The sequence below is a fragment of the Saimiri boliviensis genome, chromosome 3, assembly GCF_048565385.1.
Source record: "Saimiri boliviensis isolate mSaiBol1 chromosome 3, mSaiBol1.pri, whole genome shotgun sequence".
Taxonomy (NCBI): domain Eukaryota; kingdom Metazoa; phylum Chordata; class Mammalia; order Primates; family Cebidae; genus Saimiri; species Saimiri boliviensis.
In genome coordinates this window covers 122,288,393-122,360,481 of record NC_133451.1, presented here as the reverse complement: position 1 = coordinate 122,360,481, position 72,089 = coordinate 122,288,393, and positions in this window count along the sequence as shown.

The window sequence follows — 72,089 nt, the reverse complement described above, 5'->3', positions numbered from 1 at the left end:
ACGCATATAAGAGTTAACAGTAAGAATTCCTTTAAAACACAGAATACCCGCTTCGTACAAACTCATCTGCTCTGTGTTGGTTCCTTTTAGGAAGTTGCATCTATGTTTAGATTCAGCGAGGTTGTAACAGGTTTCTTCTAAAAAATGCGTTTTTACATTCCAGAGTGGATGGGAGAAGAGGCTGTAAAGAGAAATACCTTGCTCTAAAACCAAAACGGAGCTATCTAGCAGAATGGTTTTCAATGTGTCTATTCAGCTTTCATAATTAAACTGATGTGTGCTTGCAGCAGCTCAGAAACCCTTTCTTTGGAGAATGTAGAAACAGTCATTTCCAGCCCTAGAAACGCATATAAGAGTTAACAGTAAGAGTTGGTTTAAAACACAGAATACCCGCTTCGTACAAACTCATCTGCTCTGTGATGGTTCCTTTTAGGAAGTTGTAACTATGTTTAGATTCAGCGAGGTAGAAACACGTTTCTTCTAAAAGCTGCGTTTGGACATTCCAGAGTGGATGGGAAAACAGGCTGTAAAAGGAAATACCTAGCTCTAAAACCAAAACGGAGCTATCTAGCAGAATGGTTGTCAATGTGTCTATTCAACTTTCAGAGGTAAACTGATGTGTGGTTGCAGCAGTTCAGAAACCCTTTCTTTGGAGAATGTACAAACAGTCATTTCCAGCCCTAGAGACGCATATAAGAGTTATCATTAAGAATGCGTTTAAAACATAGAAGACCCGCTTCGTACAAACTCATCTGCTGTGTGTTGGTTCCTTTTAGGAAGTTGCATCTATGTTTAGATTGTGCGAGGTTGCAACACGTTTCTTCAAAAAACTGCGTTTGGACATTCCAGAGTGGATGGGAGAACAGGCTGTAAAGAGAAATACCTTGCTCTAAAACCAAAACGGAGCTATCTAGCAGAATGGTTTTCAATGTGTGTATTCAAGTTTCAGAGTTAAACTGATGTGTGTTTGCAGCAGTTCATAAACCCTTTCTTATGAGAATGTAGAAACAGTCATTTCCAGCCCTAGAGACGCATATAAGAGTTAGCAGTAAGAATGCGTTTAAAACACAGAAGACCTGCTTCGTACAAACTCATCTGCTGTGTGTTGGTTCCTTTTAGGAAGTTGCACCAATGTTTAGATTCAGCGAGTTTTCAACAAGTTTCTTCTAAAAACTGCGTTTGGACATTCCAGAGTGGATGGGAGAACACGCTGTAAAGTGAAATACCTTGCTCTAAAACCAAAACGGAGCTATCTAGCAGAATGGTTGTCAATGTGTCTATTCAACTTTCATAATTAAACTGATGTGTGTTTGCAGCAGCTCAGAAACCCTTTCTTTGGAGAATGTAGAAACAGTCATTTCCAGCTCTAGAAACGCATATAAGAGTTAACAGTAAGAATTCGTTTAAAACACAGAATACCCGCTTCGTACAAACTCATTTCCTGTGTGTTGGTTCCTTTTAGGAAGTTGCATCTATGTTTAGATTCAGCGAGGTTGTAACAGGTTTCTTCTAAAAACTGCGTTTTTACATTCCAGTGTGGATGGGAGAAGAGGCTGTAAAGAGAAATACCTTGCTCTAAAACCAAAACGGAGCTATCTAGCAGAATGGTTTTCAATGTGTCTATTCAACTTTCATAATTAAACTGATGTGTGTTTGCAGCAGCTCAGAAACCCTTTCTTTGGAGAATGTAGAAACAGTCATTTCCAGCCCTAGAAACGCATATAAGAGTTAACAGTAAGAGTTCGTTTAAAACATAGAATACCCGCTTCGTACAAACTCATCTGCTCTGTGTTGGTTCCTTTTAGGAAGTTGCATCTATGTTTAGATTCAGCGAGGTAGAAACACGTTTCTTCTAAAAGCTGCGTTTGGACATTCCAGAGTGGATGGGAAAACAGGCTGTAAAGGGAAATACCTTGGTCTAAAACCAAAACGGAGCTATTTAGCAGAATTGTTGTCAATGTGTTTATTCATCTTCCAGAGTTAAACTGATGTGTGTTTGCAGCAGCTCAGAAACCCTTTCTTTTGAGAATGTAGAAACAGTCATTTCCAGCCCTAGAGACGCATATAAGAGTTAGCAGTAAGAATGCGTTTAAAACACAGAAGACCCGCTTCGTACACACTCATCTACTGTGTGTTGGTTCCTTTTAGGAAGTTGCATCTATGTTTAGATTCAGCGAGGTTGTAACAGGTTACTTCTAAAAACTGCGTTTGGACATTCCAGAGTGGATGGGAGAAGAGGCTGTAAAGAGAAATACCATGCTCTAAAACCAAAACGAAGCTATCTAGCAGAATGGTTTTCAATGTGTCTATTCAACTTTCGTAATTAAACTGATGTGTGTTTGCAGAAGCTCAGAAACCCTTTCTTTGGAGAATGTAGAAACAGTCATTTCCAGCCCTAGAAACGCATATAAGAGTTAACAGTAAGAATTCGTTTAAAACACAGAATACTCGCTTCGTACAAACTCATCTGCTCTGTGTTGGTTCCTTTTAGGAAGTTGCATCTATGTTTATATTCAGCGAGGTAGAAACACGTTTCTTCTAAAAGCTGCGTTTGGACATTACAGAGTGGATGGGAGAAGAAGCTGTAAAGAGAAATACCTTGCTCTGAAACCAAAACGGAGCTATCTAGCAGAAAGGTTTTCAATGTGTGTATTCAACTTTCATAATTTAACTGATGTGTGTTTGCAGCAGCTCAGAAACCCTTTCTTTGGAGAATGTAGAAACAGTCATTTCCAGCCCTAGAAACGCATATAAGAGTTAACAGTAAGAATTCCTTTAAAACACAGAATACCCGCTTCGTACAAACTCATCTGCTCTGTGTTGGTTCCTTTTAGGAAGTTGCAACTATGTTTAGATTCAGCGAGGTAGAAACACGTTTCTTCTAAAAGCTGCGTTTGGACATTCCTGAGTGGATGGGAAAACAGGCTGTAAAGGGAAATACCTTGCTCTAAAACCGAAACAAAGCTATCTAGCAGAATGGTTGTCAAAGTGTGTATACAACTTCCAGAGTTAAACTGATGTGTGTTTGCAGCAGCTCAGAAACACTTTCCTTGGAGAATGTAGAAACAGTCATTTCCAGCCCTAGAGACGGATATAAGAGTTATCAGTAAGAATGCGTTTAAAACACAGAATACCCGCTTCGAACAAACTCATCTGCTGTGTGTTGGTTCCTTTTAGGAAGTTGCATCTATGTTTAGATTCAGCGAGGTTGTAACAGGTTTCTTCTAAAAACTGCGTTTGGACATTCCAGAGTGGATGGGAGAAGAGGCTGTAAAGAGAAATACCTTGCTCTAAAACCAAAACGGAGCTTTCTAGCAGAATGGTTTTCAATGTGTCTATTCAACTTTCATAATTAAACTGATGTGTGTTTGCAGCAGCTCAGAAACCCTTTCTTTGGAGAATGTAGAAACAGTCATTTCCAGCCCTAGAAACGCATATAAGAGTTAACAGTAAGAATTCGTTTTAAACACAGAATACCCGCTTCGTACAAACTCATCGGCTCTGTGTTGGTTCCTTTTAGGAAGTTGCATCTATGTTTTGATTCAGCGAGGTAGAAACACGTTTCTTCTAAAAGCTGCGTTTGGACATTTCAGAGTGGATGGGAAAACAGACTGTAAAGGGAAACACCTTGCTCTAAAACCAAAACGGAGCTATCTAGCAGAATGGTTGTCAATGTGTCTATTCAACTTTCAGAGTTAAACTGATGTGTGTTTGCAGCAGTTCAGAAACACTTTCTTTGGAGAATGTAGAGACAGTCATTTCCAGCCCTAGAGACGCATATAAGAGTTAGCAGTTAGAATGCGTTTAAAACACAGAAGACCCGCTTCGTACAAACTCATCTGCTGTGTGTTGGTTCCTTTTAGGGAGTTGCACCAATGTTTAGATTCAGCGAGGTTGCAACAAGTTTCTTCTAAAAACTGCGTTTGGACATTCCAGAGTGGATGGGAGAACATGCTGTAAAGTCAAATACCTTGCTCTAAAACCAAAACTGAGCTATCTATCAGAATGGTTGTCAAAGTGTGTATACAACTTCCAGAGTTAAACTGATGTGTGTTTGCAGCAGCTCAGAAACCCTTTCCTTGCAGAATGTAGACACAGTCATTTCCAGCCCTAGAGACGGATATAAGAGTAATCAGTAAGAATGCATTTAAAACACAGAATACCCACTTCGTACAAACTCATCTGCTGTGTGTTGGTTCCTTTTAGGAAGTTGCATCTATGTTTAGATTGTGCGAGGTTGCAACACGTTTCATCAAAAAACTGCGTTTGGACATTGCAGAGTGGATGGGAGAAGAGGCTGTAAAGAGAAATACCATGCTCTAAAACCAAAACGAAGCTATCTAGCAGAATGGTTTTCAATGTGTCTATTCAACTTTCGTAATTAAACTGATGTGTGTTTGCAGAAGCTCAGAAACCCTTTCTTTGGAGAATGTAGAAACAGTCATTTCCAGCCCTAGAAACGCATATAAGAGTTAACAGTAAGAATTCGTTTAAAACACAGAATACTCGCTTCGTACAAACTCATCTGCTCTGTGTTGGTTCCTTTTAGGAAGTTGCATCTATGTTTATATTCAGCGAGGTAGAAACACGTTTCTTCTAAAAGCTGCGTTTGGACATTCCAGAGTGGATGGGAGAAGAAGCTGTAAAGAGAAATACCTTGCTCTGAAACCAAAACGGAGCTATCTAGCAGAAAGGTTTTCAATGTGTGTATTCAACTTTCATAATTTCACTGATGTGTGTTTGCAGCAGCTCAGAAACCCTTTCTTTGGAGAATGTAGAAACAGTCATTTCCAGCCCTAGAAACGCATATAAGAGTTAACAGTAAGAATTCCTTTAAAACACAGAATACCCGCTTCGTACAAACTCATCTGCTCTGTGTTGGTTCCTTTTAGGAAGTTGCAACTATGCTTAGATTCAGCGAGGTAGAAACACGTTTCTTCTAAAAGCTGCGTTTGGACATTCCAGAGTGGATGGGAAAACAGGCTGTAAAGGGAAATACCTTGCTCTAAAACCGAAACGGAGCTATCTAGCAGAATGGTTGTCAAAGTGTGTATACAACTTCCAGAGTTAAACTGATGTGTGTTTGCAGCAGCTCAGAAACACTTTCCTTGGAGAATGTAGAAACAGTCATTTCCAGCCCTAGAGACGGATATAAGAGTTATCAGTAAGAATGCGTTTAAAACACAGAATACCCGCTTCGAACAAACTCATCTGCTGTGTGTTGGTTCCTTTTAGGAAGTTGCATCTATGTTTAGATTCAGCGAGGTTGTAACAGGTTTCTTCTAAAAACTGCGTTTGGACATTCCAGAGTGGATGGGAGAAGAGGCTGTAAAGAGAAATACCTTGCTCTAAAACCAAAACGGAGCTTTCTAGCAGAATGGTTTTCAATGTGTCTATTCAACTTTCATAATTAAACTGATGTGTGTTTGCAGCAGCTCAGAAACCCTTTCTTTGGAGAATGTAGAAACAGTCATTTCCAGCCCTAGAAACGCATATAAGAGTTAACAGTAAGAATTCGTTTAAAACACAGAATACCCGCTTCGTACAAACTCATCTGCTCTGTGTTGGTTCCTTTTAGGAAGTTGCAACTATGTTTAGATTCAGCGAGGTAGAAACACGTTTCTTCTAAAAGCTGCGTTTGGACATTCCAGAGTGGATGGGAAAACAGGCTGTAAAGGGAAATACCTTGCTCTAAAACCAAAACGGAGCTATCTAGCAGAATGGTGGTCAATGTGTGTATTCAACTTTCAGAGTTAAACTGATGTGTGTTTGCAGCAGTTCAGAAACCCTTTCTTTGGAGAATGTAGAAACAGTCATTTCCAGCCCTAGAGACGCATATAAGAGTTAACAGTAAGAATGCGTTTAAAACACAGAAGACCCGCTTCGTACAAACTCATCTGCTCTGTGTTGGTTCCTTTTAGGAAGTTGCACCAATGTTTAGATTCAGCGAGGTTGCAACAAGTTTCTTCTAAAAACTGCGTTTGGACATTCCAGAGTGTATGGGAGAACAGGCTGTGAAGTGAAATACCTTGCTCTAAAACCAAAACGGAGCTATCTATCAGAATGGTTGTCAAAGTGTGTATACAACTTCCAGAGTTAAACTGATGTGTGTTTGCAGCAGCTCAGAAACACTTTCCTTGGAGAATGTAGAAACAGTCATTTTTAGCCCTAGAGACGGATATAAGAGTTAACAGTAAGAATTCGTTTAAAACACAGAATACCCACTTCGTACAAACTCATCTGCTCTGTGTTGGTTCCTTTTAGGAAGTTGCATCTATGTTTAGATTCAGCCAGGTAGAAACACGTTTCTTCTAAAAGCTGCGTTTGGACATTCCAGAGTGGAAGGGAAAACAGGCTGTAAAGGGAAATACCTTGCTCTTAAACCAAAACGGATCTATCTAGCAGAATGGTTGTCAATGTGTCTATTCAACTTTTAGAGTTAAACTGATGTGTGGTTGCAGCAGTTCAGAAACACTTTCTTTGAGGAATGTAGAAACAGTCATTTCCAGCCCTAGAGACGCATATAAGAGTTATCAGTAAGAATGTGTTTAAAACACAGTATACCCGCTTCGTACAAATTCATCTGCTGTGTGTTGTTTCCTTTTAGGAATTTGCCTCTATGTTTAGATTCAGACAGGTTGCAACAAGTTTCTTCTAAAAACTGCGTTTGGACATACCAGAGTGGATGGGAGAACAGGCTGTAAAGTGAAATACCTTGCTCTAAAACCAAAACGAAGCTATCTAGCAGAATGGTTGTCAATGTGTGTATTCCACTTCCAGAGTTAAGCTGATGTGTGTTTGCAGCAGTTCAGAAACCCTTTCTTTGGAGAATGTAGAAACCGTCGTTTCCAGTCCTAGAAACGCATATAAGATTTATCAGTAAAAATGCGTTTAAAATACAGAAGACCCGCTTCGTACAAACTCATCTGCTGTGTGTTGGTTCCTTTTAGGAAGTTATATCTATGTTTAGATTGTGCGAGGTTGCAACACGTTTCTTCAAAAAACTGCGTTTGGACATTCCAGAGTGGATGGGAAAACAAGCTGTAAATGGAAATACCTTGGTCTAAAACAAAAACGGAGCAATCTAGCAGAATGGTTGTCAATGTGTGTATTCAACTTTCAGAGTTAAACTGATGTGTGGTTGCAGCAGTTCAGAAACCCTTTCTTTGGAGAATGCAGAAACAGTCATTTCCAGCCCTAGAGACGCATATAAGAATTATCAGTAAGAATGCGTTTAAAACATAGAAGACCCGCTTCGTACAAACTCATCTGCTGTGTGTTGGTTCCTTTTAGGAAGCTGCATCTATGTTTCGGTTCACTGAGGTAGAAACACGATTCTTCTAAAAGCTGCGTTTGGACATTGCAGAGTGGATGGGAGAACAGGCTGTAAAGAGAAATACCTTGCTCTAAAACCAAAACGGAGCTATCTAGCAGAATGGTTGTCAATGTGTGTATTCCACTTCCAGAGATAAGCTGATGTGTGTTTGCAGCAGTTCAGAAACCCTTTCTTTGGAGAATGTAGAAACAGTCATTTCCAGTCCTAGAGACGCATATAAGATTTATCAGTAAGAATGCGCTTAAAATACAGAAGACCCGCTTCGTACAAACTCATCTGCTGTGTGTTGGTTCCTTTTAGGAAGTTACATCTATGTTTAGATTGTGCGAGGTTGCAACACGTTTCTTCAAAAAACTGCGTTTGGACATTCCAGAGTGGATGGGAGAACAGGCTATAAAGAGAAATACCTTGCTCTAAAACCAAAACGGAACTATCTAGCAGAATGGTTGTCAATGAGTGTATTCAACTTTCAGAGTTAAACTGATGTGTTTTTGCAGCAGTTCAGAAACCCTTTCTTTGGAGACTGTAGAAACAGTCATTTCCAGCCCTAGAGACGCATATAAGAGTTAGCAGTAAGAATGCGTTTAAAACACAGAAGACCCGCTTCGTAAAAACTCATCTGCTGTGTGTTGGTTCCTTTTAGGAAGTCGCACCAATGTTTAGATTCAGCGAGTTTGCAACAAGTTTCTTCTAAAAACTGCGTTTGTGCATTCCAGAGTGGATGGGAGAACAGGCTGTAAAGTGAAATACCTTGCTCTAAAACCAAAACGGAGCTATCTACCAGAATGGTTGTCAATGTGTGTATTCAACTTTCATAATTAAACTGATGTGTGTTTGCAGCAGCTCAGAAACCCTTTCTTTAGAGAATGTAGAAACAGTCATTTCCAGCCCTAGAAACGCATATAAGAGTTAACAGTAAGAATTCGTTTAAAACACAGAATACCCATTTCGTACAAACTCATCTGCTGTGTGTTGGTTCGTTTTTGGAAGTTGCATCTATGTTTAGATTCAGCGAGGTAGAAACACGTTTCTTCTAAAAGCTGCGTTTGGACATTCCAGAGTGGATGGGAAAACAGGTTGTAAAGGGAAATACCTTGCTCTAAAACCAAAACGGAGCTATCTAGCAGAATGTTTGTCAATGTGTGTATTCAACTTTCAGAGTTAAACTGATGTGTGTTTGCAGCAGTTCAGAAACCCTTTCCTTGGAGAATGTAGAAACAGTAATTTCCAGCCCTAGAGACGCATATAAGAGTTGGCAGTAAGAATGCGTTTAAAACACAGAAGACCTGCTTCGTACAAACTCATCTGTTCTGTGTTGGTTCCGTTTAGGATGTTGCATCTATGTTTAGATTCAGCAAGGTAGAAACACGTTTCTTCTAAATGGTGCGATTGGACATTCCAGAGTGGATGGGAGAAGAGGCTGTAAAGAAAAATACTTTGCTCTAAAACCAAAACGGAGCTATTTAGCAGAATGGTTGTCAATGTGTTTATTTATCATCCAGAGTTAAACTGATGTGTCTTTGCAGCAGTTCAGAAACCCTTTCTTTGGAGAATGTAGAAACAGTCATTTCCAGCCCTAGAGACGCATATAAGAGTTATCAGTAAGAATGCGTTTAAAACACAGAAGACCCGCTTCGTACAAACTCATCTGCTGTGTGTTGGTTCCTTTTAGGAAGTTGCATCTATGTTTAGATTGTGCGAGGTTGCAACACGTTTCTTCAAAAAACTGCGTTTGGACATTCCCGAGTGGATGGGAGAACAGGCTGTAAAGAGAAATACCTTGCTCTAAAACCAAAACGGAGCTATCTAGCAGAATGGTTGTCAATGTCTTTATTCAACTTTCAGAGTTAAACTGATGTGTGTGTGCAGCAGTTCAGAAACCCTTTCTTTGGAGAATGAAGAAACAGTCATTTCCAGCCCTAGAGACGCATATAAGAGTTAGCAGTAAGAATGCGTTTAAAACACAGAAGACCCGTTTTGTACAAACTCATCTGCTCTGTGTTGGTTCCTTTTAGGAAGTTGCATCTATGTTTAGATTCAGCGAGGTAGAGACACGTTTCTTCTAAAAGCTGCGTTTGGACATTCAAGAGTGGATGGGAAAACAGGTTGTAAAGGGAAATACCTTGCTCTAAAACCAAAACGGAGCTATCTAGCAGAATGGTTGCCAATGTGTGTATTCAACTTTCAGAGGTAAACTGATGTGTGTTTGCAGCAGTTCAGAAACCCTTTCCTTGGAGAATGTAGAAACAGTAATTTCCAGCCCTAGAGACGCATATAAGAGTTGGCAGTAAGAATGCGTTTAAAACACAGAAGACCCGCTTCGTACAAACTCAACTGCTCTGTGTTGTTTCCTTTTAGGAAGTTGCACCAATGTTTAGATTCAGCGAGGTTGCAACAAGTTTCTTCTAAAAACTGCGTTTGCACATTCCAGAGTGGATGGGAGAACAGGCTGTAAAGTGAAATACCTTGCTCTAAAACCGAAACGGTGCTATCTATCAGAATGGTTGTCAAAGTGTGTATACAACTTCTAGAGTTAAACTGATGTGTGTTTGCAGCAGCTCAGTAACACTTTCCTTGGAGAATGTAGAAACAGTCATTTCCAGCCCTAGAGACGGATATAATAGTTATCTGTAAGAATGCGTTTAAAACACAGAATACCCGCTTCGTACGAACTCATCTGCTGTGTGTTGGTTCCTTTTAGGAAGTTGCATCTATGTTTAGATTCAGCGAGGTTGTAACAGGTTTCTTTTAAAAACTGCGTTTGGACATTCCAGAGTGGATGGGAGAAGAGGCTGTAAAGAGAAATACCTTGCTCTAAAACCAAAACGGAGCTATCTAGCAGAATGGTTTTCAATGTGTCTATTCAACTTTCATAATTAACTGATGTGTGTTTGCAGCAGCTCAGAAACCCTTTCTTTGGAGAATGTAGTAACCGTCATTTCCAGCCCTAGAAACGCATATAAGAGTTAACAGTAAGAATTCGTTTAAAACACAGAATACCCACTTCGTACAAACTCATCTGCTCTGTGTTGGTTCCTTTTAGGAAGTTGCATCTATGTTTTGATTCAGCGAGGTAGAAACACGTTTCTTCTAAAAGCTGCGTTTGGACATTCCAGAGTGGATGGGAAAACAGGCTGTAAAGGGAAATACCTTGCTCTAAAACCAAAACGGAGCTATCTAGCAGAATGGTTGTCAATGTGTCTATTCAACTTTCAGAGTTAAACTGATGTGTGGTTGCAGCAGTTCAGAAACACTTTCTTTGAGGAATGTAGAAACAGTCATTTCCAGCCCTAGAGACGCATATAAGAGTTATCAATAAGAATGCGTTTAAAACACAGAAGACCCGCTTCGTACAAACTCATTTGCTGTGTGTTGGTTCCTTTTACGAAGTAGCATCTATGTTTAGATTGTGCGAGGTTGCAACATGTTTCTTCAAAAAACTGCATTTGGATATTCCAGAGTGGATGGGAGAACAGGCTGTAAAGAGAAATACCTTGCTCTAAAACCAAAACGGATATCTAGCAGAATGGTTGTCAATGTCTTTACTCAACTTTCAGAGTTAAACTGATGTGTGTGTGCAGCAGTTCAGAAACCCTTTCTTTGGAGAGTGAAGAAACAGTCATTTCCAGCCCGAGAGACGCATATAACAGTTAGCAGTAAGAATGCGTTTAAAACACAGAAGACCCATTTTGTACAAACTCATCTGCTGTGTATTGGTTCCTTTTAGGAAGTTGCACCAATGTTTAGATTCATCGAGGTTGCACCAAGTTTCCTCTAAAAACTGCGTTTGGACATTCCAGAGTGGATGGGAGAACAGGCTGTAAAGTCAAATACCTTGCTCTAAAACCAAAACGGAGCTATCTATCAGAATGGTTGTCAAAGTGTGAATACAACTTCCAGAGTTAAACTGATGTGTGTTTGCAGCAGCTCAGAAACCCTTTCTTTGGAGAATGTAGAAACCGTCATTTCCAGCCCTAGAGACGGATATAAGAGTTATCAGTAAGAATGCGTTTAAAACACAGAAGACCCGCTTCGTACAGACTCATCTGCTGTGTGTTGGTTCGTTTTAGGAAGTTATATCTATGTTTAGATTGTGCGAGGTTGCAACACGTTTCTTCAAAAAACTGCATTTGGACATTCCAGAGTGGATGGGAGAACAGGCTGTAAAGGAAAATACTTTGCTCTAAAACCAAAACGGAGCTATTTAGCAGAATGGTTGTCAATGTGTTTATTTATCATCCAGAGTTAAACTGATGTGTCTTTGCAGCAGTTCAGAAACCCTTTCTTTGGAGAATGTAGAAACAGTCATTTCCAGCCCTAGAGACGCATATAAGAGTTATCAGTAAGAATGCGTTTAAAACACAGAAGAACCGCTTCGTACAAACTCATCTGCTGTGTGTTGGTTCCTTTTAGGAAGTTGCATCTATGTTTAGATTGTGCGAGGTTGCAACACGTTTCTTCAAAAAACTGCGTTTGGACATTCCAGAGTGGATGGGAGAACAGGCTGTAAATAGAAATAGCTTGCTCTAAAACCAAAACAAAGCTATCTAGCAGAATGGTTGTCAATGTCTGTATTCAACTTTCAGAGTTAAACTGATGTGTGTGTGCAGCAGTTCAGAAACCCTTTCTTTGGAGAATGAAGAAACAGTCATTTCCAGCCCTAGAGACGCATATAAGAGTTAGCAGTAAGAATGCGTTTAAAACACAGAAGACCCGCTTTGTACAAACTCATCTGCTGTGTGTTGGTTCCTTTTAGGAAGTTGCACCAATGTTTTGATTCAGCGAGGTTGCAACAAGTTTCTTCTAAAAACTGCGTTTGGACATTCCAGAGTGGATGGGAGAACAGGCTGTAAAGTCAAATACCTTGCTCTAAAACCAAAACGGAGGTATCTATCAGAATGGTTGTCAAAGTGTGTATACAACTTCCAGAGTTAAACTGATGTGTGTTTGCAGCAGCTCAGAAACCTTTTCCTTGGAGAATGTAGAAACAGTCATTTCCAGCCCTACAGACGGATATAAGAGTTATCAGTAAGAATGCGTTTAAAACACAGAAGACCCGCTTCGTACAAACTCATCTGCTGTGTGTTGGTTCCTTTTAGGAAGTTGCATCTATGTTTAGATTCAGCGAGGTTGTAACAGGATTCTTTTAAAAACTGCGTTTGGACAATCCAGAGTGGATGGGAGAAGAGGCTGTAAAGAGAAATACCCTGATCTAAAACCAAAACGGAGCTATCTAGCAGAAAGTTTTTCAATGTGTGTATTCAACTTTCATAATTAAACTGATGTGTGTTTGCCGCAGCTCAGAAACTTTTTCTTTGGAGAATGTAGAAACAGTCATTTCCAGCCCTAGAAACGCATATAAGAGTTAACAGTAAGAATTCCTTTAAAACACAGAATGCCCGCTTCGTACAAACTCATCTGCTCTGTGTTGGTTCCTTTTAGGAAGTTGCATCTATGTTTAGATTCAGCGAGGTAGAAACACGTTTCTTCTAAAAGCTGCGTTTGGACATTCCAGAGTGGATGGGAAAACAGGCTGTAAAGGGAAATACCTTGCTCTAAAACCAAAACGGAACTATCTAGCAGAATGGTTGTCAATGTGTGTATTCAACTTTCAGAGTTAAACTGATGTGTGTTTGCAGCAGTTCAGAAACCCTTTCTTTGGAGAATGTAGAAACAGTCATTTCCAACCCTAGAGACGCATATAAGAGTTAACAGTAAGAATGTGTTTAAAACACAGAATACTCGCTTCGTACAAACTCATCTGCTGTGTGTTGTTTCCTTTTAGGAAGTTGCACCAATGTTTAGATTCAGCGAGGTTACAACAAGTTTCTTCTAAAAACTGTGTTTGGACATAACAGAGTGGATGGGAGAACAGGCTGTAAGTGAAATACCTTGCTCTAAAACCAAAACGGAGCTATCTATCAGAATGGTTGTCAAAGTGTGTATACAACTTCCAGAGTTAAACTGATGTGTGTTTGCAGCAGCTCAGAAACACTTTCCTTGGAGAATGTAGAAACAGTCATTTCCAGCCCTAGAGAAGGATATAAGAGTTATCAGTAAGAATGCGTTTAAAACACAGAAGACCCGCTTCGTACAAACTCATCTGCTGTGTGTTGGTTCCTTTTAGGAAGTTGCATCTATGTTTAGATCCAGCGAGGTTGTAACAGGTTTCTTCTAAAATCTGCGTTTGGACATTCCAGAGTGGATGGGAGAAGAGGCTGTAAAGAGAAATACCTTGCTCTTAAACCACAACGGAGCTACCTAGCAGAATGTTTGTCAATGTGTCTATTCAACTTTCAGAGTTAAACTGATGTGTGGTTGCAGCAGTTCAGAAACCCTTTCATTGGAGAATGTAGAAACAGTCATTTCCAGCCCTAGAGACGCATATAAGAGTTATCAGTAAGAATGCATTTAAAACATAGAAACCCGCTTCATACAAACTCATCTGCTCTGTGTTGGTTCCTTTTAGGAAGCTGCATCTATGTTTAGGTTCACCGAGGTAGAAACACGATTCTTCTAAAAGCTGCGTTTTGACATTCCAGAGTGGATGGGAAAACAGGCTGTAAAGAGAAATACCTTGCTCTAAAACCAAAACGGAGCTATCTAGCAGAATGGTTGTCAATGTGTTTATTCAACTTTCAGAGTTAAACTGATGTGTGTTTGCAGCAGCTCAGAAACCCTTTGTTTGGAGAATGTAGAAATCGTCATTTCCAGCAATAGAAACGCATATAAGAGTTAACAGTAAGAATTCGTTTAAAACCCAGAATACCCACTTCGTACAAACTCATCTGCTCTGTTTTGGTTCCTTTTAGGAAGTTGCATCTATGTTTAGATTCAGCGAGGAAGAAACACGTTTCTTCTAAAAGCTGCGTTTTGACATTCCAGAGTGGATGGGAAAACAGGGTGTAAAGAGAAATACCTTGCTCTAAAACCAAAACGGAGCTATCTAGCAGAATGCTTGTCAATGTGTGTATTCCACTTCCAGAGTTAAGCTGATGTGTGTTTGCAGCAGCTCAGAAACCCTTTCATTGGAGAATGTAGAAACAGTCATTTCCAGACCTAGAGACGCATATAAGAGTTATCTGTAAGAATGCGTTTAAAACATAGAAGACCCGCTTCGTACAAACTCATCTGCTGTGTGTTGGTTCCTTTTAGGAAGTTGCATCTATGTTTAGATTGTGCGAGGTTGCAACACGTTTCTTCAAAAAACTGCGTTTGGACATTCCAGAGTGGATGGGAGAACAGGCTGTAAAGAGAAATACCTTGCTCTAAAACCAAAACGGAGCTATCTAGCAGAATGGTTTTCAATGTGTGTATTCAACTTTCATAATTAAACTGATGTGTGTTTGCAGCAGCTCAGAAACCCTTTCTTTGGAGAATGTAGAAACAGTCATTTCCAGCCCTAGAAACGCATATAAGAGTTAACAGTAAGAATTCGTTTAAAACACAGAATACTCGCTTCGTACAATCTCATCTGCTCTGTGTTGATTCCTTTCAGGAAGTTGTATCTATGTTTAGATTCAGGGAGGTAGAAACACGTTTCTTCTAAAAGCTGACTTTGGACATTCCAGAGTGGATGGGAAAACAGGCTGTAAAGGGAAATACCTTGCTGTAAAACCAAAACGGAGCTATCTAGCAGAATGGTTGTCAATGTGTCTATTCAACTTTTAGAGTGAAACTGATGTGTGGTTGCAACAGTTCAGAAACCCTTTCTTTGGAGAATGTAGAAACAGTCATTTCCAGCCCTAGAGACGCATATAATAGTTATCAGTAAGAATGCGTTTAAAACACAGAATACCCGCTTCGTACAAATTCATCTGCTGTGTGTTGGTTCCTTTTAGGAAGTTGCATCTATGTTTAGATTCAGAGAGGTTGCAACACGTTTCTTCTAAACACTGCGTTTGGACATTCCAGAGTGGATGGGAGAAGAGGCTGTAAAGAGAAATACCTTGCTCCAAAACCAAAACGGAGCTATCTAGCAGAATGGTTGTCAATGTGTGTATTCAACTTCCAGAGTTAAACTGATGTGTGTTTGCAGCAGTTCAGAAACCCTTTCTTTGGTGAATGTAGAAACAGTCATTTCCAGCCCTAGAGACGCATATAAGAGTTATCAGTAAGAATGCATTTAAAACATAGAAAACCCGCTTCGTACAAACTCGTCTGCTCTGTGTTGGTTCCTTTTAGGAAGCTGCATCTATGTTTAGGTTCACCGAGGTAGAAACACGATTCTTCTAAAAGCTGCGTTTGGACATTGCAGAGTGGATGGGAGAACAGGCTTTAAAGAGAAATACCTTGCTCTAAAACCAAAACGGAGCTATCTAGCAGAATGCTTGTCAATGTGTGTATTCCACTTCCAGAGTTAAGCTGATGTGTGTTTGCAGCAGTTAAGAAACCCTTTCTTTGGAGAATGTAGAAACACTCATTTCCAGCCCTAGAGACGCATATAAGATTTATCAGTAAGAATGCGTTTAAAATACAGAAGACCCGCTTCGTACAAACTCATCTGCTGTGTGTTGGTTCCTTTTAGGAAGTTGCATCTATGTTTAGATTCAGCGAGGTAGAAAAACGTTTCTTCTAAAAGCTGCGTTTGGACATTCCAGAGTGGATGGGAAACAGGCTGTAAAGAGAAATACCTTGCTCTAAAACGAAAACGGAGCTATCTAGCAGAATGGTTGTCAATGTGTGTATTCAACTTTCAGAGTTAAACTGATGTGTGTTTGCAGCAGTTCAGAAACCCTTTCTTTGGAGAATGTAGAAACAGTCATTTCCAGCCCTAGAGACACATATAAGAGTAGGCAGTAAGAATGCATTTAAAACACAGAAGACCCGCTTCGTACAAACTCATCTGCTCTCTGTTGGTTCCTTTTAGGATGTTGCATCTATGTTTAGATTCAGCAAGGTGGAAACACGTTTCTTCTAAATGGTGCGATTGGACATTCCAGAGTGGATGGGAGAACAGGCTGTAAAGAAAAATACTTTTCTCTAAAACCAAAAAGGAGTTATATAGCAGAATGGTTGTCAATGTGTTTATTCATCTTCCAGAGTTAATCTGATGTGTCTTTGCAGCAGTTCAGAAACCCTTTCTTTGGAGAATGTAGAAACAGTCATTTCCAGCTCTAGAGACGCATATAAGAGTTAACAGTAAGAATTCGTTTAAAACACAGAATACCCGCTTCGTACAAACTCGTCTGCTCTGTGTTGGTTCCTTTTAGGAAGTTGCATCTATGTTTTGATTCAGCGAGGTAGAAACACGTTTCTTCTAAAAGCTGCGTTTGGACATTCCAGAGTGGATGGGAAAACAGGCTGTAAAGGGAAATACCTTGCTCTAAAACCAAAACGGAGCTATCTAGCAGAATGGTTGTCAATGTGTCTATTCAACTTTCAGAGTTAATCTGATGTGTGGTTACAGCAGTTCAGAAACCCTTTCTTTGGAGAATGTAGAAACAGTCATTTCCAGCCCTAGAGAAGGATATAAGAGTTATCAGTAAGAATGCGTTTAAAACAAAGAATACCCGCTTCGTACAAACTCATCTGCTGTGTGTTGGTTCCTTTTAGGAAGTTGCCTCTATGTTTAGATTCAGCCAGGTTGCAACAAGTTCCTTCTAAAAACTGCATTTGGACATTCCAGAGTGGATGTGAGAACAGGCTGTAAAGAGAAATACCTTGCTCTAAAACCAAAACGGAGCTATCTACAGAATGGTTGTCAATGTGTGTATTTAACTTTCATAATTAAACTGATGTGTGTTTGCAGCAGCTCTGAAACCCTTTCTTGGGAGAATGTAGAAACAGTCATTTCCGGCAATAGAAACGCATATAAGAGTTAACAGTAAGAATTCGTTTAAAACACAGAATACCCACTTCGTACAAACTCATCTGCTCTGTTTTGGTTTTTTTTAGGAAGTTGCATCTATGTTTAGATTCAGCGAGGTAGAAACACGTTTCTTCTAAAAGCTGCGTTTGGACATTCCAGAGTGGATGAGAAAACAGGCTGTAAAGAGAAATACCTTGCTCTAAAACCAAAACGGAGCTATCTAGCAGAATGGTTGTCAATGTGTCTATTCCACTTCCAGAGTTAAACTGATATGTGTTTGCAGCAGTTCAGAAACCCTTTCTTTGGAGAATGTAGAAACAGTCATTTCCAGCCCTAGAGACGCATATAAGAGTTATCAGTAAGAATGCGTTTAAAACACAGAAGACCCGCTTCGTACAAACTCATCTGCTGTGTGTTGGTTCCTTTTAGGAAGTTGCAGCAATGTTTAGATTCAGCGAGGTTGCAACAAGTTTCTTCTAAAAACTGCGTTTGGACATTCCAGAGTGGATGGGAGAACAGGCTGTAAAGTGAAATACCTTGCTCTAAAACCGAAACGGAGCTATCTATCAGAATGGTTGTCAAAGTGTGTATACAACTTCCAGAGTTAAACTGATGTGTGTTTGCAGCAGCTCAGAAACACTTTCCTTGGAGAATGTAGAAACAGTCATTTCCAGCCCTAGAGACGGATATAAGAGTTATCAGTAAGAATGCGTTTAAAACACAGAATACCCGCTTCGTACAAACTCATCTGCTGTGTGTTGGTTCCTTTTAGGAAGTTGCATCTATGTTTAGATTCAGCGAGGTAGAAACACGTTTCTTCTAAAAGCTGCGTTTGGACATTCCAGAGTGGATGGGAAAACAGGCTGTAAAGGGAAATACCTTGCTCTAAAACCAAAACGGAGCTATCTAGCAGAATGCTTGTCAATGTGTCTATTCAACTTTCAGAGTTAATCTGATGTGTGGTTGCAGCAGTTCAGAAACCCTTTCTTTGGAGAATGTAGAAACAGTCATTTCCAGCCCTAGAGACGCATATAAGAGTTATCAGTAAGAATGGGTTTAAAACACAGAATACCCGCTTCCTACAAACTCATCTGCTGTGTGTTGGTTCCTTTTAGGAAGTTGCATCTATGTTTAGATTCAGCGAGGTTGTAACAGGTTTCTTCTAAAAACTGCGTTTGGACATTCCAAAGTGGATGGGAGAAGAGGCTGTAAAGAGAAATACCTTGCTCTAAAACCAAAACGGAGCTATCTAGCAGAATGGTTGTCAATGTGTGTATACAACTTCCAGAGTTAAACTGATGTGTGTTTGCAGCAGCTCAGAAACACTTTCCTTGGAGAATGTAGAAACAGTCATTTCCAGCCCTAGAGACGGATATAAGTGTTATCAGTAAGAATGCGTTTAAAACACAGAATACCCGCTTCGTACAAATTCATCTGCTGTGTGTTGGTTCCTTTTAGGAAGTTGCCTCTATGTTTAGATTCAGCCAGGTTGCAACAAGTTACTTCTAAAAACTGCGTTTGGACATTCCAGAGTAGATGGGAGAAAAGGCCGTAAAATGAAATACCTTGCTCTAAAACCAAAACGGAGCTATTTATCAGAATGGTTGTCAAAGTGTGTGTACAACTTCCAGAGTTTAACTGATGTGTGTTTGCAGCAGCTCAGAAACCCTTTCCTTGGAGAATGTAGAAACAGTCATTTCCAGCCTTAGAGATGGATATAAGAGTTATCAGTAAGAATGCGTTTAAAACACAGAATACCCGCTTCGTACAAACTCATCTGCTGTGTGTTGGTTCCTTTTAGGAAGCTGCATCTATGTTTAGGTTCACAGGAGGAAGAAACACGATTCTTCTAAAAGCTGCGTTTGGACATTGCAGAGTGGATGGGAGAATAGGCTTTAAAGAGAAATACCTTGCTCTAAAACCAAAACGGAGCTATCTAGCAGAATGGTTGTCAATGTGTGTATTCCACTTCCAGAGTTAAGCTGATGTGTGTTTGCAGCAGTTCAGAAACCCTTTCTTTGGAGAATGTAGAAACAGTCATTTCCAGCCCTAGAGACGCATATAAGAGTTATCAGTAAGAATGCGTTTAAAACACAGAAGAACCGCTTCGTACAAACTCATCTGCTGTGTGTTGGTTCCTTTTAGGAAGTTGCATCTATGTTTAGATTGTGCGAGGTTGCAACACGTTTCTTCAAAAAACTGCGTTTGGACATTCCAGGGTGGATGGGAGAACAGGCTGTAAATAGAAATAGCTTGCTCTAAAACCAAAACAAAGCTATCTAGCAGAATGGTTGTCAATGTCTGTATTCAACTTTCAGAGTTAAACTGATGTGTGTGTGCAGCAGTTCAGAAACCCTTTCTTTGGAGAATGAAGAAACAGTCATTTCCAGCCCTAGAGACGCATATAAGAGTTAGCAGTAAGAATGCGTTTAAAACACAGAAGACCCGCTTTGTACAAACTCATCTGCTGTGTGTTGGTTCCTTTTAGGAAGTTGCACCAATGTTTTGATTCAGCGAGGTTGCAACAAGTTTCTTCTAAAAACTGCGTTTGGACATTCCAGAGTGGATGGGAGAACAGGCTGTAAAGTCAAATACCTTGCTCTAAAACCAAAACGGAGGTATCTATCAGAATGGTTGTCAAAGTGTGTATACAACTTCCAGAGTTAAACTGATGTGTGTTTGCAGCAGCTCAGAAACCTTTTCCTTGGAGAATGTAGAAACAGTCATTTCCAGCCCTACAGACGGATATAAGAGTTATCAGTAAGAATGCGTTTAAAACACAGAAGACCCGCTTCGTACAAACTCATCTGCTGTGTGTTGGTTCCTTTTAGGAAGTTGCATCTATGTTTAGATTCAGCGAGGTTGTAACAGGATTCTTTTAAAAACTGCGTTTGGACAATCCAGAGTGGATGGGAGAAGAGGCTGTAAAGAGAAATACCCTGATCTAAAACCAAAACGGAGCTATCTAGCAGAAAGTTTTTCAATGTGTGTATTCAACTTTCATAATTAAACTGATGTGTGTTTGCCGCAGCTCAGAAACTTTTTCTTTGGAGAATGTAGAAACAGTCATTTCCAGCCCTAGAAACGCATATAAGAGTTAACAGTAAGAATTCCTTTAAAACACAGAATGCCCGCTTCGTACAAACTCATCTGCTCTGTGTTGGTTCCTTTTAGGAAGTTGCATCTATGTTTAGATTCAGCGAGGTAGAAACACGTTTCTTCTAAAAGCTGCGTTTGGACATTCCAGAGTGGATGGGAAAACAGGCTGTAAAGGGAAATACCTTGCTCTAAAACCAAAACGGAGCTATCTAGCAGAATGGTTGTCAATGTGTGTATTCAACTTTCAGAGTTAAACTGATGTGTGTTTGCAGCAGTTCAGAAACCCTTTCTTTGGAGAATGTAGAAACAGTCATTTCCAACCCTAGAGACGCATATAAGAGTTAACAGTAAGAATGTGTTTAAAACACAGAATACTCGCTTCGTACAAACTCATCTGCTGTGTGTTGTTTCCTTTTAGGAAGTTGCACCAATGTTTAGATTCAGCGAGGTTGCAACAAGTTTCTTCTAAAAACTGTGTTTGGACATAACAGAGTGGATGGGAGAACAGGCTGTAAGTGAAATACCTTGCTCTAAAACCAAAACGGAGCTATCTATCAGAATGGTTGTCAAAGTGTGTATACAACTTCCAGAGTTAAACTGATGTGTGTTTGCAGCAGCTCAGAAACACTTTCCTTGGAGAATGTAGAAACAGTCATTTCCAGCCCTAGAGAAGGATATAAGAGTTATCAGTAAGAATGCGTTTAAAACACAGAAGACCCGCTTCGTACAAACTCATCTGCTGTGTGTTGGTTCCTTTTAGGAAGTTGCATCTATGTTTAGATCCAGCGAGGTTGTAACAGGTTTCTTCTAAAATCTGCGTTTGGATATTCCAGAGTGGATGGGAGAAGAGGCTGTAAAGAGAAATACCTTGCTCTTAAACCACAACGGAGCTACCTAGCAGAATGTTTGTCAATGTGTCTATTCAACTTTCAGAGTTAAACTGATGTGTGGTTGCAGCAGTTCAGAAACCCTTTCATTGGAGAATGTAGAAACAGTCATTTCCAGCCCTAGAGACGCATATAAGAGTTATCAGTAAGAATGCATTTAAAACATAGAAACCCGCTTCATACAAACTCATCTGCTCTGTGTTGGTTCCTTTTAGGAAGCTGCATCTATGTTTAGGTTCACCGAGGTAGAAACACGATTCTTCTAAAAGCTGCGTTTTGACATTCCAGAGTGGATGGGAAAACAGGCTGTAAAGAGAAATACCTTGCTCTAAAACCAAAACGGAGCTATCTAGCAGAATGGTTGTCAATGTGTTTATTCAACTTTCAGAGTTAAACTGATGTGTGTTTGCAGCAGCTCAGAAACCCTTTGTTTGGAGAATGTAGAAACCGTCATTTCCAGCAATAGAAACGCATATAAGAGTTAACAGTAAGAATTCGTTTAAAACCCAGAATACCCACTTCGTACAAACTCATCTGCTCTGTTTTGGTTCCTTTTAGGAAGTTGCATCTATGTTTAGATTCAGCGAGGAAGAAACACGTTTCTTCTAAAAGCTGCGTTTTGACATTCCAGAGTGGATGGGAAAACAGGCTGTAAAGAGAAATACCTTGCTCTAAAACCAAAACGGAGCTATCTAGCAGAATGCTTGTCAATGTGTGTATTCCACTTCCAGAGTTAAGCTGATGTGTGTTTGCAGCAGCTCAGAAACCCTTTCATTGGAGAATGTAGAAACAGTCATTTCCAGCCCTAGAGACGCATATAAGAGTTATCTGTAAGAATGCGTTTAAAACATAGAAGACCCGCTTCGTACAAACTCATCTGCTGTGTGTTGGTTCCTTTTAGGAAGTTGCATCTATGTTTAGATTGTGCGAGGTTGCAACACGTTTCTTCAAAAAACTGCGTTTGGACATTCCAGAGTGGATGGGAGAACAGGCTGTAAAGAGAAATACCTTGCTCTAAAACCAAAACGGAGCTATCTAGCAGAATGGTTTTCAATGTGTGTATTCAACTTTCATAATTAAACTGATGTGTGTTTGCAGCAGCTCAGAAACCCTTTCTTTGGAGAATGTAGAAACAGTCATTTCCAGCCCTAGAAACGCATATAAGAGTTAACAGTAAGAATTCGTTTAAAACACAGAATACTCGCTTCGTACAATCTCATCTGCTCTGTGTTGGTTCCTTTCAGGAAGTTGTATCTATGTTTAGATTCAGGGAGGTAGAAACACGTTTCTTCTAAAAGCTGACTTTGGACATTCCAGAGTGGATGGGAAAACAGGCTGTAAAGGGAAATACCTTGCTGTAAAACCAAAACGGAGCTATCTAGCAGAATGGTTGTCAATGTGTCTATTCAACTTTTAGAGTGAAACTGATGTGTGGTTGCAGCAGTTCAGAAACCCTTTCTTTGGAGAATGTAGAAACAGTCATTTCCAGCCCTAGAGACGCATATAATAGTTATCAGTAAGAATGCGTTTAAAACACAGAATACCCGCTTCGTACAAATTCATCTGCTGTGTGTTGGTTCCTTTTAGGAAGTTGCATCTATGTTTAGATTCAGAGAGGTTGCAACACGTTTCTTCTAAACACTGCGTTTGGACATTCCAGAGTGGATGGGAGAAGAGGCTGTAAAGAGAAATACCTTGCTCCAAAACCAAAACGGAGCTATCTAGCAGAATGGTTGTCAATGTGTGTATTCAACTTCCAGAGTTAAACTGATGTGTGTTTGCAGCAGTTCAGAAACCCTTTCTTTGGTGAATGTAGAAACAGTCATTTCCAGCCCTAGAGACGCATATAAGAGTTATCAGTAAGAATGCATTTAAAACATAGAAAACCCGCTTCGTACAAACTCGTCTGCTCTGTGTTGGTTCCTTTTAGGAAGCTGCATCTATGTTTAGGTTCACCGAGGTAGAAACACGATTCTTCTAAAAGCTGTGTTTGGACATTGCAGAGTGGATGGGAGAACAGGCTTTAAAGAGAAATACCTTGCTCTAAAACCAAAACGAAGCTATCTAGCAGAATGCTTGTCAACGTGTGTATTCCACTTCCAGAGTTAAGCTGATGTGTGTTTGCAGCAGTTAAGAAACCCTTTCTTTGGAGAATGTAGAAACACTCATTTCCAGCCCTAGAGACGCATATAAGAGTAGGCAGTAAGAATGCGTTTAAAACACAGAAGACCCGCTTCGTACAAACTCATCTGCTCTGTGTTGGTTCCTTTTAGGATGTTGCATCTATGTTTAGATTCAGCAAGGTGGAAACACGTTTCTTCTAAATGGTGCGATTGGACATTCCAGAGTGGATGGGAGAACAGGCTGTAAAGAAAAATACTTTTCTCTAAAACCAAAAAGGAGTTATATAGCAGAATGGTTGTCAATGTGTTTATTCATCTTCCAGAGTTAATCTGATGTGTCTTTGCAGCAGTTCAGAAACCCTTTCTTTGGAGAATGTAGAAACAGTCATTTCCAGCCCTAGAGACGCATATAAGAGTTAACAGTAAGAATTCGTTTAAAACACAGAATACCCGCTTCGTACAAACTCGTCTGCTCTGTGTTGGTTCCTTTTAGGAAGTTGCATCTATGTTTTGATTCAGCGAGGTAGAAACACGTTTCTTCTAAAAGCTGCGTTTGGACATTCCAGAGTGGATGGGAAAACAGGCTGTAAAGGGAAATACCTTGCTCTAAAACCAAAACGGAGCTATCTAGCAGAATGGTTGTCAATGTGTCTATTCAACTTTCAGAGTTAATCTGATGTGTGGTTACAGCAGTTCAGAAACCCTTTCTTTGGAGAATGTAGAAACAGTCATTTCCAGCCCTAGAGAAGGATATAAGAGTTATCAGTAAAAATGCGTTTAAAACAAAGAATACCCGCTTCGTACAAACTCATCTGCTGTGTGTTGGTTCCTTTTAGGAAGTTGCCTCTATGTTTAGATTCAGCCAGGTTGCAACAAGTTCCTTCTAAAAACTGCATTTGGACATTCCAGAGTGGATGTGAGAACAGGCTGTAAAGAGAAATACCTTGCTCTAACACCAAAACGGAGCTATCTACAGAATGGTTGTCAATGTGTGTATTTAACTTTCATAATTAAACTGATGTGTGTTTGCAGCAGCTCTGAAACCCTTTCTTAGGAGAATGTAGAAACAGTCATTTCCAGCAATAGAAACGCATATAAGAGTTAACAGTAAGAATTCGTTTAAAACACAGAATACCCACTTCGTACAAACTCATCTGCTCTGTTTTGGTTTTTTTTAGGAAGTTGCATCTATGTTTAGATTCAGCGAGGTAGAAACACGTTTCTTCTAAAAGCTGCGTTTGGACATTCCAGAGTGGATGAGAAAACAGGCTGTAAAGAGAAATACCTTGCTCTAAAACCAAAACGGAGCTATCTAGCAGAATTGTTGTCAATGTGTCTATTCCACTTCCAGAGTTAAACTGATATGTGTTTGCAGCAGTTCAGAAACCCTTTCTTTGGAGAATGTAGAAACAGTCATTTCCAGCCCTAGAGACGCATATAAGAGTTATCAGTAAGAATGCGTTTAAAACACAGAAGACCCGCTTCGTACAAACTCATCTGCTGTGTGTTGGTTCCTTTTAGGAAGTTGCACCAATGTTTAGATTCAGCGAGGTTGCAACAAGTTTCTTCTAAAAACTGCGTTTGGACATTCCAGAGTGGATGGGAGAACAGGCTGTAAAGTGAAATACCTTGCTCTAAAACCGAAACGGAGCTATCTATCAGAATGGTTGTCAAAGTGTGTATACAACTTCTAGAGTTAAACTGATGTGTGTTTGCAGCAGCTCAGAAACACTTTCCTTAGAGAATGTAGAAACAGTCATTTCCAGCCCTAGAGACGGATATAAGAGTTATCAGTAAGAATGCGTTTAAAACACAGAATACCCGCTTCGTACAAACTCATCTGCTGTGTGTTGGTTCCTTTTAGGAAGTTGCATCTATGTTTAGATTCAGCGAGGTAGAAACACGTTTCTTCTAAAAGCTGCGTTTGGACATTCCAGAGTGGATGGGAAAACAGGCTGTAAAGGGAAATACCTTGCTCTAAAACCAAAACGGAGCTATCTAGCAGAATGCTTGTCAATGTGTCTATTCAACTTTCAGAGTTAATCTGATGTGTGGTTGCAGCAGTTCAGAAACCCTTTCTTTGGAGAATGTAGAAACAGTCATTTCCAGCCCTAGAGACGCATATAAGAGTTATCAGTAAGAATGGGTTTAAAACACAGAATACCCGCTTCCTACAAACTCATCTGCTGTGTGCTGGTTCCTTTTAGGAAGTTGCATCTATGTTTAGATTCAGCGAGGTTGTAACAGGTTTCTTCTAAAAACTGCGTTTGGACATTCCAAAGTGGATGGGAGAAGAGGCTGTAAAGAGAAATACCTTGCTCTAAAACCAAAACGGAGCTATCTAGCAGAATGGTTGTCAATGTGTGTATACAACTTCCAGAGTTAAACTGATGTGTGTTTGCAGCAGCTCAGAAACACTTTCCTTGGAGAATGTAGAAACAGTCATTTCCAGCCCTAGAGACGGATATAAGTGTTATCAGTAAGAATGCGTTTAAAACACAGAATACCCGCTTCGTACAAATTCATCTGCTGTGTGTTGGTTCCTTTTAGGAAGTTGCCTCTATGTTTAGATTCAGCCAGGTTGCAACAAGTTACTTCTAAAAACTGCGTTTGGACATTCCAGAGTAGATGTGAGAAAAGGCCGTAAAATGAAATACCTTGCTCTAAAACCAAAACGGAGCTATTTATCAGAATGCTTGTCAAAGTGTGTGTACAACTTCCAGAGTTTAACTGATGTGTGTTTGCAGCAGCTCAGAAACCCTTTCCTTGGAGAATGTAGAAACAGTCATTTCCAGCCTTAGAGATGGATATAAGAGTTATCAGTAAGAATGCGTTTAAAACACAGAATACCCGCTTCGTACAAACTCATCTGCTGTGTGTTGGTTCCTTTTAGGAAGCTGCATCTATGTTTAGGTTCACCGAGGAAGAAACACGATTCTTCTAAAAGCTGCGTTTGGACATTGCAGAGTGGATGGGAGAATAGGCTTTAAAGAGAAATACCTTGCTCTAAAACCAAAACGGAGCTATATAGCAGAATGGTTGTCAATGTGTGTATTCCACTTCCAGAGTTAAGCTGATGTGTGTTTGCAGCAGTTCAGAAACCCTTTCTTTGGAGAATGTAGAAACAGTCATTTCCAGTCCTAGAAACGCATATAAGATTTATCAGTAAGAATGTGTTTAAAATACGGAAGACCCGCTTCGTACAAACTCATCTGCTGTGAGTTGGTTCCTTTTAGGAAGTTGCATCTATGTTTATATGCAGCGAGGTTGTAACAGGTTTCTTCTAAAAACTGCGTTTGGACATTCCAGAGTTGACGGGAGAAGAGGCTGTAAAGAGAAATACCTTGCTCTAAAACCAAAACGGAGCTATCTAGCAGAATGGTTGTCAATGTGTGTATTCATCTTCCAGAGTTAAACTTATGTGTGTTTGCAGCAGTTCAGAAACCCTTTCTTTGGAGACTGTAGAAACAGTCATTTCCAGCCCTAGAAACGCATATAATAGTTATCAGTAAGAAGGCGTTTAAAACACAGAAGACCCGCTTCGTACAAACTCGTCTGCTGTGTGTTGGTTCCTTTTAGGAAGCTGCATCTATGTTTAGATTGTGCGAGGTTGCAACACGTTTCTTCAAAAAACTGCGTTTGGACATTCCAGAGTGGATGGGAGAACAGGCTGTAAAGAGAAATACCTTGCTCTAAAACCAAAACGGAGCTATCTATCAGAATGGTTGTCAAAGTGTGTATACAACTTTCAGAGTTAAACTGAAGTGTGTTTCCAGCAGCTCGGAAACCCTTTCCTTGGAGAATGTAGAAACAGTCATTTCCAGCCCTAGAGACGGATATAAGAGTTATCAGAAAGAATGCGTTTAAAACACAGAAGACCCGCTTCGTACAAACTCATCTGCTGTGTGTTGGTTCCTTTTAAAAAGTTGCACCAATGTTTAGATTCAGCGAGGTTGCAACAAGTTTCTTCTAAAAACTGCGTTTGGACATTCCAGAGTGGATGGGAGAACAGGCTGTAAAGTCAAATACCTTGCTCTAAAACCAAAACGGACCTAACTATCAGAATGGTTGTCAAAGTGTGTATACAACTTCTAGAGTTAAACTGATGTGTGTTTACAGCAGCTCAGAAACCCTTTCCTTGGGGAATGTAGAAACAGTCATTTCCAGCCCTAGAGACGTATATAAGAGTTATCAGTAAGAATGCGTTTAAAACACAGAATACCCGCTTCGTACAAACTCATCTGCTGTGTGTTGGTTCCTTTTAGGAAATTGCATCTATGTTTAGATTGTGCGAGGTTGCAACACGTTTCTTCAAAAAACTGCGTTTGGACATTTTAGACTGGATGGGAGAACAGGCTCTAAAGAGAAATACCTTGCTCTAAAACCAAAACGGAGCTATCTGGAAGAATGGTTTTCAATGTGTGTATTCACCTTTTATAATTAAACTGATGTGTGTTTGCAACAGCTCAGAAACCCTTTCTTTGGAGAATGTAGAAACAGTCATTTCCAGCCCTTGAAACGCATATAAGAGTTAACAGTAAGAATTCGTTTAAAACACAGAATACCCACTTCGTAGAAACTCATCTGCTCTGTGTTGGTTCCTTTTAGGAAGTTGCATCTATGTTTATATTCAGCAAGGTAGAAACACGTTTCTTCTAAAAGCTGCATTTGGACATTCCAGAGTGGATGGGAAAACAGGCTGTAAAGGGAAATACCTTGCTCTAAAACCAAAACGGAGCTATCTAGCAGAATGGTTGTCAATGTGTCTATTCAACTTTCAGAGTTAATCTGATGTGTGGTTGCAGCAGTTCAGAAACCCTTTCTTTGGAGAATGTAGAAACAGTCATTTCCAGCCCTAGAGACGCATATAAGAGTTATCTGTAAGAATGCGTTTAAAACACAGAGTACCCGCTTCCTACAAACTCATCTGCTGTGTGTTGGTTCCTTTTAGGAAGTTGCATCTATGTTCAGATTCAGCGAGGTTGTAACAGGTTTCTTCAAAAAGCTGCGTTTGGACATTGCAGAGTGGATGGGAGAAGAGGCTGTAAAGAGAAATACCTTGCTCTAAAACCAAAACGGAACTATCTAGCAGAATGGTTGTTAATTTGTGTATTCCACTTCCAGAGTTAAGCTGATGTGTGTTTGCAGCAGTTCAGAAACCCTTTCTTTGGAGAATGAAGAAACAGTCATTTCCAGTCCTAGAAACGCATATAAGATTTATCAGTAAGAATGCGTTTAAAATACTGAAGACCCGCTTCGTACAAACTCCTCTGCTGTGTGTTGGTTCCTTTTAGGAAGTTGCATCTATGTTTATATTCAGCGAGGTTGTAACAGGTTTCTTCTAAAAACTGCGTTTGGACATTCCAGAGTGGACGGGAGAAGAGGTTGTAAAGAGAAATACCTTGCTCTAAAACCAAAACGGAGCTATCTAGCAGAATGGTTGTCAATGCGTGTATTCATCTTCCAGAGTTAAACTGATGTGTGTCTGCAGCAGTTCAGAAACCCTTTCTTTGGAGACTGTAGAAACAGTCATTTCCAGCCCTAGAGACGCATATAAGAGTTATCAGTAAGAATGCGTTTAAAACACAGAAGACCCGCTTCGTACAAACTCATCTGCTGTGTGTTGGTTCCTTTTAGGAAGTTGCATCCATGTTTAGATTCAGCAAGGTTGTAACAGGTTTCTTCTAAAAACTGCGTTTGGACATTCCAGAGTGGATGGGAGAAGAGGCTGTAAAGAGAAATACCTTGCTCTGAAACCAAAACGGAGCTATCTAGCAGAAAGGATTTCAATGTGTCTACTCAACTTTCATAATTAAACTGATGTGTGTTTGCAGCAGCTCAGAAACCCTTTCTTTGGAGAATGTAGAAACAGTCATTTCCAGCCCTAGAGACGCATATAAGAGTTAACAGTAAGAATGCGTTTAAAACACAGAAGACCCGCTTCGTACAAACTCATCTGCTGTGTGTTGGTTCCTTTTAGGAAGTTGCACCAATGTTTAGATTCAGCGAGGTTGCAACAAGTTTCTTCTAAAAACTGCGTTTGGACATTCCAGAGTGGATTGGAGAACAGGCTGTAAAGTGAAATACCTTGCTCTAAAACCGAAACGGAGCTATCTATCAGAATGGTTGTCAAAGTGTGTATACAACTTCCAGAGTTAAACTGATGTGTGTTTGCAGCAGCTCAGAAACACTTTCCTTGGAGAATGTAGAAAGAGTCATTTCCAGCCCTAGAGAAGGATATAAGAGTTATCAGTAAGAATGCGTTTAAAACACAGAATACCCGCTTCGTACAAACTCATCTGCTGTGTGTTTGTTCCTTTTAGGAAGTTGCATCTATGTTTATATTCAGCGAGGTTGTAACAGGTTTCTTCTAAAAACTGCGTTTGGACATTCCAGAGTGGACGGGAGAAGAGGCTGTAAAGAGAAATACCTTGCTCTAAAACCAAAATGGAGCTATCTAGCAGAATGGTTGTCAATGTGTGTATTCAACTTTCATAATTAAACTGATGTGTGTTTGCAGCAGCTCAGAAACCCTTTGTTTGGAGAATTTAGAAACAGTCATTTCCAGCCCTACAAACGCATGTAAGAGTTAACAGTAAGAATTCGTTTAAAACACAGAATACCCACTTCGTACAAACTCATCTGCTCTGTGTTGGTTCCTTTTAGGAAGTTGCATCTATGTTTAGATTCAGCGAGGTAGAAACACGTTTCTTCTAAAACCTGCGTTTGGACATTCCAGAGTGGAAGAAAAAACAGGCTGTAAAGGGAAATACCTTGCTCTTAAACCAAAACGGAGCTATTTAGCAGAATGGTTGTCAATGTGTCTATTCAACTTTCAGAGTTAAACTGATGTGTGGTTGCAGCAGTTCAGAAACCCTTTCTTTGGAGAATGTAGAAACAGTCATTTCCAGCCCTAGAGACGCATATAAGAGTTATCAGTAAGAATGCATTTAAAACATAGAAACCCGCTTCATACAAACTTATCTGCTGTGTGTTGGTTCCTTTTAGGAAGCTGCATCTATGTTTAGGTTCACCGAGGTAGAAACACGATTCTTCTAAAAGCTGCGTTTGGACATTCCAGAGTGGATGGGAAAACAGGCTGTAAAGGGAAATACCTTGCTTTAAAACCAAAACGGAGCTATCTAGCAGAATGGTTGTCAATGTGTGTATTCAACTTTCATAATTAAACTGATGTGTGTTTGCAGCAGCTCAGAAACCCTTTCTTTGGAGAATGTAGAAACAGTCATTTCCAGCCCTAGAGACGCATATAAGTGTTATCAGTAAGAATGCGTTTAAAACACAGAACACCCGCTTCGTACAAATTCATCTGCTGTGTGTTGGTTCCTTTTAGGAAGTTGCATCTATGTTTAGATTCAGAGAGGTTGCAACACGTTTCTTCTAAACACTGCGTTTGGACATTCCAGAGTGGATGGGAGAAGAGGCTGTAAAGAGAAATACCTTGCTCCAAAACCAAAACGGAGCTATCTAGCAGAATGGTTTTCAATGGGTGTATTCAACTTCCAGAGTTAAACTGATGTGTGTTTGCAGCAGTTTAGAAACCCTTTCTTTGGAGAATGTAGAAACAGTCATTTCCAGAACTAGAGACGCATATAAGAGTTATCAGTAAGAATGCGTTTAAAACATAGAAGACCCGCTTCGTACAAACTCATCTGCTGTGTGTTTGTTCCTTTTAGGAAGTTGCATTTATGTTTAGATTGTGCGAGGTTGCAACACGTTTCTTCAAAAAACTGCGTTTGGACATTCCAGAGTGGATGGGAGAAGAGGCTGTAAAGAGAAATACCTTGCTCCAAAACCAAAACGGAGCTATCTAGCAGAATGGTTGTCAATGTGTGTATTCAACTTCCAGAGTTAAACTGATGTGTGTTTGCAGCAGTTTAGAAACCCTTTCTTTGGTGAATGTAGAAACAGTCATTTCCAGCCCTAGAGACGCATATAAGAGTTATCAGTAAGAATGCGTTTAAAACATAGAAGACCCGCTTCGTACAAACTCATCTGTTGTGTGTTGGTTCCTTTTAGGAAGCTGCATCTATGTTTAGGTTCACCGAGGTAGAAACACGATTCTTCTAAAAGCTGCGTTTAGACATTGCAGAGTGGATGGGAGAACAGGCTTTAAAGAGAAATACCTTGCTCTAAAACCAAAACGGAGCTATCTAGCAGAATGCTTGTCAATGTGTGTATTCCACGTCCAGAGTTAAGCTGATGTGTGTTTGCAGCAGTTAAGAAACCCTTTCTTTGGAGAATGTAGAAACAGTCATTTCCAGCCCTAGAGACGCATATAAGATTTATCAGTAAGAATGCGTTTAAAATACAGAAGACCCGCTTCGTACGAACTCATCTGCTGTGTGTTGGTTCCTTTTAGGAAGTTGCATCTATGTTTAGATTCAGCGAGGTAGAAAAACGTTTCTTCTAAAAGCTGCATTTGGACATTCCAGAGTGGATGGGAAACAGGCTGTAAAGAGAAATACCTTGCTCTAAAACGAAAACGGAGCTATCTAGCAGAATGGTTGTCAATGTGTGTATTCAACTTTCAGAGTTAAACTGATGTGTGTTTGCAGCACTTCAGAAACCCTTTCTTTGGAGAATGTAGAAACAGTCATTTCCAGCCCTAGAGACGCATATAAGACTTATCAGTAAGAATGCGTTTAAAACGCAGAATACCCGCTTCGTACAAATTCATGTGCTGTGTTTTGGTTCCTTTTAGGAAGTTGCATCTATGTTTAGATTCAGCGAGGTTGCAACACGTTTCTTCTAAAAACTGCGGTTGGACATTCCAGAGTGGATGGGAGAAGAGGCTGTAAAGAGATATACCTTGCTCTAAAACCAAAGCGGAGCTATCTAGCAGAATGGTTCTCAATGTGTGTATTCAACTTCCAGATTTAAACTGATGTGTGTTTGCAGCAGTTCAGAAACCCTTTCTTTGGAGAATGTAGAAACCGTCATTTCCAGCCCTAGAGACGCATATAATAGTTATCAGTAAGAAGGCGTTTAAAACACAGAAGACCCGATTCGTACAAACTCGTCTGCTGTGTGTTGGTTCCTTTTAGGAAGCTGCATCTATGTTTAGATTCAGCGAGGTTGTAACAGGTTTCTCCTAAAAACTGCGTTTGGACATTCCAGAGTGGATGGGAGAAGAGGCTGTAAAGAGAAATACCTTGCTCTAAAACCAAAACGAAGCTTTCTAGCAGAATGGTTTTCAATGTGTCTATTCAACTTTCATAATTAAACTGATGTGTGTTTGCAGCAGCTCAGAAACCCTTTCTTTGGAGAATGTAGAAACAGTCATTTCCAGCCCTAGAAACGCATATAAGGGTTAACAGTAAGAATTCGTTTAAAACACAGAATACCCGCTTCGTACAAACTCATCTGCTCTGTGTTGGTACCTCTTAGGAACTTGCATCTATGTTTTGATTCAGCGAGGTAGAAACACGTTTCTTCTAAAAGCTGCGTTTGGACATTCCAGAGTGGATGGGTGAACAGGCTGTAAAGTAAAATACCTTGCTCTAAAACCAAAACGGAGCTATCTATCAGAATGGTTGTCAAAGTGTGTATACAACTTCTAGAGTTAAACTGATGTGTGTTTGCAGCAGCTAAGAAACCCTTTCCTTGGGGAATGTAGAAACAGTCATTTCCAGCCCTAGAGACGGATATAAGAGTTATCAGTAAGAATGCGTTTAAAACACAGAATACCCGCTTCGTACAAACTCATCTGCTGTGTGTTGGTTCCTTTTAGGAACTTGCATCTATGTTTTCATTCAGCGAGGTTGTAACAGGTTTCTTCTAAAAACTGCGTTTGGACATTCCAGAGTGGATGGGAGAAGAGGCTGTAAAGAGAAATACCTTGCTCTAAAACCAAAACGGAGCTATCTGGAAGAATGGTTTTCAATGTGTGTATTCAACTTTTATAATTAAACTGATGTGTGTTTGCAGCAGCTCAGAAACCCTTTCTTTGGAGAATGTAGAAACAGTCATTTCCAGCCCTAGAGACGCATATAAGAGTTAGCAGTAAGAATGCGTTTAAAACACAGAAGACCCGCTTCGTACAAACTCATCTGCTGTGTGTTGGTTCCTTTTAGGAAGTTGCACCAATGTTTAGATTCAGCGAGTTTGCAACAAGTTTCTTCTAAAAACTGCGTTTGGACATTCCAGAGTGGATGGGAGAACAGGCTGTAAAGTGAAATACCTTGCTCTAAAACCAAAACGGAGCTATCTAGCAGAATGGTTGTCAATGTGTCTATTCAACTTTCAGAGTTAAACGGATGTGTGGTTGCAGCAATTCAGAAACCCTTTCTTTGCAGAATGTAGAAACAGTCATTTCCAGCCCTAGAGACGCATATAAGAGTTATCAGTAAGAATGCGTTTAAAACATAGAAGACCCGCTTCGTACAAACTCATCTGCTGTGTGTTGTTTCCTTTTAGGAAGCTTCATCTATGTTTAGGTTCACCGAGGTAGAAACACGATTCTTCTAAAAGCTGCGTTTGGACATTGCAGAGTGGATGGGAGAAAAGGCTGTAAAGAGAAATACCTTGCTCTAAAACCCAAACGGAGCTATCTTGCAGAATAGTTGTCAATGTGTGTATTCCACTTCCAGAGTTAAGCTGATATGTGTTTGCAGCAGTTCAGAAACCCTTTCTTTGGAGAATGTAGAAACAGTCATTTCCAGCCCTAAAGACGCATATAAGATTTATCAGTAAGAATGCGTTTAAAATAGAGAAGACCCGCTTCGTACAAACTCATCTGCTGTGTGTTGGTTCCTTTTAGGAAGTTGCATCTATGTTTAGATTCAGCGAGGTAGAAAATCTTTTCTTCTAAAAGCTGCATTTGGACATTTCAGAGTGGATGGGAAACAGGCTGTGAAAAGAAATACCTTGCTCTAAAACGAAAACGGAGCTATCTAGCAGAATGGTTCTCAATGTGTGTATTCAATTTTCAGAGTTAAACTGATGTGTGTTTGCAGCAGTTCAGAAACCCTTTCTTTGGAGAATGTAGAAACAGTCATTTCAAGCCCTAGAGACGCATATAAGAGTTGGCAGTAAGAATGCGTTTAAAACACAGAAGACCCGCTTCGTACAAACTCATCTGCTCTGTGTTGGTTCCTTTTAGGATGTTGCATCTATGTTTAGATTCAGCAAGGTGGAAACACGTTTCTTCTAAATGGTGCGATTGGACATTCCAGAGTGGATGGGAGAACAGGCTGTAAAGAAAAATACTTTGCTCTAAAACCAAAATGGAGCAATTTAGCAGAGTGGTTGTCAATGTGTTTATTCATCTTCCAGAGTTAAACTGATGTGTCTTTGCAGCAGTTCAGAAACCCTTTCTTTGGAGAATGTAGAAACAGTCATTTCCAGCCCTAGAGACGCATATAAGAGTTATCAGTAAGAATGCGTTTAAAACACAGAAGACCCGCTTCGTACAAACTCATCTGCTGTGTGTTGGTTCGTTTTAGGAAGTTGCATCTATGTTTAGGTTGTGCGAGGTTGCAACACGTTTCTTCAAAAAACTGCATTTGGACATTCCAGAGTGGATGGGAGAACAGGCTGTAAAGAGAAATACCTTGCTCTAAAACCAAAACGGAGCTATCTAGCAGAATGCTTGTCAATGTGTGTATTCAAATTTCAGAGTTAAACTGATGTGTGTTTGCAGCAGTTCAGAGACCCTTTCTTTGGAGAATGTAGAAACAGTCATTTCCAACCCTAGAGACGCATATAAGAGTTAGCAGTAAGAATGCGTTTAAAACCCAGAAGACCCGCTTCGTACAAACTCATCTGCTGTGTGTTGGTTCCTTTTAGGAAGTTGCACCAATGTTTAGATTCAGCGAGGTTGCAACAAGTTTCTTCTAAAAGCTGCGTTTGGACATTCCAGAGTGGAAGAAAAAACAGGCTGTAAAGGGAAATACCTTGCTCTTAAACCAAAACGGAGCTACCTAGCAGAATGGTTGTCAATGTGTCTATTCAACTTTCAGAGTTAAACTGATGTGTGGTTGCAGCAGTTCAGAAACCCTTTCTTTGGAGAATGTAGAAACAGTCATTTCCAGCCCTAGAGACGCATATAAGAGTTATCAGTAAGAATGCATTTAAAACATAGAAACCCGCTTCATACAAACTTATCTGCTGTGTGTTGGTTCCTTTTAGGAAGCTGCATCTATGTTTAGGTTCACCGAGGTAGAAACACGATTCTTCTAAAAGCTGCGTTTGGACATTCCAGAGTGGATGGGAAAACAGGCTGTAAAGGGAAATACCTTGCTCTAAAACCAAAACGGAGCTATCTAGCAGAATGGTTGTCAATGTGTGTATTCAACTTCCAGAGTTAAACTGATATGTGTTTGCAGCAGTTCAGAAACCCTTTCTTTGGAGAATGTAGAAACAGTCATTTCCAGAACTAGAGACGCATATAAGAGTTATCAGTATCAATGCGTTTAAAACATCGAAGACCCGCTTCGTACAAACTCATCTGCTGTGTGTTGGTTCCTTTTAGGAAGTTGCATCTATGTTTAGATTGTGCGAGGTTGCAACACGTTTCTTCAAAAAACTGCATTTGGACATTCCAGAGTGGATGGGAGAAGAGGCTGTAAAGAGAAATACCTTGCTCTAAAACCAAAACGGAGCTATCTAGCAGAATGGTTTTCAATGTGTGTATTCAACTTTCATAATTAAACTGATGTGTGTTTGCAGCAGCTCAGAAACCCTTTCTTTGGAGAATGTAGAAACAGTCATTTCCAGCCCTAGAGACGCATATAAGAGTTATCAGTAAGAATGCGTTTAAAACACAGAATACCCGCTTCGTACAAATTCATCTGCTGTGTGTTGGTTCCTTTTAGGAAGTTGCATCTATGTTTAGATTCAGGAAGGTGGAAACACGTTTCTTCTAAATGGTGCGATTGGACATTCCAGAGTGGATGGGAGAACAGGCTGTAAAGAAAAATACTTTGCTCTAAAACCAAAAGGGAGTTATATAGCAGAATGGTTGTCAATGTGTTTATTCATCTTCCAGAGTTAAACTGATGTGTCTTTGCAGCAGTTCAGAAACCCTTTCTTTGGAGAATGTAGAAACAGTCATTTCCAGCCCTAGAGACGCATATAAGAGTTATCAGTAAGAATGCGTTTAAAACACAGAATACCCGCTTCGTACAAACTCATGTGCTGTCTTTTAGTTCCTTTTAGGAAGTTGCATCTATGTTTAGATTCAGCGAGGTTGTAACAGGTTTCTTCTAAAAACTTCGTTTGGACATTCCAGAGTGGATGGGAGAAGAGGCTGTAAAGAGAAATACCTTGCTCTAAAACCAAAACGGAGCTATCTAGCAGAAAGGTTTTCAATGTGTGTATTCAACTTTCATAATTAAACTGATGTGTGTTTGCAGCAGCTCAGAAACCCTTTCTTTGGAGAATGTAGAAACAGTCATTTCCAGCCCTAGAAACGCATATAAGAGTTAACAGTAAGAATTCGTTTAAAACACAGTATACCCGCTTCGTACAAACTCATCTGCTCTGTGTTGGTTCCTTTTAGGAAGTTGCATCAATGTTTAGATTCAGCGAGGTAGAAACACGTTTCTTCTAAAAGCTGCGTTTGGACATTCCAGAGTGGATGGGAAAACAGGCTGTAAAGGGAAATACCTTGCTCTAAAACCAAAACGGAGCTATCTAGCAGAATGGTTGTCATTGTGTCTATTCAACTTTCAGAGTTAAACTGATGTGTGGTTGCAGCAATTCAGAAACCCTTTCTTTGGAGAATGTAGAAACAGTCATTTCCAGCCCTAGAGACGCATATAAGAGTTATCAGTAAGAATGCGTTTAAAACATAGAAGACCCGCTTCGTACAAACTCATCTGCTCTGTGTTGGTTCCTTTTAGGAAGTTGCATCTATGTTTAGATTGTGGGAGGTTGCAACACGTTTCTTCAAAAAACTGCGTTTGGACATTCCAGAGTGGATGGGAGAACAGGCTGTAAAGAGAAATACCTTGCTCTAAAACCAAAACGGAGCTATCTAGCAGAATAGTTGTCAAAGTGTGTATACAACTTCCAGAGTTAAACGGATGTGTGTTTCCAGCAGCTCAGAAACCCTTTCCTTGGAGAATGTAGAAACAGTCATTTCCAGCCCTAGAGACGCATATAAGAGTTATCAGTAAGAATGCGTTTAAAACACAGAATACCCGCTTCCTACAAACTCATCTGCTGTGTGTTGGTTCCTTTTAGGAAGTTGCATCTATGTTTAGATTCAGCGAGGTTGTAACAGGTTTCTTCTAAAAACTGCGTTTGAACATTCCAGAGTGGATGGGAGAAGAGGCTGTAAAGAGAAATACCTTGCTCTAAAACCAAAACGGAGCTAACTAGCAGAAAGGTTTTCAATGTGTATATTCAACTTTCATAATTAAACTGATGTGTGTTTGAAGCAGCTCAGAAACCCTTTCTTTGTAGAATGTAGAAACAGTCATTTCCAGCCCTAGAAACGCATATAAGGGTTAACAGTAAGAATTCCTTTAAAACACAGAATACCCGCTTCGTACAAACTCATCTACTCTGTGTTGGTTCCTTTTAGGAAGTTGCACCAATGTTTAGATTCAGCGAGGTTGCAACAGGTTTCTTCTAAAAACGGCGTTTGGACATTCCAGAGAGGATTGGAGAACAGGCTGTAAAGTGAAATACCTTGCTCTAAAACTGAAACGGAGCTATCTAGCAGTATGGTTGTCAATGTGTGTATACAACTTCCAGAGTTAAACTGATGTGTGTTTGCAGCAGCTCAGAAACACTTTCCTTGGAGAATGTGGAAACAGTCATTTCCAGCCCTAGAGACGGATATAAGTGTTATCAGTAAGAATGCGTTTAAAACACAGAAAACCCGCTTCGTACAAATTCATCTGCTGTGTGTTGGTTCCTTTTAGGAAGTTGCCTCTATGTTTAGATTCAGCCAGGTTGCAACAAGTTTCTTCAAAAAACTGCGTTTGGACATTCCAGAGTGGATGAGAGAAGAGGCTGTAAAGAGAAATACCTTGCTCTAAAACCAAAACGGAGCTATCTGGAAGAATGGTTTTCAATGTGTGTATTCAACTTTCATAATTAAACTGATGTGTGTTTGCAGCAGCTCAGAAACCCTTTCTTTGGAGAATGTAGAAACAGTCATTTCCGGCCCTAGAAACGCATATAAGAGTTAACAGTAAGAATTCGTTTAAAACACAGAATACCCGCTTCGTACAAACTCATCTGCTCTGTGTTGGTTCCTTTTAGGAAGCTGCATCTATGTTTAGGTTCACCGAGGTAGAAACACGATTCTTCTAAAAGCTGCGTTTGGACCTTGCAGAGTGGATGGGAGAACAGGCTGTAAAGAGAAATACCTTGCTCTAAAACCAAAACGGAGCCATCTAGCAGAATGGTTGTCAATGTGTGTATTCCACTTCCAGAGTTAAGCTGATGTGTGTTTGCAGCAGTTCAGAAACCCTTTCTTTGGAGAATGTAGAAACAGTCATTTCCAGCCCTAGAGACGCATATAAGATTTATCAGTAAGAATGCGTTTAAAATACAGAAGACCCGCTTCGTACAAACTCATCTACTGTGTGTTGGTTCCTTTTAGGAAGTTGCATCTATGTTTAGATTCAGCGAGGTAGAAAAACGTTTCTTCTAAAAGCTGCATTTGGACATTCCAGAGTGGATGGGCAACAGGCTGTAAAGAGAAATACCTTGCTCTAAAATGAAAACGGAGCTATCTAGCAGAATGGTTGTCAATGTGTGTATTCCACTTCCAGAGTTAAGCTGATGTGTGTTTGCAGCAGTTCAGAAACCCTTTCTTTGGAGAATGTAGAAACAGTCATTTCCAGCCCTAGAGACGGATATAAGTGTTATCAGTAAGAATGCGTTTAAAACATAGAAGACCCGCTTCGTACAAACTTATCTGCTGTTTGTTGGTTCCTTTTAGGAAGCTGCATCTATGTTTAGGTTCACCAAGGGAGAAACACGATTCTTCTAAAAGCTGCGTTTGGACATTGCAGAGTGGATGGGAGAACAGGCTGTAAAGAGAAATACCTTGCTCTAAAACCAAAACGGAGCTATCTAGCAGAATGGTTGTCAATGTGTGTATTCAACTTTCAAAGTTAAACTGATGTGTGTTTGCAGCAGTTCAGAAACCCTTTCTTTGGAGAATGTAGAAACAGTCATTTCCAGCCCTAGAGACGTATATAAGAGTTATCAGTAAGAATGCGTTTAAAACATAGAAGACCCGCTTCGTACAAACTTATCTGCTGTGTGTTGGTTCCTTTTAGGAAGCTGCATCTATGTTTAGGTTCACCGAGGTAGAAACACGATTCTTCTAAAAGCTGCGTTTGGACATTGCAGAGTGGATGGGAGAACAGGCTGTAAAGAGAAATACCTTGCTCTAAAACCAAAACGGAGCTATCTAGCAGAATGGTTGTCAATGTGTCTATTCAACTTTCATAATTAAACTGATGTGTGTTGGCAGCAGCTCAGAAACCCTTTGTTTGGAGAATGTAGAAACAGTCATTTCCAGCCCTAGAAACGCATATAAGAGTTAACAGTAAGAATTCGTTTAAAACACAGAATACCCGCTTCGTACAAACTCATCTGCTCTGTTTTGGTTCCTTTTAGGAAGTTGCATCTATGTTTAGATTCAGCGAGGTAGAAACACGTTTCTTCTAAAAGCTGCGTTTGGACATTGCAGAGTGGATGGGAGAACAGGCTGTAAAGAGAAATACCTTGCTCTAAAACCAAAACGGAGCTATCTAGCAGAATGGTTGTCAATGTGTGTATTCCACTTCCAGAGGTAAGCTAATGTGTGTTTGCAGCAGTTCAGAAACCCTTTCTTTGGAGAATGTAGAAACAGTCATTTCCAGCCCTAGAAACGCATATAAGAGTTAACAGTAAGAATTCCTTTAAAACACAGAATACCCGCTTCGTACAAACTCATCTGCTCTGTGTTGGTTCCTTTTAGGAAGTTGCACCAATGCTTAGATTCAGCGAGGTTGCAACAATTTCTTCTAAAAACTGCGTTTGGAAATTCCAGAGTGGATGGGAGAACAGGCTGTAAAGTGAAATACCTTGCTCTAAAACCGAAACGGAGCTATCTAGCAGAATGGTTGTCAATGTGTGTATAAAACTTCCAGAGTTAAACTGATGTGTGTTTGCAGCAGCTCAGAAACACTTTCCTTGGAGAATGTAGAAACATTCATTTCCAGCTTTAGAGACGGATATAAGTGTTATCAGTAAGAATGCGTTTAAAACACAGAATACCCGCTTCGTACAAACTCATCTGCTGTGTGTTTTTTCCTTTTAGGAAGTTGCATCTATGTTTAGATTCAGCGAGGTTGTAAAAGGTTTCTTCTAAAAACTGCGTTTGGACATTCCAGAGTGGATGGGAGAAGAGGCTGTAAAGAGAAATACCTTGCTCTAAAACCAAAACGGAGCTATCTAGCAGAATGGTTGTTAATGTGTGTATTCAACTTTCAGAGTTAAACTGATGTGTGTTTGCAGCACTTCAGAAACCCTTTCTTTGGAGAATGTAGAAACAGTCATTTCCAGCCCTAGAGACGCATGTAAGAGTTAGCAGTAAGAATTCGTTTAAAACACAGAATACCCGCTTCGTACAAACTCATCTGATCTTTGTTGGTTCCTTTTAGGAAGTTGCATCTATGTTTAGATTCAACAAGGTTGCAAAACGTTTCTTCTAAAAACTGCGTTTGGACATTCCAGAGTGGATGGGAGAAGAGGCTGTAAAGAGCAATACCTTGCTCTAAAACCAAAACGGAGGTATCTAGAAGACTGGTTGTCAATGTGTATATTTAACTTTCATAATTAAACTGATGTGTGTTTGCATCAGCTCTGAAAACCTTTCTTTGGAGAATGTAGAAACAGTCATTTCCAGCAATAGAAACTCATATAAGAGTTAACAGTAAGAATTCGTTTAAAACACAGAATACACACTTCGTACAAACTCATCTGCTCTGTTTTGGTTCCTTTTCGGAAGTTGCATCTATGTTTAGATTCAGCGAGGTAGAAACACGTTTCTTCTAAAAGCTGCGTTTGTACATTCCAGAGTGGATGGGAAAACAGGCTGTAAAGAGAAATACCTTGCTCTAAAACCAAAACGGAGCTATCTAGCAGAATGGTTTTCAATGTGTGTATTCAACTTTCAGAGTTAAACTGATGTGTGGTTGCAGCAGTTCAGAAACCCTTTCTTTGGAGAATGTAGAAACAGTCATTTCCAGCCCTAGAGACGCATATAAGAGTTATCAGTAAGAATGCATTTAAAACATAGAAACCCGCTTCATACAAACTCATCTGCTCTGTGTTGGTTCCTTTTAGGAAGCTGCATCTATGTTTAGGTTCACCGAGGTAGAAACACGATTCTTCTAAAAGCTGCGTTTGGACATTGCAGAGTGGATGGGAGAACAGGCTGTAAAGAGAAATACCTTGCTCTAAAACCTAAACGGAGCTATCTAGCAGAATGGTTGTCAATGTGTGTATTCCACTTCCAGAGTTAAGCTAATGTGTGTTTGCAGCAGTTCAGAAACCCTTTCTTTGGAGGATGTAGAAACAGTCATTTTCAGCCCTAGAGACGCATATAAGATTTATCAGTAAGAATGCGTTTAAAATACAGAAGAGCCGCTTCGTACAAACTCATCTGTTGTGTGTTGGTTCCTTTTAGGAAGTTTCATCTATGTTTAGATTGTGCGAGGTTGCAACACGTTTACTCAAAAAACTGCGTTTGGACATTCGAGAGTGGATGGGAGAACAGGCTGTAAAGGGAAATACCTTGCTCTAAAACCAAAACGGAGCTATCTAGCAGAATGGTTTTCAATGTGTCTATTCAACTTTCAGAGTTAAACTGATATGTTTTTGCAGCAGTTCAGAAACCCTTTCTTTGGAGAATGTAGAAACAGTCATTTCCAGCCCTGGAAACGCATATAAGAGTTAACAGTAAGAGTGCGTTTAAAACACAGAATTCCCACTTCGTACAAACTCATCTGCTCTGTGTTGGTTCCTTTTCGGAAGTTGCATCTATGTTTAGATTCAGCGATGTTGTAACAGGTTTCTTCTAAAAACTGCGTTTGGACATTCCAGAGTGGATGGGAGGCTGTAAAGAGAAATACCTTGCTCTAAAACCAAAACGGAGCTATCTGGAAGAATGGTTTTCAATGTGTGTATTCAACTTTTATAATTAAACTGATGTGTGTTTGCAGCAGCTCAGAAACCCTTTCTTTGGAGAATCTAGAAACAGTCATTTCCAGCCCTTGAAACGCATATAATAGTTAACAGTAAGAATTCATTTAAAACACAGAATACCCACTTCATACAAACTCATCTGCTCTGTGTTGGTTCGTTTTAGGAAGTTGCATCTATGTTTAGATTCAGCGAGGTAGAAAAACGTTTCTTCTAAAAGCTGCATTTGGACATTCCAGAGTGGATGGGAAAACAGGCTGTAAAGGGAAATACCTTGTTCTAAAACCAAAACGGAGCTATCTAGCAGAATGGTTGTCAATGTGTCTATTCAACTTTCAGAGTTAAACTGATGTGTGGTTGCAGCAAATCAGAAACCCTTTCTTTGGAGAATGTAGAAACAGTCATTTCCAGCCCTAGAGACGCATATAAGAGTTATCAGTAAGAATGCGTTTAAAACATAGAAGACCCGCTTCGTACAAACTCATCTGCTGTGTGTTGTTTCCTTTTAGTAAGCTGCATCTATTTTTAGGTTCACCGAGGTAGAAACACGATTCTTCTAAAAGCTGCGTTTGGACATTGCAGAGTGGATGGGAGAAAAGGCTGTAAAGAGAAATACCTTGCTCTAAAACCAAAACGGAGCTATCTAGCAGAATGGTTGTCAATGTGTGTATTCCACTTCCAGAGTTAAGCTGATGTGTATTGGCAGCAGCTCAGAAACCCTTTGTTTGGAGAATGTAGAAACAGTCATTTCCAGCCCTAGAAACGCATATAAGAGTTAACAGTAAGAATTCGTTTAAAACACAGAATACCCGCTTCGTACAAACTCATCTGCTCTGTGTTGGTTCCTTTTAGGAAGTTGCATCTATGTTTAGATTCAGTGAGGTAGAAACACGTTTCTTCTAAAAGCTGCGTTAGGACATTGCAGAGTGGATGGGAGAACAGGCTGTAAAGAGAAATACCTTGCTCTAAAACCAAAACGGAGCTATCTAGCAGAATGGTTGTCAATGTGTGTATTCCACTTCCAGAGTTAAGCTAATGTGTGTTTGCAGCAGTTCAGATACCCTTTCTTTGGAGGATGTAGAAACAGTCATTTCCAGCCCTAGAGACGCATATAAGATTTATCAGTAAGAATGCGTTTAAAATACAGAAGACCCACTTCGTACAAACTCATCTGTTGTGTGTTGGTTCCTTTTAGGAAGTTGCATCTATGTTTAGATTGTGCGAGGTTGCAACACGTTTATTCAAAAAACTGCGTTTGGACATTCGAGAGTGGATGGGAGAACAGGCTGTAAAGAGAAATACCTTGCTCTAAAACCAAAACGGAGCTATCTAGCAGAATGGTTGTCAATGTGTTTATTCAACTTTCAAAGTTAAACTGATGTGTGTTTGCAGCAGTTCAGAAACCCTTTCTTTGGAGAATGTAGAAACAGTCATTTCCAGCCCTAGAGACGCATATAAGAGTTATCAGTAAGAATGCGTTTAAAACATAGAAGACCCGCTTCGTACAAACTTATCTGCTGTGTGTTGGTTCCTTTTAGGAAGCTGCATCTATGTTTAGGTTCACCGAGGTAGAAACACGATTCTTCTAAAAGCTGCGTTTGGACATTGCAGAGTGGATGGGAGAACAGGCTGTAAAGAGAAATACCTTGCTCTAAAACCAAAACGGAGGTATCTTGCAGAATGGTTGTCAATGTGTCTATTCAATTTTCATAATTAAACTGATGTGTGTTGGCAGAAGCTCAGAAACCCTTTGTTTGGAGAATGTAGAAACAGTCATTTCCAGCCCTAGAGACGCATATAAGAGTTAGCAGTAAGAATGCGTTTAAAACACAGAATACCCGCTTCGTACAAACTCATCTGCTGTGTGTTGGTTCCTTTTAGGAAGTTGCACCAATGTTTAGATTCAGCGAGTTTGCAACAAGTTTCTTCTAAAAACTGCGTTTGGACATTTTAGAGTGGATGGGAGAACAGGCTGTAAAGTGAAATACCTTGCTCTAAAACCAAAACGGAGCTATCTACCAGAATGGTTGTCAATCTGTGTATTCAACTTTCATAAATAAACTGATGTGTGTTTGCAGCAGCTCAGAAACCCTTTCTTTGGAGAATGTAGAAACACTCATTTCCAGCCCTAGAAACGCATATAAGAGTTAACAGTAAGAATTCGTTTAAATCACAGAATACCCACATCGTACAAACTCATCTGCTCTGTGTTGGTTCCTTTTAGGATGTTGCATCTATGTTTAGATTCAGCCAGGTTGCAACAAGTTTCTTCTAAAAACTGCGTTTGGACATTCCAGAGTGGATGAAAGAACAGGCTGTAAAGAGAAATGCCTTGCTATAAAACCAAAACGGAGCTATCTAGCAGAATGGTTGTCAATGTGTATTCAACTTTCAAAGTTAAACAGATGTATGTTTGCAGCAGTTCAGAAACCCTTTGTTTGGAGAATGTAGAAACAGTCATTTCCAGCCCTAGAGACGCATATAAGAGTTAGCAGTAAGAATGCGTTTAAAACACAGAAGACCCGCTTCGTACAAACTCATCTGCTCTGTGTTGGTTCCTTTTAGGATGTTGCATCTATGTTTAGATTCAGCAAGGTAGAAACACGTTTCTTCTAAATGGTGCGATTGGACATTCCAGAGTGGATGGGAGAACAGGCTGTAAAGAAAAATACTTTGCTCTAAAACCAAAACGAAGCTATTTAGCAGAATGGTTGTCAATGTGTTTATTTATCTTCCAGAGTTAAACTGATGTGTCTTTGCAGCAGTTCAGAAACCCTTTCTTTGGAGAATGTAGAAACAGTCATTTCCAGCCCTAGAGACGCATATAAGATTTATCAGTAAGAATGCGTTTAAAATACAGAAGACCCGCTTCGTACAAACTCATCTGCTGTGTGTTGGTTCCATTTAGGAAGTTGCATCTATGTTTATATTCAGCGAGGTAGTAACAGGTTTCTTCTAAAAACTGCGTTTGGACATTCCAGAATGGATGGAAGAACAGGCTGTAAAGTCAGATACCTTGCTCTACAACCAAAACGGAGCTATCTATCAGAATGGTTGTCAAAGTGTGTATACAACTTCCTGAGTTAAACTGATGTGTGTTTGCAGCAGCTCAGAAACCCTTTCCTTGGAGAATGTAGAAACAGTCATTTCCAGCCCTGGAGACGGATATGAGAGTTATCAGTAAGAATGCGTTTAAAACACAGAATACCCGCTTCGAACAATCTCATCTGCTGTGTGTTGGTTCCTTTTAGGAAGTTGCATCTATGTTTAGATTGTGTGAGGTTGCAACACGTTTCTTCAAAAAACTGCGTTTGGACATTTTAGAGTGGATGGTAGAACAGGCTGTAAAGGGAAATACCTTGCTCTAAAACCAAAACGGAGCTATCTAGCAGAATGGTTGTTAATGTGTGTATTCAACTTTCAGAGTTAAACTGATGTGTGTTTGCAGCAGTTCAGAAACCCTTTCTTTGGAGAATGCAGAAACAGTCATTTCCAGCCCTAGAGACGCATATAAGAGTTAACAGTAAGAATTCGTTTAAAACACAGAATACCCGCTTCGTACAAACTCATCTGCTCTTTGTTGGTTCCTTTTAGGAAGTTGCATCTATGTTTAGATTCAGCGAGGTAGAAACACGTTTCTTCTAAAAGCTGCGTTTGGACATTCCAGAGTGGATGGGAAAACAGGCTGTAAAGGGAAATACCTTGCTCTAAAACCAAAATGGAGCTATCTAGCAGAATGGTTGTCCATGTGTCTATTCAACTTTCAGAGTTAATCTGATGTGTGGTTGCAGCAGTTCAGAAACCCTTTCTTTGGAGAATGTAGAAACAGTCATTTCCAGCCCTAGAGACGCATATAAGAGTTATCAGTAAGAATGCGTTTAAAACACAGAATACCCGCTTCGTACAAATTCATCTGCTGTGTGTTGGTTCCTTTTAGGAAGTTGCATCTATGTTTAGATTCAACAAGGTTGCAAAACGTTTCTTCTAAAAACTGCGTTTGGACATTCCAGAGTGGATGGGAGAAGAGGCTGTAAAGAGCAATACCTTGCTCTAAAACCAAAACGGAGCTATCTAGAAGAATGGTTGTCAATGTGTGTATTTAACTTTCATAGTTAAACTGATGTGTGTTTGCATCAGCTCTGAAACCCTTTCTTTGGAGAATGTAGAAACAGTCATTTCCAGCAATAGAAACTCATATAAGAGTTAACAGTAAGAATTCGTTTAAAACACAGAATACACACTTCGTACAAACTCATCTGCTCCTTTTTGGTTCCTTTTCGGAAGTTGCATCTATGTTTAGATTCAGCGAGGTAGAAACACGTTTCTTCTAAAAGCTGCGTTTGGACATTCCAGAGTGGATGGGAAAACAGGCTGTAAAGGGAAATACCTTGCTCTTAAACCAAAATGGAGCTACCTAGCAGAATGGTTGTCAATGTGTCTATTCAACTTTCAGAGTTAATCTGATGTGTGGTTGCAGCAGTTCAGAAACCCTTTCTTTGGAGAATGTAGAAACAGTCATTTCCAGCCCTAGAGACGCATATAAGAGTTGTCAGTAAGAATGCATTTAAAACATAGAAACCCGCTTCATACAAACTCATCTGCTCTGTGTTGGTTCCTTTTAGGAAGCTGCATCTATGTTTAGGTTCACCGAGGTAGAAACACGATTCTTCTAAAAGCTGCGTTTGGACATTGCAGAGTGGATGGGAGAACAGGCTGTAAAGAGAAATACCTTGCTCTAAAACCAAAACGGAGCTATCTAGCAGAATGGTTGTCAATGTGTGTATTCCACTTCCAGAGTTAAGCTAATGTTTGTTTGCAGCAGTTCAGAAACCCTTTCTTTGGAGGATGTAGAAACAGTCATTTCCAGCCCTAGAGACGCATATAAGATTTATCAGTAAGAATGCGTTTAAAATACAGAAGACCCGCTTCGTACAAACTCATCTGTTGTGTGTTGGTTCCTTTTAGGAAGTTGCATCTATGTTTAGATTGTGCGAGGTTGCAACACGTTTATTCAAAAAACTGCGTTTGGACATTCGAGAGTGGATGGGAGAACAGGCTGTAAAGAGAAATACCTTGCTCTAAAACCAAAACGGAGCTATCTAGCAGAATGGTTGTCAATGTGTGTATTCAACTTTCAAAGTTATACTGATGTGTGTTTGCAGCAGTTCAGAAACCCTTTCTTTGGAGTATGTAGAAACAGTCATTTCCAGCCGTAGAGACGCATATAAGTGTTAGCAGTAAGAATGAGTTTAAAACACAGAAGACCCGCTTCGTACAAACTCATCTGCTGTGTGTTCGTTCCTTTTAGGAAGTTGCACCAATGTTTAGATTCAGCGAGTTTGCAACAAGTTTCTTCTAAAAACTGCGATTGGACATTTTAGAGTGGAAGGGAGAACAGGCTGTAAAGTGAAATACCTTGCTCTAAAACCAAAACGGAGCTATCTAGCAGAATGGTTGTCAATCTGTGTATTCAACTTTCATAAATAAACTGATGTGTGTTTGCAGCAGCTCAGAAACCCTTTCTTTGGAGAATGTAGAAACAAAAATTTCCAGCCCTAGAAACGCATATAAGAGTTAACAGTAAGAATTCGTTTAAAACACAGAATACCCACATCGTACAAACTCATCTGCTCTGTGTTGGTTCCTTTTAGGATGTTGCATCTATGTTTAGATTCAGCCAGGTTGCAACAAGTTTCTTCTAAAAACTGCGTTTGCACATTCCAGAGTGGATGGGAGAACAGGCTGTAAAGAGAAATACCTTGCTATAAAACCAAAACGGAGCTATCTAGCAGAATGGTTGTCAATGTGTATTCAACTTTCAAAGTTAAACTGATGTATGTTTGCAGCAGTTCAGAAACCCTTTGTTTGGAGAATGTAGAAACAGTCATTTCCAGCCCTAGAGACGCATATAAGAGTTAGCAGTAAGAATGCGTTCAAAACACAGAAGACCCGCTTCGTACAAACTCATCTGCTCTGTGTTGGTTCCTTTTAGGATGTTGCATCTATGTTTAGATTCAGCAAGGTAGAAACACGTTTCTTCTAAATGGTGCGATTGGACATTCCAGAGTGGATGGGAGAACAGGCTGTAAAGAAAAATACTTTGCTCTAAAACCAAAACGAAGCTATTTAGCAGAATGGTTGTCAATGTGTTTATTTATCTTCCAGAGTTAAACTGATGTGTCTTTGCAGCAGTTCAGAAACCCTTTCTTTGGAGAATGTAGAAACAGTCATTTCCAGCCCTAGAGACGCATATAAGATTTATCAGTAAGAATGCGTTTAAAATACAGAAGACCCGCTTCGTACAAACTCATCTGCTGTGTGTTGGTTCCATTTAGGAAGTTGCATCGATGTTTATATTCAGCGAGGTTGTAACAGGTTTCTTCTAAAAACTGCGTTTGGACATTCCAGAGTGGATGGAAGAACAGGCTGTAAAGTCAAATACCTTGCTCTAAAACCAAAACGGAGCTATCTATCAGAATGGTTGTCAAAGTGTGTATACAACTTCCCGAGTTAAACTGATGTGTGTTTGCAGCAGCTCAGAAACCCTTTCCCTGGAGAATGTAGAAACAGTCATTTCCAGCCCTAGAGACGGATATAAGAGTTATCAGTAAGAATGCGTTTAAAACACAGAATACCCGCTTCGAACAAACTCATCTGCTGTGTGTTGGTTCCTTTTAGGAAGTTGCATCTATGTTTAGATTGTGCGAGGTTGCAACACGTTTCTTCAAAAAACTGCGTTTGGACATTTTAGAGTGGATGGGAGAACAGGTTCTAAAGAGAAATACCTTGCTCTAAAACCAAAACGGAGCTATCTAGCAGAATGGTTGTTAATGTGTGTATTCAACTTTCAGAGTTAAACTGATGTGTGTTAGCAGCAGTTCAGAAACCCTTTCTTTGGAGAATGTAGAAACAGTCATTTCCAGCCCTAGAGACGCATATAAGAGTTTGCAGTAAGAATTCGTTTAAAACACAGAATACCCGCTTCGTACAAACTCATCTGCTCTCTGTTGGTTCCTTTTAGGAAGTTGCATCTATGTTTAGATTCAGCGAGGTAGAAACACGTTTCTTCTAAAAGCTGCGTTTGGACATTCCAGAGTGGATGGGAAAACAGGCTGTAAACGGAAATACCTTGCTTTAAAACCAAAATGGAGCTATCTAGCAGAATGGTTGTCCATGTGTCTATTCAACTTTCAGAGTTAATCTGATGTGTGGTTGCAGCAGTTCAGAAACCCTTTCTTTGGAGAATGTAGAAACAGTCATTTCCAGCCCTAGAGACGCATATAAGAGTTATCAGTAAGAATGCGTTTAAAACACAGAATACCCGCTTCGTACAAATTCATCTGCTGTGTGTTGGTTCCTTTTTGTAAGTTGCATCTATGTTTAGATTCAACAAGGTTGCAACACGTTTCTTCTAAAAACTGCGTTTGGACATTCCAGAGTGGATGGGAGAAGAGGCTGTAAAGAGAAATACCTTGCTCTAAAACCAAAACGGAGCTATCTAGAAGAATGGTTGTCAATGTGTGTATTTAACTTTCATAATTAAACTGATGTGTGTTTGCATCAGCTCTGAAACCCTTTCTTTGGAGAATGTAGAAACAGTCATTTCCAGCAATAGAAACTCATATAAGAGTTAACAGTAAGAATTCGTTTAAAACACAGAATACACACTTCGTACAAACTCATCTGCTCTGTTTTGGTTCCTTTTCGGAAGTTGCATCTATGTTTAGATTCAGCGAGGTAGAAACACGTTTCTTCTAAAAGCTGCGTTTGGACATTCCAGAGTGGATGGGAAAACAGGCTGTAAAGAGAAATACCTTGCTCTAAAACCAAAACGGAGCTATCTAGCAGAATGGTTGTCAATGTGTGTATTCACCTTCCAGAGTTAAACTGATATGTGTTTGCAGCAGTTCAGAAACCCTTTCTTTGGATAATGTATAAACAGTCATTTCCAGCCCTAGAGACGCATATAAGAGTTATCAGTAAGAATGCGTTTAAAACATAGAAGACCCGCTTCGTACAAACTCATCTGCTGTGTGTTGGTTCCTTTTAGGAAGTTGCATCTATGTTTATATTCAGCGAGGTTGTAGCAGGTTTCTTCTAAAAACTTCGTTTGGACATTCCAGAGTGGACGGGAGAAGAGGGGGTAAAGAGAAATACCTTGCTCTAAAACCAAAACGGAGCTATCTAGCAGAATGGTTGTCAATGTGTGTATTCAACTTTCAGAGTTAAACTGATGTGTGTTTGCAGCAGTTCAGAAACCCTTTCTTTGGAGAATGTAGAAACAGTCATTTCCAGCCCTAGAGACGCATATAAGAGTTATCAGTAAGAATGCGTTTAAAACACAGAAGACCCGCTTCGTACAAACTCGTCTGCTGTGTGTTGGTTCCTTTTAGGAAGCTGCATCTATGTTTAGATTGTGGGAGGTTGCAAAACGTTTCTTCAAAAAACTGCGTTTGGACATTCCAGAGTGGATGGCAGAACAGGCTGTAAAGAGAAATACCTTGCTCTAAAACCAAAACGGAGCTATCTAGCAGAATGGTTGTCAAAGTGTTTATACAACTTCCAGAGGAAAATGATGTGTGTTTCCAGCAGCTCAGAAACCCTTTCCTTGGAGAATGCAGAAACAGTCATTTCCAGCCCTAGAGACGGATATAAGAGTTATCAGTAAGAATGCGTTTAAAACACAGAATACCCGCTTCGTACAAACTCATCTGCTGTGTGTTGGTTCCTTTTAGGAAGTTGCGTCTATGTTTAGATTCAGCGAGGTTGTAACAGGTTTCTTCTAAAAACTGCGTTTGTACATTCCAGAGTGGATGGGAAAACAGGCTGTAAAGAGAAATACCTTGCTCTAAAACCAAAACGGAGCTATCTAGCAGAATGGTTGTCAATGTGTGTATTCAACTTTCATAATTAAACTGATGTGTGTTGGCAGCAGCTCAGAAACCCTTTGTTTGGAGAATGTAGAAACAGTCATTTCCAGCCCTAGAAACGCATATAAGAGTTAACAGTAAGAATTCGTTTAAAACACAGAATACCTGCTTCGTACAAACTCATCTGCTCTGTGTTGGTTCCTTTTAGGAAGTTGCATCTATGTTTAGATTCAGCGAGGTAGGAAAACGTTTCTTCTAAAAGCTGCGTTTGGACATTCCAGAGTGGATGGGAAAACAGGCTGTAAAGGGAAATACCTTGCTCTTAAACCAAAATGGAGCTACCTAGCAGAATGGTTGTCAATGTGTCTATTCAACTTTCAGAGTTAAACTGATGTGTGGTTGCAGCAGTTCAGAAACCCTTTCTTTGGAGAATGTAGAAACAGTCATTTCCAGCCCTAGAGACGCATATAAGAGTTAACAGTAAGAATTCGTTTAAAACACAGAATACCCGCTTCGTACAAACTCATCTGCTCTGTGTTGGTTCCTTTTAGGAAGTTGCATCTATGTTTAGATTCAGCGAGGTAGAAACACGTTTCTTCTAAAAGCTTTCTAAAAGCTGCGTTTGGACATTCCAGAGTGGATGGGAAAACAGGCTGTAAAGGGAAATACCTTGCTCTAAAACCAAAACGGAGCTATCTAGCAGAATGGTTGTCAATGTGTCTATTCAACTTTCATAGTTAAACTGATGTGTGCTTGCAGCAGTTCAGAAACCCTTTCTTTGGATAATGTAGAAACAGTCATTTCCAGCCCTAGAGACGCATATAAGAGTTATCAGTAAGAATGCGTTTAAAACACAGAAGACCCGCTTCGTACAAATTCATCTGCTGTGTGTTGGTTCCTTTTAGGAAGTTGCATCTAAGGTTAGATTCAGCGAGGTTGCAACACGTTTCTTCTAAAAACTGCGTTTGGACATTCCAGAGTGGATGGGAAAACAGGCTGTAAAGAAAAGTACTTTGCTCTAAAACCAAAACGGAGCTATTTAGCAGAATGGTTGTCAATGTGTGTATTCAAATTTGAGAGTTAAACTGATGTGTGTTTGCAGCAGTTCAGAAACCCTTTCTTTGGAGAATGTAGAAACAGTCATTTCCAGCCATAGAGACGCATATAAGAGTTAACAGTAAGAATTCGTTTAAAACACAGAATTCCCACTTCGTACAAACCCATCTGCTGTGTGTTGGTTCCTTTTAGGAAGTTGCATCTATGTTTATATTCAGCGAGGTTGTAACAGGTTTCTTCTAAAAACTGCGTTTGGACATTCCAGAGTGGACGGGAGAAGAGGCTGTAAAGAGAAATACCTTGCTCTAAAACCAAAACGGAGCTATCTAGCAGAATGGTTGTCAATGTGTGTATTCAAATTTCAGAGTTAAACTGATTTGTGTTTGCAGCAGTTCAGAAACCCTTTCTTTGGAGAATGTAGAAACAGTCATTTCCAGCCCTAGAGACGCATATAAGAGTTAGCAGTAACAATGCGTTTAAGACACAGAAGACCCGCTTCGTACAAACTCATCTGCTGTGTGTTGGTTCCTTTTAGGAAGTTGCACCAATGTTTAGATTCAGCGAGGTTGCAACAAGTTTCTTCTAAAAAGTGCGTTTGGACATTCCAGAGTGGATGGGAGAACAGGCTGTAAAGAAAAGTACTTTGCTCTAAAACCGAAACGGAGCTATTTAGCAGAATGGTTGTCAATGTGTTTATTCATCTTCCAGAGTTAAACTGATGTGTGTTTGCAGCAGTTCAGAAACCCTTTCTTTGGAGAATGTAGAAACAGTCATTTCCAGCCCTAGAGACGCATATAAGAGTTAGCAGTAAGAATGCGTTTAAAACACAGAAGACCCGCTTCGTACAAACTCGTCTGCTGTGTGTTGGTTCATTTTAGGAAGCTGCATCTATGTTTAGATTGTGGGAGGTTGCAACACGTTTCTTCAAAAAACTGCGTTTGGACATTCCAGAGTGGATGGCAGAACAGGCTGTAAAGAGAAATACCTTGCTCTAAAACCAAAACGGAGCTATCTATCAGAATGGTTGTCAAAGTGTGTATACAATTTCCAGAGTTTAACTGATGTGTGTTTGCAGCAGTTCAGAAACCCTTTCCTTGGAGAATGTAGAAAAAGTCATTTCCAGCCCTAGAGACGGATATAAGAGTTATCAGTAAGAATGCGTTTAAAACACAGAATACCCGCTTTATACAAACTCATCTGCTCTGTGTTGGTTCCTTTTAGGAAGTTGCATCTATGTTTTGATTCAGCGAGGTAGAAACACGTTTCTTCTAAAAGCAGCGTTTGGACATTCCAGAGTGGATGGGAAAACAGGCTGTAAAGGGAATTACATTGCTCTAAAAGCAAAACGGAGCTATCTAGCAGAATGGTTGTCAATGAGTCTATTCAACTTTCAGAGTTAAACTGATGTGTGGTTGCAGCAGTTCAGAAACACTTTCTTTGGAGAATGTAGAAACAGTCATTTCCAGCCCTAGAGACGCATATAAGAGTTATCAGTAAGAAAGCGTTTAAAACACAGAATACCCGCTTCGTACAAATTCATCTGCTGTGTGTTGGTTCCTTTTAGGAAGTTGCCTCTATGTTTAGATTCAGCCAGGTTGCAACAAGTTTCTTCTAAAAACTGCGTTTGGACATTCCAGAGTAGATGGGAGAACAGGCTGTAAAGTGAAATACCTTGCTCTAAAACCAAAACGGAGCTATTTATCAGAATGGTTGTCAAAGTGTGTATACCACTTCCAGAGTTTAACTGATGTGTGTTTGCAGCAGCTCAGAAACCCCTTCCTTGAAGAATGTAGAAACAGTCATTTCCAGCCTTAGAGACGGATATAAGAGTTATCAGTAAGAATGCGTTTAAAACACAGAATACCCGCTTCGTACAAACTCATCTGCTTTGTGTTGGTTCCTTTTAGGAAGTTGCATCTGTGTTTAGATTCAGCGAGGTTGTAACAGGTTTCTTCTAAAAACTGCGTTTGGACATTCCAGAGTGGATGGCAGAAGAGGCTGTAAAGAGAAATACCTTGCTCTAAAACCAAAACGGAGCTATCTAGCAGAAACGTTTTCAATGTGTGTATTCAACTTTCATAATTAAACTGATGTGTGTTTGCAGCAGCTCAGAAACCCTTTCTTTGGAGAATGTAGAAACAGTCATTTCCAGTCCTAGAGATGCATATAAGAGTTAGCAGTAAGAATGCGTTTAAAACACAGAAGACCCGCTTCGTACAAACTCATCTGCTCTGTGTTGGTTCCTTTTAGGAAGTTGCATCTATGTTTAGATTGTGCGAGGTTGCAACACGTTACTTCAAAAAACTGCGTTTGGACATTCCAGAGTGGATGGGAGAACAGGCTGTAAAGAGAAATATCTTGCTCTAAAACCAAAACGGAGCTATCTAGCAGAATGGTTGTCAATGTGTATTCAACTTTCAAAGTTAAACTGATGTATGTTTGCAGCAGTTCAGAAACCCTTTGTTTGGAGAATGTAGAAACAGTCATTTCCAGCCCTAGAGACGCATATAAGAGTTAGCAGTAAGAATGCGTTCAAAACACAGAAGACCCGCTTCGTACAAACTCATCTGCTCTGTGTTGGTTCCTTTTAGGATGTTGCATCTATGTTTAGATTCAGCAAGGTAGAAACACGTTTCTTCTAAATGGTGCGATTGGACATTCCAGAGTGGATGGAATAACAGGCTGTAAAGAAAAATACTTTGCTCTAAAACCAAAACGAAGCTATTTAGCAGAATGGTTGTCAATGTGTTTATTTATCTTCCAGAGTTAAACTGATGTGTCTTTGCAGCAGTTCAGAAACCCTTTCTTTGGAGAATGTAGAAACAGTCATTTCCAGCCCTAGAGACGCATATAAGATTTATCAGTAAGAATGCGTTTAAAATACAGAAGACCCGCTTCCTACAAACTCATCTGCTGTGTGTTGGTTCCATTTAGGAAGTTGCATCGATGTTTATATTCAGCGAGGTTGTAACAGGTTTCTTCTAAAAACTGCGTTTGGACATTCCAGAGTGGATGGAAGAACAGGCTGTAAAGTCAAATACCTTGCTCTAAAACCAAAACGGAGCTATCTATCAGAATGGTTGTCAAAGTGTGTATACAACTTCCCGTGTTAAACTGATGTGTGTTTGCAGCAGCTCAGAAACCCTTTCCCTGGAGAATGTAGAAACAGTCATTTCCAGCCCTAGAGACGGATATAAGAGTTATCAGTAAGAATGCATTTAAAACACAGAATACCCGCTTCGAACAAACTCATCTGCTGTGTGTTGGTTCCTTTTAGGAAGTTGCATCTATGTTTATATTCAGCGAGGTTGCAACACGTTTCTTCAAAAAACTGCGTTTGGACATTTTAGAGTGGATGGGAGAACAGGCTCTAAAGAGAAATACCTTGCTCTAAAACCAAAACGGAGCTATCTAGCAGAATGGTTGTTAATGTGTGTATTCAACTTTCAGAGTTAAACTGATGTGTGTTAGCAGCAGTTCAGAAACCCTTTCTTTGGAGAATGTAGAAACAGTCATTTCCAGCCCTAGAGACGCATATAAGAGTTTGCAGTAAGAATTCGTTTAAAACACAGAATACCCGCTTCGTACAAACTCATCTGCTCTCTGTTGGTTCCTTTTAGGAAGTTGCATCTATGTTTAGATTCAGCGAGGTAGAAACACGTTTCTTCTAAAAGCTGCGTTTGGACATTCCAGAGTGGATGGGAAAACAGGCTGTAAAAGGAAATACCTTGCTCTAAAACCAAAATGGAGCTATCTAGCAGAGTGGTTGTCCATGTGTCTATTCAACTTTCAGAGTTAATCTGATGTGTGGTTGCAGCAGTTCAGAAACCCTTTCTTTGGAGAATGTAGAAACAGTCATTTCCAGCCCTAGAGACGCATATAAGAGTTATCAGTAAGAATGCGTTTAAAACACAGAATACCCGCTTCGTACAAATTCATCTGCTGTGTGTTGGTTCCTTTTTGGAAGTTGCATCTATGTTTAGATTCAACAAGGTTGCAACACGTTTCTTCTAAAAACTGCGTTTGGACATTCCAGAGTGGATGGGAGAAGAGGCTGTAAAGAGAAATACCTTGCTCTAAAACCAAAACGGAGCTATCTAGAAGAATGGTTGTCAATGTGTGTATTTAACTTTCATAATTAAACTGATGTGTGTTTGCATCAGCTCTGAAACCCTTTCTTTGGAGAATGTAGAAACAGTCATTTCCAGCAATAGAAACTCATATAAGAGTTAACAGTAAGAATTCGTTTAAAACACAGAATACACACTTCGTACAAACTCATCTGCTCTGTTTTGGTTCCTTTTCGGAAGTTGCATCTATGTTTAGATTCAGCGAGGTAGAAACACGTTTCTTCTAAAAGCTGCGTTTGGACATTCCAGAGTGGATGGGAAAACAGGCTGTAAAGAGAAATACCTTGCTCTAAAACCAAAACGGAGCTATCTAGCAGAATGGTTGTCAATGTGTCTATTCAACGTTCATAGTTAAACTGATGTGTGCTTGCAGCAGTTCAGAAACCCTTTCTTTGGATAATGTAGAAACAGTCATTTCCAGCCCTAGAGACGCATATAAGAGTTATCAGTAAGAATGCGTTTAAAACACAGAATACCCGCTTCGTACAAATTCATCTGCTGTGTGTTGGTTCCTTTTAGGAAGTTGCATCTAAGTTTAGATTCAGCGAGGTTGCAACACGTTTCTTCTAAAAACTGCGTTTGGACATTCCAGAGTGGATGGGAGAAGAGGCTGTACAGAGAAATACCTTGCTCTAAAACCAAAACGGAGCTATCTAGCAGAATGGTTGTCAATGTGTGTATTCACCTTCCAGAGTTAAACTGATATGTGTTTGCAGCAGTTCAGAAACCCTTTCTTTGGAGAATGTAGAAACAGTCATTTCCAGCCCTAGAGACGCATATAAGAGTTATCAGTAAGAATGCGTTTAAAACATAGAAGACCTGCTTCGTACAAACTCATCTGCTGTGTGTTGGTTCCTTTTAGGAAGTTGCATCTATGTTTATATTCAGCGAGGTTGTAACAGTTTTCTTCTAAAAACTTCGTTTGGACATTCCAGAGTGGACGGGAGAAGAGGGGGTAAAGAGAAATACCTTGCTCTAAAACCAAAACGGAGCTATCTAGCAGAATGGTTGTCAATGTGTGTATTCAAATTTCAGAGTTAAACTGATGTGTGTTTGCAGCAGTTCAGAAACCCTTTCTTTGGAGAATGTAGAAACAGTCATTTCCAGCCCTAGAGACGCATATAAGAGTTATCAGTAAGAATGCGTTTAAAACACAGAAGACCCGCTTCGTACAAACTCGTCTGCTGTGTGTTGGTTCCTTTTAGGAAGCTGCATCTATGTTTAGATTGTGGGAGGTTGCAAAACGTTTCTTCAAAAAACTGCGTTTGGACATTCCAGAGTGGATGGCAGAACAGGCTGTAAAGAGAAATACCTTGCTCTAAAACCAAAACGGAGCTATCTAGCAGAATGGTTGTCAAAGTGTTTATACAACTTCCAGAGGAAAATGATGTGTGTTTCCAGCAGCTCAGAAACCCTTTCCTTGGAGAATGCAGAAACAGTCATTTCCAGCCCTAGAGACGGATATAAGAGTTATCAGTAAGAATGCGTTTAAAACACAGAATACCCGCTTCGTACAAACTCATCTGCTGTGTGTTGGTTCCTTTTAGGAAGTTGCGTCTATGTTTAGATTCAGCGAGGTTGTAACAGGTTTCTTCTAAAAACTGCGTTTCGACATTCCAGAGTGGATGGGAGAATAGGCTGTAAAGAGAAATACCTTGCTCTAAAACCAAAATGGAGCTATCTGGAAGAATGGTTTTCAATGTGTGTATTCAACTTTCATAATTAAACTGATGTGTGTTTGCAGCAGCTCAGAAACCCTTTCTTTGGAGAATGTAGAAACAGTCATTTCCAGCCCTAGAAACGCATATAAGAGTTAACAGTAAGAATTCGTTTAAAACACAGAATACACACTTCGTACAAACTCATCTGCTCTGTTTTGGTTCCTTTTCGGAAGTTGCATCTATGTTTAGATTCAGCGAGGTAGAAACACGTTTCTTCTAAAAGCTGCGTTTGTACATTCCAGAGTGGATGGGAAAACAGGCTGTAAAGAGAAATACCTTGCTCTAAAACCAAAACGGAGCTATCTAGCAGAATGGTTGTCAATGTGTGTATTCAACTTTCATAATTAAACTGATGTGTGTTGGCAGCAGCTCAGAAACCCTTTGTTTGGAGAATGTAGAAACAGTCATTTCCAGCCCTAGAAACGCATATAAGAGTTAACAGTAAGAATTCGTTTAAAACACAGAATACCTGCTTCGTACAAACTCATCTGCTCTGTGTTGGTTCCTTTTAGGAAGTTGCATCTATGTTTAGATTCAGCGAGGTAGGAAAACGTTTCTTCTAAAAGCTGCGTTTGGACATTCCAGAGTGGATGGGAAAACAGGCTGTAAAGGGAAATACCTTGCTCTTAAACCAAAATGGAGCTACCTAGCAGAATGGTTGTCAATGTGTCTATTCAACTTTCAGAGTTAAACTGATGTGTGGTTGCAGCAGTTCAGAAACCCTTTCTTTGGAGAATGCAGAAACAGTCATTTCCAGCCCTAGAGACGCATATAAGAGTTAACAGTAAGAATTCGTTTAAAACACAGAATACCCGCTTCGTACAAACTCATCTGCTCTGTGTTGGTTCCTTTTAGGAAGTTGCATCTATGTTTAGATTCAGCGAGGTAGAAACACGTTTCTTCTAAAAGCTTTCTAAAAGCTGCGTTTGGACATTCCAGAGTGGATGGGAAAACAGGCTGTAAAGAGAAATACCTTGCTCTAAAACCAAAACGGAGCTATCTAGCAGAATGGTTGTCAATGTGTCTATTCAACTTTCATAGTTAAACTCATGTGTGCTTGCAGCAGTTCAGAAACCCTTTCTTTGGATAATGTAGAAACAGTCATTTCCAGCCCTAGAGACGCATATAAGAGTTATCAGTAAGAATGCGTTTAAAACACAGAATACCCGCTTCGTACAAATTCATCTGCTGTGTGTTGGTTCCTTTTAGGAAGTTGCATCTAAGTTTAGATTCAGCGAGGTTGCAACACGTTTCTTCTAAAAACTGCGTTTGGACATTCCAGAGTGGATGGGAGAAGAGGCTGTACAGAGAAATACCTTGCTCTAAAACCAAAACGGAGCTATCTAGCAGAATGGTTGTCAATGTGTGTATTCACCTTCCAGAGTTAAACTGATATGTGTTTGCAGCACTTCAGAAACCCTTTCTTTGGAGAATGTAGAAACAGTCATTTCCAGCCCTAGAGACGCATATAAGAGTTATCAGTAAGAATGCGTTTAAAACATAGAAGACCTGCTTCGTACAAACTCATCTGCTGTGTGTTGGTTCCTTTTAGGAAGTTGCATCTATGTTTATATTCAGCGAGGTTGTAACAGGTTTCTTCTAAAAACTTCGTTTGGACATTCCAGAGTGGACGGGAGAAGAGGGGGTAAAGAGAAATACCTTGCTCTAAAACCAAAACGGAGCTATCTAGCAGAATGGTTGTCAATGTGTGTATTCAAATTTCAGAGTTAAACTGATGTGTGTTTGCAGCAGTTCAGAAACCCTTTCTTTGGAGAATGTAGAAACAGTCATTTCCAGCCCTAGAGACGCATATAAGAGTTATCAGTAAGAATGCGTTTAAAACACAGAAGACCCGCTTCGTACAAACTCGTCTGCTGTGTGTTGGTTCCTTTTAGGAAGCTGCATCTATGTTTAGATTGTGGGAGGTTGCAAAACGTTTCTTCAAAAAACTGCGTTTGGACATTCCAGAGTGGATGGCAGAACAGGCTGTAAAGAGAAATACCTTGCTCTAAAACCAAAACGGAGCTATCTAGCAGAATGGTTGTCAAAGTGTTTATACAACTTCCAGAGGAAAATGATGTGTGTTTCCAGCAGCTCAGAAACCCTTTCCTTGGAGAATGCAGAAACAGTCATTTCCAGCCCTAGAGACGGATATAAGAGTTATCAGTAAGAATGCGTTTAAAACACAGAATACCCGCTTCGTACAAACTCATCTGCTGTGTGTTGGTTCCTTTTAGGAAGTTGCGTCTATGTTTAGATTCAGCGAGGTTGTAACAGGTTTCTTCTAAAAACTGCGTTTCGACATTCCAGAGTGGATGGGAGAATAGGCTGTAAAGAGAAATACCTTGCTCTAAAACCAAAATGGAGCTATCTGGAAGAATGGTTTTCAATGTGTGTATTCAACTTTCATAATTAAACTGATGTGTGTTTGCAGCAGCTCAGAAACCCTTTCTTTGGAGAATGTAGAAACAGTCATTTCCAGCCCTAGAAACGCATATAAGAGTTAACAGTAAGAATTCGTTTAAAACACAGAATACACACTTCGTACAAACTCATCTGCTCTGTTTTGGTTCCTTTTCGGAAGTTGCATCTATGTTTAGATTCAGCGAGGTAGAAACACGTTTCTTCTAAAAGCTGCGTTTGTACATTCCAGAGTGGATGGGAAAACAGGCTGTAAAGAGAAATACCTTGCTCTAAAACCAAAACGGAGCTATCTAGCAGAATGGTTGTCAATGTGTGTATTCAACTTTCATAATTAAACTGATGTGTGTTGGCAGCAGCTCAGAAACCCTTTGTTTGGAGAATGTAGAAACAGTCATTTCCAGCCCTAGAAACGCATATAAGAGTTAACAGTAAGAATTCGTTTAAAACACAGAATACCTGCTTCGTACAAACTCATCTGCTCTGTGTTGGTTCCTTTTAGGAAGTTGCATCTATGTTTAGATTCAGCGAGGTAGGAAAACGTTTCTTCTAAAAGCTGCGTTTGGACATTCCAGAGTGGATGGGAAAACAGGCTGTAAAGGGAAATACCTTGCTCTTAAACCAAAATGGAGCTACCTAGCAGAATGGTTGTCAATGTGTCTATTCAACTTTCAGAGTTAAACTGATGTGTGGTTGCAGCAGTTCAGAAACCCTTTCTTTGGAGAATGCAGAAACAGTCATTTCCAGCCCTAGAGACGCATATAAGAGTTAACAGTAAGAATTCGTTTAAAACACAGAATACCCGCTTCGTACAAACTCATCTGCTCTGTGTTGGTTCCTTTTAGGAAGTTGCATCTATGTTTAGATTCAGCGAGGTAGAAACACGTTTCTTCTAAAAGCTTTCTAAAAGCTGCGTTTGGACATTCCAGAGTGGATGGGAAAACAGGCTGTAAAGGGAAATACCTTGCTCTAAAACCAAAACGGAGCTACCTAGCAGAATGGTTGTCAATGTGTCTATTCAACTTTCATAGTTAAACTGATGTGTGCTTGCAGCAGTTCAGAAACCCTTTCTTTGGATAATGTAGAAACAGTCATTTCCAGCCCTAGAGACGCATATAAGAGTTATCAGTAAGAATGCGTTTAAAACACAGAAGACCCGCTTCGTACAAATTCATCTGCTGTGTGTTGGTTCCTTTTAGGAAGTTGCATCTAAGGTTAGATTCAGCGAGGTTGCAACACGTTTCTTCTAAAAACTGCGTTTGGACATTCCAGAGTGGATGGGAAAACAGGCTGTAAAGAAAAGTACTTTGCTCTAAAACCAAAACGGAGCTATTTAGCAGAATGGTTGTCAATGTGTGTATTCAAATTTGAGAGTTAAACTGATGTGTGTTTGCAGCAGTTCAGAAACCCTTTCTTTGGAGAATGTAGAAACAGTCATTTCCAGCCATAGAGACGCATATAAGAGTTAACAGTAAGAATTCGTTTAAAACACAGAATTCCCACTTCGTACAAACTCATCTGCTGTGTGTTGGTTCCTTTTAGGAAGTTGCATCTATGTTTATATTCAGCGAGGTTGTAACAGGTTTCTTCTAAAAACTGCGTTTGGACATTCCAGAGTGGACGGGAGAAGAGGCTGTAAAGAGAAATACCTTGCTCTAAAACCAAAACGGTGCTATCTAGCAGAATGGTTGTCAATGTGTGTATTCAAATTTCAGAGTTAAACTGATTTGTGTTTGCAGCAGTTCAGAAACCCTTTCTTTGGAGAATGTAGAAACAGTCATTTCCAGCCCTAGAGACGCATATAAGAGTTAGCAGTAACAATGCGTTTAAGACACAGAAGACCCGCTTCGTACAAACTCATCTGCTGTGTGTTGGTTCCTTTTAGGAAGTTGCACCAATGTTTAGATTCAGCGAGGTTGCAACAGGTTTCTTCTAAAAACTGCGTTTGGACATTCCAGAGTGGATGGGAGAACAGGCTGTAAAGAAAAGTACTTTGCTCTAAAACCGAAACGGAGCTATTTAGCAGAATGGTTGTCAATGTGTTTATTCATCTTCCAGAGTTAAACTGATGTGTGTTTGCAGCAGTTCAGAAACCCTTTCTTTGGAGAATGTAGAAACAGTCATTTCCAGCCCTAGAGACGCATATAAGAGTTAGCAGTAAGAATGCGTTTAAAACACAGAAGACCCGCTTCGTACAAACTCGTCTGCTGTGTGTTGGTTCATTTTAGGAAGCTGCATCTATGTTTAGATTGTGGGAGGTTGCAACACGTTTCTTCAAAAAACTGCGTTTGGACATTCCAGAGTGGATGGCAGAACAGGCTGTAAAGAGAAATACCTTGCTCTAAAACCAAAACGGAGCTATCTATCAGAATGGTTGTCAAAGTGTGTATACAATTTCCAGAGTTTAACTGATGTGTGTTTGCAGCAGTTCAGAAACCCTTTCCTTGGAGAATGTAGAAAAAGTCATTTCCAGCCCTAGAGACGGATATAAGAGTTATCAGTAAGAATGCGTTTAAAACACAGAATACCCGCTTTATACAAACTCATCTGCTCTGTGTTGGTTCCTTTTAGGAAGTTGCATCTATGTTTTGATTCAGCGAGGTAGAAACACGTTTCTTCTAAAAGCAGCGTTTGGACATTCCAGAGTGGATGGGAAAACAGGCTGTAAAGGGAATTACATTGCTCTAAAAGCAAAACGGAGCTATCTAGCAGAATGGTTGTCAATGAGTCTATTCAACTTTCAGAGTTAAACTGATGTGTGGTTGCAGCAGTTCAGAAACACTTTCTTTGGAGAATGTAGAAACAGTCATTTCCAGCCCTAGAGACGCATATAAGAGTTATCAGTAAGAAAGCGTTTAAAACACAGAATACCCGCTTCGTACAAATTCATCTGCTGTGTGTTGGTTCCTTTTAGGAAGTTGCCTCTATGTTTAGATTCAGCCAGGTTGCAACAAGTTTCTTCTAAAAACTGCGTTTGGACATTCCAGAGTAGATGGGAGAACAGGCTGTAAAGTGAAATACCTTGCTCTAAAACCAAAACGGAGCTATTTATCAGAATGGTTGTCAAAGTGTGTATACCACTTCCAGAGTTTAACTGATGTGTGTTTGCAGCAGCTCAGAAACCCCTTCCTTGAAGAATGTAGAAACAGTCATTTCCAGCCTTAGAGACGGATATAAGAGTTATCAGTAAGAATGCGTTTAAAACACAGAATACCCGCTTCGTACAAACTCATCTGCTTTGTGTTGGTTCCTTTTAGGAAGTTGCATCTGTGTTTAGATTCAGCGAGGTTGTAACAGGTTTCTTCTAAAAACTGCGTTTGGACATTCCAGAGTGGATGGCAGAAGAGGCTGTAAAGAGAAATACCTTGCTCTAAAACCAAAACGGAGCTATCTAGCAGAAACGTTTTCAATGTGTGTATTCAACTTTCATAATTAAACTGATGTGTGTTTGCAGCAGCTCAGAAACCCTTTCTTTGGAGAATGTAGAAACAGTCATTTCCAGCCCTAGAGATGCATATAAGAGTTAGCAGTAAGAATGCGTTTAAAACACAGAAGACCCGCTTCGTACAAACTCATCTGCTCTGTGTTGGTTCCTTTTAGGAAGTTGCATCTATGTTTAGATTGTGCGAGGTTGCAACACGTTACTTCAAAAAACTGCGTTTGGACATTCCAGAGTGGATGGGAGAACAGGCTGTAAAGAGAAATATCTTGCTCTAAAACCAAAACGGAGCTATCTAGCAGAATGGTTGTCAATGTGTATTCAACTTTCAAAGTTAAACTGATGTATGTTTGCAGCAGTTCAGAAACCCTTTGTTTGGAGAATGTAGAAACAGTCATTTCCAGCCCTAGAGACGCATATAAGAGTTAGCAGTAAGAATGCGTTCAAAACACAGAAGACCCGCTTCGTACAAACTCATCTGCTCTGTGTTGGTTCCTTTTAGGATGTTGCATCTATGTTTAGATTCAGCAAGGTAGAAACACGTTTCTTCTAAATGGTGCGATTGGACATTCCAGAGTGGATGGAATAACAGGCTGTAAAGAAAAATACTTTGCTCTAAAACCAAAACGAAGCTATTTAGCAGAATGGTTGTCAATGTGTTTATTTATCTTCCAGAGTTAAACTGATGTGTCTTTGCAGCAGTTCAGAAACCCTTTCTTTGGAGAATGTAGAAACAGTCATTTCCAGCCCTAGAGACGCATATAAGATTTATCAGTAAGAATGCGTTTAAAATACAGAAGACCCGCTTCGTACAAACTCATCTGCTGTGTGTTGGTTCCATTTAGGAAGTTGCATCGATGTTTATATTCAGCGAGGTTGTAACAGGTTTCTTCTAAAAACTGCGTTTGGACATTCCAGAGTGGATGGAAGAACAGGCTGTAAAGTCAAATACCTTGCTCTAAAACCAAAACGGAGCTATCTATCAGAATGGTTGTCAAAGTGTGTATACAACTTCCCGTGTTAAACTGATGTGTGTTTGCAGCAGCTCAGAAACCCTTTCCCTGGAGAATGTAGAAACAGTCATTTCCAGCCCTAGAGACGGATATAAGAGTTATCAGTAAGAATGCGTTTAAAACACAGAATACCCGCTTCGAACAAACTCATCTGCTGTGTGTTGGTTCCTTTTAGGAAGTTGCATCTATGTTTATATTCAGCGAGGTTGCAACACGTTTCTTCAAAAAACTGCGTTTGGACATTTTAGAGTGGATGGGAGAACAGGCTCTAAAGAGAAATACCTTGCTCTAAAACCAAAACGGAGCTATCTAGCAGAATGGTTGTTAATGTGTGTATTCAACTTTCAGAGTTAAACTGATGTGTGTTAGCAGCAGTTCAGAAACCCTTTCTTTGGAGAATGTAGAAACAGTCATTTCCAGCCCTAGAGACGCATATAAGAGTTTGCAGTAAGAATTCGTTTAAAACACAGAATACCCGCTTCGTACAAACTCATCTGCTCTCTGTTGGTTCCTTTTAGGAAGTTGCATCTATGTTTAGATTCAGCGAGGTAGAAACACGTTTCTTCTAAAAGCTGCGTTTGGACATTCCAGAGTGGATGGGAAAACAGGCTGTAAAGGGAAATACCTTGCTCTAAAACCAAAATGGAGCTATCTAGCAGAATGGTTGTCCATGTGTCTATTCAACTTTCAGAGTTAATCTGATGTGTGGTTGCAGCAGTTCAGAAACCCTTTCTTTGGAGAATGTAGAAACAGTCATTTCCAGCCCTAGAGACGCATATAAGAGTTATCAGTAAGAATGCGTTTAAAACACAGAATACCCGCTTCGTACAAATTCATCTGCTGTGTGTTGGTTCCTTTTTGGAAGTTGCATCTATGTTTAGATTCAACAAGGTTGCAACAAGTTTCTTCTAAAAACTGCGTTTGGACATTCCAGAGTGGATGGGAGAAGAGGCTGTAAAGAGAAATACCTTGCTCTAAAACCAAAACGGAGCTATCTAGAAGAATGGTTGTCAATGTGTGTATTTAACTTTCATAATTAAACTGATGTGTGTTTGCATCAGCTCTGAAACCCTTTCTTTGGAGAATGTAGAAACAGTCATTTCCAGCAATAGAAACTCATATAAGAGTTAACAGTAAGAATTCGTTTAAAACACAGAATACACACTTCGTACAAACTCATCTGCTCTGTTTTGGTTCCTTTTCGGAAGTTGCATCTATGTTTAGATTCAGCGAGGTAGAAACACGTTTCTTCTAAAAGCTGCGTTTGGACATTCCAGAGTGGATGGGAAAACAGGCTGTAAAGAGAAATACCTTGCTCTAAAACCAAAACGGAGCTATCTAGCAGAATGGTTGTCAATGTGTCTATTCAACGTTCATAGTTAAACTGATGTGTGCTTGCAGCAGTTCAGAAACCCTTTCTTTGGATAATGTAGAAACAGTCATTTCCAGCCCTAGAGACGCATATAAGAGTTATCAGTAAGAATGCGTTTAAAACACAGAATACCCGCTTCGTACAAATTCATCTGCTGTGTGTTGGTTCCTTTTAGGAAGTTGCATCTAAGTTTAGATTCAGCGAGGTTGCAACACGTTTCTTCTAAAAACTGCGTTTGGACATTCCAGAGTGGATGGGAGTAGAGGCTGTACAGAGAAATACCTTGCTCTAAAACCAAAACGGAGCTATCTAGCAGAATGGTTGTCAATGTGTGTATTCACCTTCCAGAGTTAAACTGATATGTGTTTGCAGCAGTTCAGAAACCCTTTCTTTGGAGAATGTAGAAACAGTCATTTCCAGCCCTAGAGACGCATATAAGAGTTATCAGTAAGAATGCGTTTAAAACATAGAAGACCCGCTTCGTACAAACTCATCTGCTGTGTGTTGGTTCCTTTTAGGAAGTTGCATCTATGTTTATATTCAGCGAGGTTGTAACAGGTTTCTTCTAAAAACTTCGTTTGGACATTCCAGAGTGGACGGGAGAAGAGGGGGTAAAGAGAAATACCTTGCTCTAAAACCAAAACGGAGCTATCTAGCAGAATGGTTGTCAATGTGTGTATTCAAATTTCAGAGTTAAACTGATGTGTGTTTGCAGCAGTTCAGAAACCCTTTCTTTGGAGAATGTAGAAACAGTCATTTCCAGCCCTAGAGACGCATATAAGAGTTATCAGTAAGAATGCGTTTAAAACACAGAAGACCCGCTTCGTACAAACTCGTCTGCTGTGTGTTGGTTCCTTTTAGGAAGCTGCATCTATGTTTAGATTGTGGGAGGTTGCAAAACGTTTCTTCAAAAAACTGCGTTTGGACATTCCAGAGTGGATGGCAGAACAGGCTGTAAAGAGAAATACCTTGCTCTAAAACCAAAACGGAGCTATCTAGCAGAATGGTTGTCAAAGTGTTTATACAACTTCCAGAGGAAAATGATGTGTGTTTCCAGCAGCTCAGAAACCCTTTCCTTGGAGAATGCAGAAACAGTCATTTCCAGCCCTAGAGACGGATATAAGAGTTATCAGTAAGAATGCGTTTAAAACACAGAATACCCGCTTCGTACAAACTCATCTGCTGTGTGTTGGTTCCTTTTAGGAAGTTGCGTCTATGTTTAGATTCAGCGAGGTTGTAACAGGTTTCTTCTAAAAACTGCGTTTCGACATTCCAGAGTGGATGGGAGAATAGGCTGTAAAGAGAAATACCTTGCTCTAAAACCAAAATGGAGCTATCTGGAAGAATGGTTTTCAATGTGTGTATTCAACTTTCATAATTAAACTGATGTGTGTTTGCAGCAGCTCAGAAACCCTTTCTTTGGAGAATGTAGAAACAGTCATTTCCAGCCCTAGAAACGCATATAAGAGTTAACAGTAAGAATTCGTTTAAAACACAGAATACACACTTCGTACAAACTCATCTGCTCTGTTTTGGTTCCTTTTCGGGAGTTGCATCTATGTTTAGATTCAGCGAGGTAGAAACACGTTTCTTCTAAAAGCTGCGTTTGTACATTCCAGAGTGGATGGGAAAACAGGCTGTAAAGAGAAATACCTTGCTCTAAAACCAAAACGGAGCTATCTAGCAGAATGGTTGTCAATGTGTGTATTCAACTTTCATAATTAAACTGATGTGTGTTGGCAGCAGCTCAGAAACCCTTTGTTTGGAGAATGTAGAAACAGTCATTTCCAGCCCTAGAAACGCATATAAGAGTTAACAGTAAGAATTCGTTTAAAACACAGAATACCTGCTTCGTACAAACTCATCTGCTCTGTGTTGGTTCCTTTTAGGAAGTTGCATCTATGTTTAGATTCAGCGAGGTAGAAACACGTTTCTTCGAAAAGCTGCGTTTGGACATTCCAGAGTGGATGGGAAAACAGGCTGTAAAGGGAAATACCTTGCTCTTAAACCAAAATGGAGCTACCTAGCAGAATGGTTGTCAATGTGTCTATTCAACTTTCAGAGTTAAACTGATGTGTGGTTGCAGCAGTTCAGAAACCCTTTCTTTGGAGAAAGTAGAAACAGTCATTTCCAGCCCTAGAGACGCATATAAGAGTTGTCAGTAAGAATGCATTTAAAACATAGAAACCCGCTTCATACAAACTCATCTGCTCTGTGTTGGTTCATTTTAGGAAGCTGCATCTATATTTAGATTGTGCGAGGTTACAACACGTTTCTTCAAAAAACTACGTTTGGACATTTTAGAGTGGATGGGAGAACAGGCTGTAAAGAGAAATACCTTGCTCTAAAACCAAAACGGAGCTATCTAGCAGAATGGTTGTTAATGTGTTTATTCAACTTTCAGAGTTAAACTGATGTGTGTTTGCAGCAGTTCAGAAACCCTTTCTTTGGAGAATGTAGAAACAGTCATTTCCAGCCCTAGAGACGCATATAAGAGTTAACAGTAAGAATTCGTTTAAAACACAGAATACCCGCTTCGTACAAACTCATCTGCTCTGTGTTGGTTCCTTTTAGGAAGTTGCATCTATGTTTAGATTCAGCGAGGTAGAAACACGTTTCTTCTAAAAGCTTTCTAAAAGCTGCGTTTGGACATTCCAGAGTGGATGGGAAAACAGGCTGTAAAGAGAAATACCTTGCTCTAAAACCAAAACGGAGCTATCTAGCAGAATGGTTGTCAATGTGTCTATTCAACTTTCATAGTTAAACTGATGTGTGCTTGCAGCAGTTCAGAAACCCTTTCTTTGGATAATGTAGAAACAGTCATTTCCAGCCCTAGAGACGCATATAAGGGTTATCAGTAAGAATGCGTTTAAAACACAGAAGACCCGCTTCGTACAAATTCATCTGCTGTGTGTTGGTTCCTTTTAGGAAGTTGCACCTAAGGTTAGATTCAGCGAGGTTGCAACACGTTTCTTCTAAAAAGTGCGTTTGGACATTCCAGAGTGGATGGGAGAACAGGCTGTAAAGAAAAGTACTTTGCTCTAAAACCGAAACGGAGCTATTTAGCAGAATGGTTGTCAATGTGTTTATTCATCTTCCAGAGTTAAACTGATGTGTGTTTGCAGCAGTTCAGAAACCCTTTCTTTGGAGAATGTAGAAACAGTCATTTCCAGCCCTAGAGACGCATATAAGAGTTAGCAGTAAGAATGCGTTTAAAACACAGAAGACCCGCTTCGTACAAACTCGTCTGCTGTGTGTTGGTTCATTTCAGGAAGCTGCATCTATGTTTAGATTGTGGGAGGTTGCAACACTTTTCTTCAAAAAACTGCATTTGGACATTCCAGAGTGGATGGCAGAACAGGCTGTAAAGAGAAATACCTTGCTCTAAAACCAAAACGGAGCTATCTATCAGAATGGTTGTCAAAGTGTGTATACAATTTCCAGAGTTTAACTGATGTGTGTTTGCAGCAGTTCAGAAACCCTTTCCTTGGAGAATGTAGAAAAAGTCATTTCCAGCCCTAGAGACGGATATAAGAGTTATCAGTAAGAATGCGTTTAAAACACAGAATACCCGCTTTATACAAACTCATCTGCTCTGCGTTGGTTCCTTTTAGGAAGTTGCATCTATGTTTTGATTCAGCGAGGTAGAAACACGTTTCTTCTAAAAGCAGCGTTTGGACATTCCAGAGTGGATGGGAAAACAGGCTGTAAAGGGAATTACATTGCTCTAAAAGCAAAACGGAGCTATCTAGCAGAATGGTTGTCAATGAGTCTATTCAACTTTCAGAGTTAAACTGATGTGTGGTTGCAGCAGTTCAGAAACACTTTCTTTGGAGAATGTAGAAACAGTCATTTCCAGCCCTAGAGACGCATATAAGAGTTATCAGTAAGAAAGCGTTTAAAACACAGAATACCCGCTTCGTACAAATTCATCTGCTGTGTGTTGGTTCCTTTTAGAAAGTTGCCTCTATGTTTAGATTCAGCCAGGTTGCAACAAGTTTCTTCTAAAAACTGCGTTTGGACATTCCAGAGTAGATGGGAGAACAGGCTGTAAAGTGAAATACCTTGCTCTAAAACCAAAACGGAGCTATTTATCAGAATGGTTGTCAAAGTGTGTATACCACTTCCAGAGTTTAACTGATGTGTGTTTGCAGCAGCTCAGAAACCCCTTCCTTGAAGAATGTAGAAACAGTCATTTCCAGCCTTAGAGACGGATATAAGAGTTAACAGTAAGAATTCCTTTAAAACACAGAATACCCGCTTCGTACAAACTCATCTGCTCTGTGTTGGTTCCTTTTAGGAAGTTGCATCTATGTTTAGATTCAGCGAGATAGAAACACGTTTCTTCTAAAAGCTGCGTTTGGACATTGCAGAGTGGATGGCAGAACAGGCTGTAAAGAGAAATACCTTGCTCTAAAACCAAAACGGAGCTATCTAGCAGAATGGTTGTACAATGTGTGTATTCCACTTCCAGAGTTAAGCTAATGTGTGTTTGCAGCAGTTCAGAAACCCTTTCTTTGGAGGATGTAGAAACAGTCATTTCCAGCCCTAGAGACGCATATAAGATTTATCAGTAAGAATGCGTTTAAAATACAGAAGTCCCGCTTCGTACAAACTCATCTGTTGTGTGTTGGTTCCTTTTAGGAAGTTGCACCTATGTTTAGATTGTGCGAGGTTGCAACACGTTTATTCAAAAAACTGCGTTTGGACATTCGAGAGTGGATGGGAGAACAGGCTGTAAAGAGAAATACCTTGCTCTAAAACCAAAACGGAGCTATCTAGCAGAATGGTTGTCAATGTGTGTATTCAGCTTTCAAAGTTAAACTGATGTGTGTTTGCAGCAGTTCAGAAACCCTTTCTTTGGAGAATGTAGAAACAGTCATTTCCAGCCCTAGAGACGCATATAAGAGTTAGCAGTAAGAATGCGTTCAAAACACAGAAGACCCGCTTCGTACAAACTCATCTGCTCTGTGTTGGTTCCTTTTAGGATGTTGCATCTATGTTTAGATTCAGCAAGGTGGAAACACGTTTCTTCTAAATGGTGCGATTGGACATTCCAGAGTGGATGGGAGAACAGGCTGTAAAGAAAAATACTTTGCTCTAAAACCAAAACGAAGCTATTTAGCAGAATGGTTGTCAATGTGTTTATTTATCTTCCAGAGTTAAACTGATGTGTCTTTGCAGCAGTTCAGAAACCCTTTCTTTGGAGAATGTAGAAACAGTCATTTCCAGCCCTAGAGACGCATATAAGATTTATCAGTAAGAATGCGTTTAAAATACAGAAGACCCGCTTCGTACAAACTCATCTGCTGTGTGTTGGTTCCATTTAGGAAGTTGCATCGATGTTTATATTCAGCGAGGTTGTAACAGGTTTCTTCTAAAAACTGCGTTTGGACATTCCAGAGTGGATGGAAGAACAGGCTGTAAAGTCAAATACCTTGCTCTAAAACCAAAACGGAGCTATCTATCAGAATGGTTGTCAAAGTGTGTATACAACTTCCCGAGTTAAACTGATGTGTGTTTGCAGCAGCTCAGAAACCCTTTCCCTGGAGAATTTAGAAACAGTCATTTCCAGCCCTAGAGACGGATATAAGAGTTATCAGTAAGAATGCGTTTAAAACACAGAATACCC